Raw genomic sequence first — 65,301 nt, forward strand, 5'->3', positions numbered from 1 at the left:
AGATAAACTCCTGGGCTCAGTCAGCCGCTTTACGAGAGACTCTCACGATCTTCACAGCTCATTCTGAGACTCTCATGTAAGTTGCAAATGACCTTCTTATATTTGTTAGAAAAAGGGTTGCAGATACTTCAAGGTTGATTAACTGCTGAAAGAAATTATTGAATTTTGTTGTTGAAAAGTGAGTCTACAGGGATTCCTACTTTTTTAATTCCAGTCCCCATTTGATGCGCTTTTGGCCAGAGAAGAAACTAGGGACAGGGGCAAAATTTTAGCTCCTGCTCAGGGCCCTAGATAGGTTTCATTCATTTTCTGACTTAGACAATATTTTTTGATCCATGAAAGAAAGAAATTGGATACAGTAGCTCTAAAGATATTTTTTTTAATTAGTAAGTAGTGACTAAAATTGTGAATAGCTGTGAATAATTGTGCTTTATTGTTGAAGCAGTTGTATATTTAAATGTTCTATAGTCAGTAAGATTCACTTAGAGTTGTCAAAAGAATCTAAACTCAGATACTGATCCGTACTAAAACTAGTATCAGAACTAGATACTCATTTAAACAAATATCGATAATTAAACAAAATCATAAACAGAACAAAATTTGGCCTTTCCAGAAAAACATTTGAATAATCTTGAGCTTTAGCAGAACTAGTGCACAAAGTACTATTATTTTGTGTAGAAATCGTCTAATGTTTTAAATTTTGACCCAAAAAAAAAAATCTATTCTTACCATGGCGTCAAAATTGGTAACGAGATTTTAATATTTTCCATAGTATCAAAAACAAGGTTGAAATTTTAGAATAACACTACCAACCACTGTGGCTGTGTAAACGCAAGCAAGGGAGACCGGGGATTATATTGACTTAGTTCTTGGTACTACTGTGTGCAAAAACGCCCATTATGTAAATTAATGAATGAATGAATGAAAGTCAACAGGACCAATGATGTGGTGTTTAGTATAAATAAGAAATGCAATCATGGCACTGTCAGTAAAATAGGCAGTGTGTTGGAGGAACAAAAACAGAATTCACTGTAGAGTGTGGTACTAATCATAGACCTGACATAACGTAGATCATCCCTGGTGCAATATTGTTTGTCCATATAACAGCTGTAAATATTACATTATTATAATTAAGACTATAAGAGTTTTTTTTGTTTTTATTATTATACGTCTGTGCCTAGTCTGTGTTGCAACACTGGACAATTTTTCTCTTATCCTATAATATAAACTCATAACTGTCTTGTGTATTTTGCCCTGTTGATCCGAGTTCATTCTGGCTCTGATTCCCTAGAGGATCCTGGCATTTCCTCTGAGCCTACCTAATGTATTAGAATGCCTCGTTTCATGATCCGTGGTGACCAATGGATTTAACACAACCTTCACACAGCTGCTTTTCACTCCTACTGTGCGTGTTGTGCTTATGCTGCCCTCTAGTGGTCTCATCTTGTAGTGTCACTCAGACCAAGTTGTTCTACCATTGGTTGTTCGAAATAAAAATTAAGTACTTGCATTGTTTGTGGATTCAGATTAATGAAAATCTTGCACCGTTCTCTAGGTATTTAACAATTGAAAACTAAATATTATCATACACATTTGAATGTGCAAAAGTCCTCAAAATATCACCAATAAACAGGAAGCAGAAACCCACAAATAGAAGGAGAACTATCAGCTTACCTCTTTGTATAAAACTCAGAGAAGAAACATTTTTGCTTGTGGAAATTAGCAGTACCAGTCCTTATTTCAACTCAATCATCAGTTGTTGTTTGTTTAATCCATTTGATGCAAATATTATTTTTTGTAAAGAGTACAATTGATACAAGGGTCTTGGGAAAGTAGGATTTATTTATTTTCATCATTACAAATCTATAAAATACTAATGTTCTCCAATAAAGAATATGGGAAAGTTTGCACATGAACTGGAATCCATAAGAAATACATTCACTTCTTTAAAAAACTAATGCATTTTGACTCCTTGTAATTGGATTGCAATATATTTTTCACTTTTAGTGCATCAGTTGAAAAGGTAAACTTGAATAAATGTACAATACATTATATGTGGCACAAGCAGATTGCAATCTGAAATAAAACGGTGAAAGAAAAACATGTAGTGCTGAAGAGATGAGAAAAGAAAACAAAGATACCTTTTGAGGAGATATAGAAAACAAACTGAGCACATTTTAAAGTCAATCTGGTCGACAAAATGGTACTTCTTTGAATGGAGGTTTAACAAAGGATGGAAAAAAATATAATTAATCTGATGTGATGACACAAATCAAGAGAAAATGATCAGAAATTATCAAATACATTGCCAATCATAGTTCGGAAAGATAAAACTAGAGGCTAAAGGATGGCAACAGGAGCGTGTAAACATATACCGCTTACATACAAGACACTGGCTCGGTCTTGGGCAGGTTCATAAAGTGACATAAGGCCCGTGGGTAGAGGAAGGAGACGTTTCATGTCCATCAAAAGCTTTGAGCATTTCCACTGAACAAGAGGCGAAGGCAGAACTTCACTTACTGTTGATCAGGTCGATGCATCCTTGCAATAGAGTGGCATTATTCTGCACACACGGGGACAACGACACAGTTAGACAAGAAATGATCTCATAGTCATTGAGATCCAATTGCTTTTAGCCAATAATCAGCTGGGGGCTTTAGACTGTGTTTGTGTTAAAAGTCTGTCTTGTTTATGTTCATGAACCTTAATAATAAACGCCAATGCATGTATTTATGATAAGATTAAATTAACTGAACTGATCAATAGAGATTAGGGCTGCAACAGGTTAATCGATTAATGTCAAATAATTGATTATTGAGGTAATTGTCAACTAATTTAGAAAATGGAATCATCTTTATCTGGACTACAAACAGACTCCAAAACACGCCATGTTCTGAGGTGTTTTATGACTCGTGCAAAGCTGGAATTACATCAAAACACAGGACACAAGTACTTTAAGCGTTTTTCATTAAAGAAAATACTAGTTTATCTGTAAAAAACTCAATCTAGATGACTTCAAGCATCTTAACTTCATCTGGATAATCGATTAGAAAAATGATCGTTAGTTGCATCCCTGAATATGAGGAAAAGCAAAAAAGTGATACATATTTTTCCCATATTTCCCAGCAGAGTTAGAAATATAACCTTTTCTTTTGCCAGGCAGACAAAGCGTTCACCTTGACATGTTTTGGCTGCAAGTTGCCAGCCTTCTTCAGAACTTTGTGATTGAAGACAGCTGAGCGCAAGCAGCCGAAACATGTCAAGGTAACTTCATCTCCCTAACGCATTGTCTGCCCAAAAGAAAGTTATTTCTGTGTAACGATTGAAGACAAGGACATTATACAGTTATACAGCGGATGCATAAAACAAGCTGCCCCTTTCTCAGACTGACCTAGGAAATACAGGCTCTTACTATTGAATCTCAAGAGCAGAGGTGGGCAAAGTATTGTCAATATGTTGATTTGAAATCATGCAATTTTAGAATATAGAGTATATCGTCTATAAACACTAAACAACAAAAAGCGGTTTCATTTGTACAGTCACACCATATATTTGTGCTAAATCGCAACATAGACATCTACGGGAACATTTTTGTACAATTCTGAGTGCAAAAACATTGGATTGTCGTTATTGGAATGATCCTAAAATACTGCTCAGAGTTTTGAAGATAAGTAAAATAAAAAAGAAGACATTTAGGCCTGGGAATTGTAACCAACATTAGGTTTGTTTAAGAAAATGCAGGCTTTTTAGAAATACTTAATTCTCATGAGTTTAATCTAGGATAAGGCAATGTTATGCTTTAACTGTTTTAATCGTGAGCGGAGACATGGGCCGGTTCTTCATTTAGGCCCATTTTAGTGAGCTCGGACTTTGTGTTAATAAAAAGAGAACAAACCCATTGCCTCTGGGTGTTTGCAATAACCACTGATCAGAACATTGTTTCAACAGAGACAGCTCGACACTCACCTTGGCATGTTTTATTTCCAGCTCAGCCATCTCTATGAGGTTTTTCCGAAAGGCCACCACACGCCTGCCCTTGAAATTTGTCAGTTCTAGAGAGGGAAACAACAACATTTAAATAGTGTGCGCCTGAAGATGTTTTTGTACCGCATTAAAGACGCAGACCTCTTTTTCCGGACTCGGACAGCTTGTCAAACTTCTGCAGACTTTGCTGCTGGTTCTCCTCCGCCTGGGGAACGTCCTTGCTTTTCAGTCTGGCCTTGTCCAGAGCCTTGTTAGAGTTTTCATAATCAGCCAAAGCCCTCGCTCGTCTATACAACAGGTCCTGCACACAAGATCACAGTTACTCCAGCGCAAGAGGCAAATGTTAAAGAGGAAGCTTTTGTAATTTACGGTCCAAAGTTTAAGGGAAATGTTTTGATTCATTTAAAGATATTTAGTTTAGATTATAGTATGTACCAGGTTGTTTCTGGAGGTTCGTGAGACCCTTTACAGTTTGTAGTAATTTGTCGCAAATGTAATGTTTTTTTATCTTTCTTTGGGTTATTCTTAATTATTTACCTTGTTTAAATTATTTTACAGTTATACGGTTTAGTGTCATTTTGCCCTAATTTAGGCCTACTACAGTCCGGGTTTACATCTGGTGGTACTCGGAGAACCACACATCATCTCAGGTGGTACTTGGTGTGAAAAGTTTGAGAACCACTAAGAAAAAACGACAAGACTTCCCGGGGAATTGAAAAAGACATTGATTAAGAATTTGAGTATAACTGTAGGATCTAGTATTCACAGACCAACGACAGATGAAGTTTTATGTCATCACAGTTGAGCGTTTGTAAGTATCTTTATGCGTAGATGGAGGTTCTGGAAATTTGATGGATTTTAACATGAATATTGCACAAAGCGGCAATAAATTTTGCAATCTCCATGGAGACAAGCAGTGGACTCCACAAGACCAAATACTAAAAACATTATTAAATGAACAATATGAAATGTAAGATTGATGCACATATACCATACTGTAGGGCATTCCTGGCAAAAGCAATAAAACATCTTGGACCTTCCACTAGGAAAGTTACACCGATACGATTAATGTACCTTGTCATTTTCATTCTCACCTTGGCAGCTTGAATATCTCTCATGTAATATCTTAGCAGCTCAGTCAGTTTTAGCTCCTGGTCTGAAGCTACTCTTCCCTCCACTTTCTATAAAACACAAAGGCTTTAGTGCATAAACCAAAACATAAAATCCTCATAGTGCAGATATATACATATTTTGTACGGCTTAGACTTACTCTTAATTTTTCAAACAGGTCAGACAATTTCTCTAAGTGCCTGAATAAAAAAATTAAAACAAACATCGTCATTTTGTTTTTCTGCATACGCTTTGCAGTCAAATCATTTAAACCTCCAAACTTGCTTTTTATTTGCCGTGCTGTCGTCTGCTGAAATGCTGTTTAAAGTTGCAGAGATGCGAATATAGTCATCAGCAATATCTGTTGAAAGAAATAAAATAATACAATATAATTTTGGACCAGTGTGTGCCAAATAATGCGTGAAACGTTTGCCTTACTTTGGTGTGAACGGGTCATTTTTTCAGCTTTGGCAGTGGAGTCTTTAATCTTGCTGTAGTAGTCGAGCAGAAATGTCTTCTCCTGTTCAAAAAAGTCATCAACTTCCTAAAAGCGACACACAAAACACAAGGTTATAGATTCTGAAGTGTGCTTAGTTACACAAGCGGTTGTGACAAACCTTAATTCCTGAGATTAGGACCTCGTCTGCCGATTTGACCATGTTTTTAAAGAAACCTCCAAACATTTCCTTTGCATTCTTCCTCCTCACAGTAAGCTGCAAACCAAAAAGGAGAAATATAACATTACACTAAACATATGTTTAGTGGAAATTACAAGCCTAGCGGTTCACAAATAAATACTACAACCCGAAATCCTAAGAAAACTATAGGTAATCAAGTCTTAGTCATGTCAATCTTTGATCCCGTTACTAGTGACCACAAATGCTGATCATTGCAGGACTGAGGTCATGTGTCACAACTCTCCAGTAAACTCCATTTCCTCTGTTTCCAGCTCACAACCAGGGAAGTGTAGTCAGCATTAATGTGGGACTTACATCCTGGTCATACTCTAAGAAAATCTGGAAGTTTCTGTCTTTGCTTAAAACTGGATGCGAGGAGAGTCTCTGTAGGAAGACTTCGTGGACTTGCACGGTTTTCTTGAACACAGCCAAGTATTCACTGAAAAGGAAATAAAACTGTTTTGAGGAACAAGTTTTATGTAAAATGTTATGACTCTTTAAGTTAGTGTTGTACTCACGCTTCCAGTTCCTGTTTCATTTTGGTATACTCCTCCTTTGTCATGGTAGACTCGCCTTCTCCGAGTTTATGCATCTTTTCACGAGGGCCTTCAAAGTCAGGTTTAGGCGGGGCAGGGGGGATCTTTTGGGAAGATGGGTGTTAAAAGGAGCACTCGGAAAATGTTAATACAATATTTAGCTTTAACTTACAATGAGCCCAGCATATTCCTCTGTCTCCACCAGAGTGTCATGTAACCAGATAAAGTCTTCATGCTGCCTGGGAACGGAGAACTCAGGCTTCTGGAAAGAGCTCAGTGTTGTCTAATAGAGGAAAATGTTTCATATGTTGTTAGGTGCAAAGAGAATACATTACAGCTGTTTAAAATAAAATATAGACATTACCTTTGTATGGACAGTGAACTTGACTTTGTCCCTTTCACATAGCGCATCAGGAATGTCAATGAGAAGTGAAGCATCATGGTTCAAGTCCACTGAAACCGAGCGAATCTGAAAAAGAAAAACAAGACTGTAGATCTACTATAAATAAAATAAAAATAATTCTAACATTTAAGGCCGTCACTGTTAATGACTTCAGTAGTTGACTAGTCAGTGATTATTTTTAATTCATTGACTAATCAAACAGTGATTTCTATTGTATATTGCGATTTTTCAACACAATGTTAACCAATGATGTTGAAATATGTTGACAAACGACAGATAGAGGGTATTTAATTTATTTAGGGTGCATTATTGATGCATTTGTATATTATAATGTTTCTTTGTTATAAAACATGTTTTAGTGTTGTGTATGTATGTTTACAGTCTGTATAGTCCACAATCAACGATTGCAATGATCAAAATACATTTACAATTATTTCAATAGTCGACTCGTCAGAATGAGTCATTGATTAATCGTTGCAGCCTTGCTATTAATAACAATGTAACATAACAATTGACCGTTAGAAGATAATGAGTTACATATACCACAGTGAGACTTAGCTGAACTCCAGTATTTAAAATTGGACAAAAGACAAATGTATGACATATAATTTAAGTCAGCTGATCGAAAAGTGTTTAGCAAGTGAGATAGAAAAGCGACACCGTGGCTTATCATAGCTGATATGCACTGCCTTCCAATGCGCAAGTTTACTTAAAAAAACCTTTAGGATTAACAGTCTGACAGTTTATCGAGCGTTGAATTATGTTATTTCATTGCTTGCGTTTGGCTTTTTATTGGTAGCAACTTGTGGCGATAGTAAGTTAGCTAAACATTGTTGGCTAACCGGGAGCTACAAGTGTTGGATTTGTTGCAATTTGCATGGTAAAAAAACGGCAAAACTTACTTTTTCCTTATTACTTTCGTCTAAAGTGGATGTCATGCTGGTACAACACAGAAAAGGGTGTGTAACAAAAGCAGAGGAACAGCACAAATAGCCGAACTAGCGTTAAATCCAGGAAGCGCTGCTGTTGGAGAGATGCCTGACGAGAGCTGTCAACTTTTTTTTTTACTCTCATTTTGATGACGATCACGGAAGATAAAGTCCCGCCTCCGGGTCAATATGATTGGACAGTGACAAGCTCAGAAGTGCAGCGATTTGTCTGAAACCAAATCAATCATATTCCACCTTTAATTTAAAGACGATACCTTTTAGTATGTTCAATATTTTCAATAAATAACGCGTGTAATTTAGTGTCAACAACAATAATGACATTTTTTCTAAGAAGGGATACAAATATAAAAACAATGCTGTATAATAAAGGCTAGAGGGACAATAGTCTGTTGCACCGGCCATCTTGTGATTGTAAAAGCAGCAAACGTGTAATTAGTAAAACATTGAAGAGATAATTGTGAGTATTTCAACAGTCGGAACATGACTGCTTGAACCGGATGTTGGTTGAAGATCTCACCGGAGTACTTTTTCACCATTTTGTAATAAAGGATCTTTGTACATTTAATTTTTGTTCCCCACACGGTCAAATATAAATGACGGAACAATATTTTATGGGAACTGTAGTTTTTGCCATCACAGTTAACAGGATAATACCTGCACAAAAAACTACAAGTCCCATATAACAGAAACGTGTGCAACGGAACGAGCGCGTCGTTTGGAAACTGTGTTTTTCGAAGACTTTTCTTTTGGACATGTCCAGACAAAGTGCTGAAAACGAAACTACCTCAAACCACGTAATTATCCCTTGAATCGGGCGGTTTATTCCCACTTTCAAGCATCAACACAACAATAAAAGACTCCCTTTGTTGTTGTTTTGTTTTCGGGGCTGTTGTGTGTAACTTTACGGGAATGTTCGCCTTCAGAAATGCTACTCTTGTGGGCATTATTGCACAGATGCCTTGTTGTTGTGCCTCCCACCTCACAGTGACGCATTTATCTTTGTGTCAAGGGTTACAACAAGCCGCAAAGAGACTCAGTCCGTACAGCGCAGTGGACACGGAGCGCTACTCTTCCCTGGTGAAGTCTGTCATGTCCAGAGTTAGCTCACAGACACCGCTAACTATCCAGGAGGAGGATGACCACATGTATGGGCCCGTTATCAAGACCCCCCCGCCGATTACACCCACGAGAGGAGAGGAGAGGACCCCCAAGGTGCTCCATCCTCTTTTTTTAGAGAGGTCAAGAGAGGAGGATGAGCAGGAGATGGAGCCAGGAGCAGGACCACCAACTCGGATCCACCTGGACAGGGGCCAGGGCAGAGGTGCTGTGCCCAGTGTGACCCGCATCATACAGCAGACTATGTCCACGGAGCAGATCTTTTACCTGGAGAGATGGAAGAGGAGGATGGTGCAAGAGCTGGGAGAGGAAGGCTTCAAGGCGTACAGCCAGAGTAAGGATTGTTTACTTTGTTGTGTGTGCCTTTCAGAAATCAACTTGCGCACTATTATCGTTATTGACACCGGTTAAAGTTGAATCGAACTGATCGAAATTAATTGTGAGTCTAATAATAGTCACAGTGCTCAACAAAAAGAACAGGGTAATACAAATGATACTTTATGTGGTATTATAAATATACAGAAGTAATTATGTTTCATCTTAAATCAGTGCTGTTTTGGGCAATGTAGGTGACATTTGTACTGAAAAATGTGTATAAAAGAGATTCAGATTCTGCCTTCTTACAATTATTACCAACAGCAGAGCTCAGAGAGTGAAATTAAGCTGGGAGAAAATAAACTTACTGAAATTAAACAAACTAATGATGGTCCTCATAGCCTAAAAACAAGCCCAACATAAAATGGTTATATAAATTATACTGTTGGCTTGTAGTATTGTCATAGACTTATAGAAACAATTGTATTTAATCTGTGACGATTGCTTTTTTGATCCACAGTTTTTTTTTACTATAAATATTGTATTAAATAAAACTATTCTTGCCACACATTTTTTCAGTAATAAAAATAAAGGAATATCTTATCTTATCTTAACTTGTTTTGGCTTGTGATCCTGATTGAATTCCGGTGTTGCATTTTTATCTGCTCTTTTCTTTCAGACCTATTTCGTCAGGGTAAGACATTTCATTCAGCTTTGGAGAAGACCTTGTCATCTGGCGTGAAGTGGACCGACCGGGACCCCTCTGAGATGTCCCAATTCCCCCCTGAGATCAGTGGTTACATGCAGAGCGTCTCACACATCCTGGACGATGTGAGAGAAGTGCGCGCCATAGAGAGCACTGTCCAACACCACGCTCTGAATTACCTCGGCATTGTGGACTGCGTTGCTCGCTACAGGTAATTTAAAATCAACAGAACAATTTACACGGTTAATTTGAATACTTAAATTAAGATTAAACGTATATTTTTATTTTATTGTTTCTAGTCTGTGTGATGGAATATATGTACGTTGTTTGAGACAATATTATAGTTTCTGAGTCAAAATCAAGGGCGCAAATTTAGATTTTTTTCTCTAAATCCTTAATTTGCGTGGTTAAATGCAACGTGAAATTCAACACAGACATTTTTGCTAATAGTTTTTAAGTAACAAAAAAACGGAAACCACACTACATCAACATGTTCACTTGTCAACAAAATTCAAATGATCACAATTCAAATGAAAGCATCGACTGCAATAATTTCTGCATGACTTGAAACTACTTGTATACCTGTGTCTTTTCGTGTATAATGAACTACTTTCATTCTACAGGGGTGTCCTGTGCGTTATTGACTGGAAAACGTCCGAAAAACCTAAGCCCTTTCTTGGCAACACGTACGACAACCCAATCCAAGTGGCAGCCTACGCCGGAGCGCTGAACACCGACGCCAACTACAAATACCAGGTGCTTTATCTACTTGGATTTAGTATTTCTTAACACACCTTTTGAACTATATCGTGATATACAAAAACATTGAAACTACTCTATGCCACTGACACAATAACTCTTAAGCAGTAAACTCTTTGGAGAAAATGTATTGCAACAAATAAATAGGAGAATGAAACCCTTAAGTACTTGATGTTAATTATTCAACATTTACGTAACACATAACAAAATAATCCCCACTAGTGCAAAGAAAATATACACATGGTAAGTATTAGAAACCATAAAATGTTGTTCCCGATTTAATTTACTGAATGATAAGTTGATGTTGTAATTATTGAACAGGCCTTGTCCCGCATTTGTTCATTACAGAAACATGTCAGTAATAAATCTATTTGTTCATATTGCAGGTTGAGAACGGTCTTATAGTTGTTGCCTACAAAGACGGCTCACCGGCTCACGCACATCAGCTGAACTCAGAGCTGATGATAGATTATTGGAAAAACTGGCTGATACGGCTTGAAGATTTTTTTGAAAAGAGGTACGGAAAAGTGTTACAACAATGTAATATGTATGATTTCACATTTCTCAGGACTCTGCTCCCCGTTAATGATCGCTAACATCTTCACGTTTAATTTCAGGTCTGCTCAAGCCACAAATAACTTATAAGATGAGGTGTGGACAAGCTCGATTCTATTGTGAAGAGACTTTTGTATGAAAACTAGGGTTGTCAAAAGAATCAAAATACAGATACCAACTGATGCTAAAAGTAGTATTGAAACTAAAGATACTCAAGAGTTTTAGAAATGATTATGATCTTTATCAGAACACGTAAAAGACCACATGGTAATATAGTAAAGAAACTACAAATACTTGGTATTGAACATGACAGTTTATAGTCTTAAAATAGTGTGTCAGAGTTTCAGATTTAAGCCTATTCTTTAGCATCACTAGCAACGCTAATGCAAATGCACCATTATGTAGCATTTGGTGTGAAGTCAAACCAAGCTTCTCTATGCAAGGGTTCTTCAGTAAATTCCAACCCTTTGAAAAGCTGATGGGAGACTGGATTTTCCTCTTCAATGAAGCAATAGACTGGGAATTCCTCAGTTAAAAAATATTTTTGCCAAAGCACTGAGCACCATTTTGGCATAGCCTTTTCCTCTCTGTTCAGGGGCAGTGTACAACGTCCACATAGCGCAGGATGCATATGTAATCCAGGACACGGGCCTAACTTCTGCATCCAACTCTCTTGTGTGTTGGATGCAGAAAGTTTCACAACATGTTTTGAATATTCTGCAGAGTCGGTCTTTTTATCCAAACTTCCAAGTGTTATTGACCATTTCACTGTGAGATACGTTCAAAGAGATTCCAGCGCTTAAAGAAAATCATCAGAGTGCTTTTAGTAACATTATGAGAAATAAAGATATAATGTATGTTTTAGCAGTTGATATCATGGAGATTGGACACACCTTTCAGGATCATCATGTGACACACAGACACACATTTTCATGAAATGTGCTTTTCTGATGCCACTGCTGTAAACGTCTGTTGTCACAATCAGTGCCAACCTAATATGCTTGATTATTTAAAAATGTATGTGTGTTTTATTTTGAATCAAGTGTAAAATAATTAAATATGTAAAATAAACTTAATATCAGTCCACATTTATTGTTTGTGTGAAAGTGCCATGGTGTTGTTCACATATTGTTGGATTTACCTACATTAGATAAAAGTTCTTTGCCCAATCAAAACATATATAGTTTCTTATGGTTTCTTCCAATTTTGCTTCATCTTTTGCAAAAGCGTGTATGTCTTTGAACAAGTCGCCTTTCTGGACACAGAAGGAAGAAGTTTACATTAATGTGACATTTGCATTGGTAACTGCTGCAGCACATATCTGTTCACAAATTGATTTGCAAATGAAAACACTAAAGTCAGGCCATTGGACCACAACATACTTCAATGGGTCTGACTGGCTGTCCTTGAGCTGTTATTTCAGTTTCACTTCTGCAGTTTGTAGTTGCTCTGCTGTCAATTCCATTGTATGTTTTTGTGAGTTACAATCATGGATCTATTATATAATATGAACATATTCATTCATTCTAATGTCAAAATTGAGAAATTACAAATGCGTATTAGGGCCACTTATAGAAGGGGGAAATTTGAGTTTAAACAATTTAAATTTGCCAGGAAAAAAACATGCAAATCTGCCAGAAAAATACATGCAAATTGTTCATTGGCGCATGTTGCCAATAAATGATTCCACATTCCTCAATTTGGAATCCTGCTCATCAAGTGTTTAATGAAACCATAACTAACTTAACTCTACCAACAAGCATGAAACAAGGCATCATAACATTAATTCCAAAGCCGGACAAGGATATTAAGACACTAGAAAACTATCACTCACTTTTAAATAATGATTCTACATTTATAACACATATACACACACTAAAGGACTAAAAACAGGATGAAACACAGTTAATAGTAAAACACAGTCAGGATTTGTCAGTTAAGATCTTTTTGGTACAAGATCTTTTGGAGTATTAACGTCAAGCCACACTGCTCTGTAAGAAGAGTCTTCGGTGAAGCCCAGGCTCTTGAACAGTTTGTAAGAGACTGTGTTGTCCTGCTCTATGAAGCAGTAGATTGGATACCCTTCAGCATAGAGTCTCTTTGCCAACGCACTCACCAGAACTTTACCATAACCTTTCCCTCTATGTTCAGGGACAGTGTATAGTATCCCTATGGCACAGTAGTCATAGACCAGGATCCATGACACGGGCTGGTCCAGTTCATCCTTAATGCAACATGTGGGGAAGTTGGAAATTGAGCGTTTAATGTTTCTGTAGGCTCGCTCGTTTCCGCCAAACTTCCAAGTGTTGTTCACCAAATCGACGTGAGACAAGTCGAGCGACGTGATCCTTAACCCAAGCTCTCTGTGGGGGAAAAAAAATACATTTGCATATTTGTTTATTTTGGCTTTATTTGTTTCTTTTTTCTCCTCGCCTATGGGCTTTAGACAGGACCGTTTTAGCGTGGAATGGGTATAAGAGAAGGGAGGACACGCAGCAAATGCAAGACACTTTCATTCATATAGCGCTTTTCAGGACACTTAAAGATGCTTCACGGTATCAGTAATTCAAATCAAGGGTTTAATTTGAGGCTCTTCATTGGTGGAAACGTTACATAGTAGGATTTTATTGATGATTGTGAAACCGGGCAAATATTTATCTATAAATGATAAAGGAAAAGCTATTTTACCCATCAACAGTTGGTGAGTTCAAATCACTGATGTTGGGCAAATACAACAAATGAACTGCTGCATTTGTGTATGTTTTCTGGTTTATATTTTTCATAGCAGAAACTTCCCTGATGATGGGTTCATTTGAAGCATCAAGGCCTAGAGAAACAGCAAAGGGAAACATTTAATTAGTTTCAATGTTATGGACTTTTTTAACCATCAAAAATGTAGAATGTGTTTGTTTCTAATTGTCAATTCTTAATCTATGACAGTGGTCCTAATCCTTCATTACTATGAAACTCAAATCTATACTGGATCTAATACTGGTTAAGCTTGTTGTAAAATATGATTTATTATGATTTGCATTTGCAGAGATGTACTGTATAGATTATGATTTAATTCATATTTATAATACATGTTTATCAGTTACAAAGCACATTGGTTATAATTTGATTATATATAGACAGAGTGTTTTTATTTTTTTCCTACCATTTTTCCAACCATAACAACATGAACATATGGAACTATTGAGATAAATCTTACCTGCAAATAAGAAGTTATGCCTCCAGTCAACAGTATTTTCCAACATCATCCTGAAGATTTGCTCATCCATGCTGAAGATTGTCACTTTTAATGTGTAATCCATGACGTGCCTATTCTGTCACATGTAAAGTATAAAATGCTCTGGCTGCTTTAATTACAGTTTTATACCTCTGGACTGTGAACTTACTGCGAGGTCAGGTCTGCAAATAATGACTTTAAAATCCGGCCACGCATCGACAACTACCTCCAATATTGTGGGTTTCCCCCTGTTAATGCTGTGCAGAAAGCCATACACCTATGAAACAGAGTGTGAAAGATTGCTTTTCTGACAAAAAGTACAATATTTACTCATCAGTCACATTTCACAGTATTGTTTGTTCTAGCATTAAAACTCCAAATAATCCTACATGGAATAGTTGTTCAGCATACGTAGGTGATAGAGCTGCATATTTAAAAGAATATTCTGTACAATATGAAGCATTTATTTTATATAATTGCTATTCATTGCCAGTTCATGTTTGATGCTCAAACATTTGTTTGTATATTATTATTATTATTATTATTATTATTATTAATTTTACAACTGATAAGTATTGAATAATGACAATGGTCCATGTTAGTTTGTCTCTATTGCTTTGGGTTGTTGTACAAGCCATGAAAACATTTCAGTTGCTGCGTTATCTTATTTGGGAAGTAGATATTCTACATTTATAATATGATAACAATAAATACCAATGCTGTTATAAACGTTTGGGGACTTAAATGGTTCTTTACATAGGCTGATTAATCACTGCAATAAAAGTTATGCCATGGCAGCTTGTGCCTTATTTACCTTCAGTTTCCGTACATATGTAAGTTTGATTAGAACCATGTTTTGTGGACGCACATGTAACAGAGTTAAAATGCACTTTATTATGTTAAATGTGAATTTTACTATTTTGTCATTTTATTTTGAAAATACCTGTGCACACTGCGTGTGTTTTTTCCTGCCGGCTTTACTTCCCTCGCAGTACAATTCTACCGCGTGCCGAGGGTAGCCGATATTGCAGTGTGGAGGCATAAATGCTTTAATGTTTTGTTTCACAGACAATAACATTTTGATGACAAGTCCCTGCCTCCTTTGTTCCGTATACGGCGTGCGGTTACACACCCGTTACACACATATTTTTTTCTTGAAAATTTGACACAACTGCATAAAATAGGAGAATCGTGCTGCAGAGGTTATTTTTGTCTCTAAAGTGTTGTAATTTAAACAGGCCATAATTTCCAGACAAAGCCTTAGTCTTTCTGGCATTAAATAGTTTCCAGTTACCTTATAACTTCTTGGAAAGTGTTTCTTGAGGACTTCCTCGGCCACTTGAAGTTCCAGCCCCTCGAGAGTCTTCATGTTTTCACCCAGAACTGCTGCGGTCAAAAGTGCTGAGTTCAATGATTAATCTGACAGGCCGAGTTCCACTGGACATTGCTCTGCGATAAAGTTAGCGTCAGATTCACAGATTCGGACTTCCGAGGTCAATAGCTCCTAATCGCAAAAGTATTTGCAGATCATACTGTAACGTCTCGCTCAAGTTAATAATGAATAATGAATGCCGGTTTAGTGCTCACACATTGTCACTTTATTTATCAAACAGAGTACTGTCGGCCGTAACCACGCCAACCAATATATGGTTATAACGGGAAAAACAAACCCTCGTCTCCAGAGCTCGCTCTTAGCCCCGCCCCAGAGACCGCGCACGCATGCGCGCTGAACTCCACACAATAACAAGGCATTAATAACAGTGTAGAAATGAAAAGGAACATTTAACCTGATCATGTTTAACATTAGGGTCGCTACAATACACATGCCAAAATACTCACATTTACACAACCAAGCGACTACGGCCTGTAAGAGAGTGTCTACAGAGCCGCGAAACTGCCTTGTTATTTTGTTCCGCGGCTCCTGAAACTGCTGGGCTATTTGACCGCGCTGGCTCTGCAGCCACTTTTTTAAGATTAGATTATTTTACACTGCTCCGAATGGGCAGCCAGAGCAAGTGTGGGACGTCATCTAGCAGCCGATAAAACTCCCAAGCTGCTAGAGGGATAATAAGAACCCTGTAACCCACGTATTTCCAGTCAAATCAATAATTCTGGGAAGAATCTGGGTCAGTTTGTTCACCTCAAATTAAATTTACCATACTCTAAAATACATATATTAACAAAGACAATCTAGGCAGAATTTTAAATCAGGTTTTCATCTGGACGGAGCTTGTTTCAGACATCAGAATACAAAACTACAGATCAGCTTCACAAAGAGTGGGTTCGGAAACAGCTTCAGTTTGAATTGGCATTTTAGGGAAACTAGACCCCCAGCACGAGGGGTTGATTGTGGTTTACTGACATTGACAAAATGATAAGCTTTTATAAAATGTGGCCAGGCCGTTCTTTTGCCTCAACAGTAAAAAACACACAGAAAAGTGATTCATTTTCATCCAACTTTATTTCAATGTGGTATGAACTCAATCAATAAGCAATCATTTACTGTATTAAAAATGTTTAGAGTTAGTACAAATTACACTTTCCTCTGAATAAAAGGTATAATCCTGATTGAGTTACGTCTAAAGGAATATTATTGCTCGTCAGTTTGCTCATCCATGCTTTAGCACTTTAAATGTGGCTGGCAATGCAGTATTTCTAAGAGCATTTCTCGTCAAGCTCCTGGATTTCGTTCATCCAAGGACGGCTCCACACTGTGAACGTGCACTGGTAGGGCTGCGAGAGAAGAAGAGGACAATCGTCAAGCCAACAAAGCTAACAAACAGAATAACGTATCATAAATAATCATAAATAAAACTACCTCTGCTGTGGGGTGACACACTTCATTGGTCTTGTTCTTTCTGCAGTTGGTCCTGGCCATTTTGACAGTTATAATGTACTTCACACCAGCCACCACCTTTAACAAAGGAACAGAGAATTATACTTGAGCAGGGTGGAACTTATTGGCAAGTAGTTATACATATATATTTTACATATATACATTTTACTTTTAAGACATATTTTAACTTTAAATGCACACCATAAAACGGATCATTATCAGATTTTTTTTTCCTTTTGACAGTTACAGCTGATATGAGAAATCTGATTTATTTACGATTGTTTTTAAAGAGTAATTTTATTATTAAGATAAGATAAGATAAGATAAGATAAGATAAGATAAGATATTGCTTTATTGTCCCACATGGGGAAATTTTATTGGTGCAACGCAGGTAGATCCAGAGGTAGATACAGAAGAACAGATCACTTATAGGAAGTCTGAAAAACACTTTCAGTAGAAGATCTCCTATAAATAAATAAAAACTCCCATAGACAAATAAATACCATTGCATGTGATCCCGACAGTAATTGCACATGAATATGTGTCACGACAGCACATAGATTGCGCATGAATTTCACAGTAATTGCACATGAATTGCACATGAATTCCAACAGCAATTGCACATATGACAGAATTGCACATCAGTATTAGGTTAGGTCAGTATTGCGACGGGATAACGTGACGATCTCCGGTAAGACGACTGTTCTCCGCAGTTTCATGAGTTCCTCCTTTGTGGAAACGCGGTACGGCGCCGGCCGGGGGGCGGGGCCGGAGCCGGGGGGCGGGGCCGGAGCCGGGGGGCGGGGCCGGAGCCGGGGGACTCAGAGCCAAAACACATCGCAACGACACGACGAAAACACTCAATCCAGCCGAATAAAGTCAAAACAAGTTGATTTAAAGCGATTCCAGTGCGTGTCCCGATCGTTCGTGAAGTTCCTCTTTCATATAAACGTGTATATAAACGTGTACCGACGACACGCCGTACTTTAGCGCGGCCGGAGGGCGCGGGGGGGGGGGCTGGTGGGCTCGCTCGGAGCTAGCTCACGTCACAACAACGCAACGAACGCAACGAAAAACGCTCAAATCCAGCCGAAAAAAGTCAAAAACAGTTGAATTAAAAAAAACTATTCCAGCGCGTGTCCCTATCGTACAGTAAAATAGAAAAAATATACTAACTATATTTACAAAATATAGGAGAATATATATATTATTAAAAGGTCTTCCAAATAGTTACTCTTAAAATCCATTGACGTTACTGATAATCAGATTTATCTATGGTATGTTGCTTGGACTGATTATTCAAGTTTAGTTATGTATATACTTTCTGGCCATGTAAATGTAGCTGTTGGAACAACAAGTACATTTGACCAACAATAGTGTAAATTGAAATAAGGCCCATTTAGACAACTTTTGCTTTTCTGACAGGGTTTTTATCAGCAATTATGAGAGTCTGAATTGTTACTTCCATTTTTAGAATAAAACTGCCTAAAACACATATTCTGTCACGTCACTTGTTGTTGTTGTTGTTGTTGTTGATTTATGGCGGTTGGCATCCAAGTGTTGCATTACCGCCAGACTTTATTCCTCAGACTTTGTCGTAGTCCTCAGACTGTCGTAGTCCGTAAAAGTACTCCTTCCATTGCTTTGGTGTTACAAAGCCCATGAGGTCATGATATGTCTTTGTGACTAGAATAGTTGTTGTTGTTTCAGAGACCAACCGGCTTTATTCCAGGGAGACTCTTCTTCATCTTCCTCTCCTTCTTTGACGTTCGGTGCTTCCACCGTACAGCTTTATTCTTTAGGCTTCATTCTATAGGCTTTAATATGCCCACTGATGTCGCTGCTTGGTAGCCGTGCGTCTACGAGACTGGGCGAGGACAGGAGACCACCCCCACCCCCATCTCGTCACTCTGACTCAGACTCTGTCGTAGTCCGTAAAAGTACTCCTCCCATTGCTTTGGCGTTACAAAGCCCATGAGGTCATGATGTGTTTTTGTGACTAGAATAGTTGTTGTGTCAGAGACCAACCGGCTTTATTCCAGGGAGACTCTTCTTCACCTTCCTCACCCTCTTTGACGTTCGGTGCTTTGGAAGTACAAAGCCCATGAGATCATGGGACATCTTTGTTGTTTTACAAAGCCCATGAGGTCATGGGACGTCTTTGTCGTTTTATCCTTTAGAAGTCCTTCTTCCATCACTTTGGCGTTTCTAGGCCCATGAAGTCCAAGCGCGTTAGAACATCCTCTTGCTCCTCATCCTCGGCTCAGTCTCCAACACCCCCCACCTCTATAAACGTTTACCCAGCCCTGTGCTACATAAGTAAGCAACCACAGCCTGACACAAACCCTGTGACTGGATCGCCAGAACGTTCCGCAGATTGAACTCCCGCCCATTATTCCGAAACCACAAGGCCAACCCGGCCCTTTCCCTATCATAAGCCTCACAGCAAATCAGCACATGCTCGACAGTCTCTGGCACCCGACAGTGACCACACAGACCGGTCGGATGTTTGCCTATCCTACTCAGTGACCAATTGAGTCCAGTATGGCCAATCCTCATGCGGGCGAAGGCCCTTTCCTCCCACGCGTTCCTGCCCATAGACCCGCAAGGACCCACACTACCCTGTATGTGATAGAGATGCCGTCCAGTAACACAGTGGCTCCAAAATTCCTGCCAAAGGCCGACCACATGACTCTTGATAACGGGCTTGATTTCAGACTTGCCCAACTCAACCGCCACATCAATTGATGGCCGCCGAAGGGAATGTTTAGCCAGTGCATCAGCCATTTCGTTACCATCCACCCCCACATGCGCAGGGACCCAAATGAAGGAAACCCTCACATCCTTCCTGGACAGGGAGAGCATCAGACAGAAGATGCCATTCAACACATCCTGTCTGCAATCCGATTTCCCAGATTTAATGCTTTGCAATGCAGAAAGGCTGTCAGAGGCCACCACAATGCCGCAACACTGCAAAGCAGATTCCGCCCATTCCAACGCCAACCGTATCGCTATAAGTTCCGACGTGAAAACAGAAAGGCGATCTGTCAACCTCTTCTTGACCGCTAGCCCCAGGTCAGGCACAAAATAAGCGGCGCCAGTACGCCCACTCTCAGGATCCCTAGACCCGTCGGTATAAATAAACACATCACCTGAGTGCTTATCGATGAGCGCTTGAACGGCAAACTGCGGTGCCCTCCCAGCGACTCCTCTAAGCTTGCCATGCAAGCTAACATCAACAGGAGCCGGGACAAACTTCCACGGAGCTATAGCAGACAGAGCCACCGACGGGCTCACACGCAGATCACCAACCCCCGCAAGCCGCGCCTTCGCATTTCCTACCTGGCTGAAAACCATACCGCCAGCCTCACTCTGCCCCCCATCAACCCTGAGAAAGTCCCTGACCGGGTGAGAGCTCGTATGACCTTGCACATTCACCCAGTAAGCCAACAGAAGTTCTAGCCTCCGGAGCCGTAACGGCAATTCCCCCAACTCAACCTGCAGCGCCGAGACAGGGGAGGTCCTAAAAGCCCTACAGCAGATGCGCAAGGCCTGGGCTTGCTCCACATCAAGCTTCTTTAAGTTAGTCTCAGCCGCAGACATGTAGTCTTGATCACTCCCACAGCTACAGTTAGGCTCTTTGACAATGCCACTGAATTCCACTCCTTAAAGGATGCACTATCCTGTGCAAGCTTTATGATCACCTTACAGTCTCTGCTCTCACCCCGGATATCAATAGCTTCAGCCTCATCCTGCTGCTCATTCCGAGGGTCACGTCACTTGACAATAAGTTCTTGTTATGGTGGTTACGTGTCCCGCCCACGTGACTCACTGCCTGGGACTGAACAAGATCCGACTGTGTTTGGCCCATTTACGCGGTGTTAAGAATGGCCACCCGGATTAAACCAGCCACAGCTACGCAGTTACAAACACTGTTTCTAATTTATTGATGCCATTTTCTGAACGTATTTTAACAACGGCTTCCCTCGATTCTTCCAATTAACCCGCGGGCTAGAGTTGTTTTACCCATCGATCGTAGTCATAAGACACAAGTTAAATCTCAGGAGGTTACTGAGTAGGAATGATGCGAGTTTAGGGACATGACAAATGTCAAAAGCGGCTGACCTGAGACTGAGCCCTGACCACTTCGACCACATCGTTTCTGAACATGTCGTTTTTGGCGAGGTTGTGTTTGTTCACGGCCATGTCCAAAGCATTTCTCATCCCGGCGTCTTCAACGTCAACATCCCTGAGTCCTCCGGGCATCGCGGAGTACGCGCCGGCTACAAGCAAAGCCAAGATAGTCACCGTTATGAGCTTCATCGTGACTCGTCTGCAGCGTCTGGCCTCAACAATAAAAACAATGGCCTGGGCTCGCGGGGTTACGCACAGTGCGTACAAAGCGTAATTACGTAACGTGATTACGTAATCGCTCGACATAAACAGAAATAATCGCGAGGTCCATTTCAACGCAGTATTTATCTAACAGAGATACTAGGGCTCAAACTGACGATTTATTTAGCAGTTGACTAGTTGTATTTAAAATACATTATAACCAAATACAAGTTATGGTGACGGAAGGATAGAAAATATGTTTGCGAATACAGTGTATTGATGAAAATTAGATTTATTTACATTTTCATTTACTAATGACATGTTTTTTGTTATAAAAGACATTTTGTTATTTTGATTTTACAGTGTCTGGTCCAGTTAATAACTATGATTAAATCAACATTAAATGATTTAATAATCAACTGGTCACGATTATTCCAATTACTTGTTGCAGCCCTAACAGATACACAATCGACATGATGGAAGGCACAAGGCAGGCACAGAATCTGTTATTTTGGATCACTGCCTTATTGAGAATAAACACGGAATAAACTAACATTTGGATCACCAGAAAGCCTTTCAGAAACAGAAAATATCACTGGCTCCTGTTCCATCTTATGATATTACATAATAACATACCATAAAATAAAGTGTTGGAGGATTATTCCTTTTTTTCCTGTGAGAAGAAAAGCTGAAGAATTTATCACATCACTTTCTCTGTGTAATCAGTGCGACTGTACATCCATACATTTGACCATGTTTATTGCAATCTGATTTTGGACATTAGCAGAAATTGTTAGTTAAGTCAGACAAAATGAGATGAGATAACAGGCAATGCATTGACACACAGACACATGACTTCAAATGCATTTATTGGGGCATTTTTTGTCAAATCTCTTGAAAAAAATGTGTTATATACCAAAATCTTATCATGATATCGATTTCCCTGCATAGTTAAAACTTTAGGAACTAACAAAACTTTAGGAACTAACAAGAGTTTTAATTGACGCACTTTTCTGTAACAATAGTAGAATTCATCCATGGACGGCTCCACACTGTAAATTGGCACGTGTAGGTCTGCAAAAGTATTATTTAGCCCAATTAATACAACACAATGATAGGTTACTGTACATTTAAATATTTCATTTTACAGTATGTAAAAAAGGAAGTGTGATTATTTCACAATTCTAACTTCTTATTCTATTTAAAAGCAAATTAAATAAAGTCAAGCTAGGATTCAGGTTCCTTAAATTTTGCCATTTTGAGGACGGCAGACCACTCAAAAACTATAATAATAATCTGAAACCCGTGGATAATTGCATGAGTTCTTCAAATTTACAGTCATAACATGGCTGCTCGTTCAGGATGTTGGTTACCATAGGTTTTCATGGCGATATCTCTAGAGTTCTATTAAATAAACTGCCACTCTTCTTTTCCAGTCTTCGGTCCACAGTCCATGGTGCAAAACTTCAAGTGTGCTACAAGTTAAGGCAAGTTCCTCAGGCAAAGAATATCAGTAACAATTGTCGTTTCTCGTTTCATGTAAACTGGCAAGTCCCTATGAACATTGTTTTATCCGTTTTACAACCGCTGTTGTGATTTTAATTAAACATTGGACAGTGGATCTCTAACAATCGATTTGTGCGCAGCTGAAGCAACAACGCAATGCAGCAACTACTCGATTTGAAGTAAGTGTCTGTCGCATTCAATTAGAAACGGTAAAATTAATATAATCTATTGCTTGTCCTTATCCAAATTCTCCAGGGAAACATTCTTTGCACTGGATGAGATTCAACAGAAACTCATGATTGGCTCTGCGCTGGTGGCTGGGGGCTTAAGCCTTTTTGCTTATTTTCTGCACAAAACGAAGGGAAGAAAACATATTCCCCTTGGAGAAGAAGGATGGTGGGGGGCAGGAGTAAAACCTCTGTCAGAAGATATAAATGTATATAATTTCAAAGTGGAGACGTCAGATGAAGAGATCCAGGTAAATCAACATTCTGAGCCAACGTATGCCAAAGTTAATAATGCCAAAGATAACAAAATGTGTTACTTCTTATTAAAGGATTTGTATGAGCGTATTGACAGGGCACGATTCTCAGATCCATTAGAGGACAGCGCCTTTCACTACGGCTTCAACACCACCCATCTGAAGAAGGTCGTTTCCTATTGGAAAAATGAGTTTGACTGGAAGAAACAAGTGGACAAGCTGAACACGTATCAGCACTACAAAACCAAAATTGAAGGTAATTTAAACAACCAAAGGCTTGGTTTGCAATAAGAATCTGCCAAAATGATTTTTGTGAGGCTGGAATCCAGGGAAGCTTAAGGCTGAAACTAGATTCTAATTTGAGCAAGTATTGATACAAAAAAAAAATACTAGTATGAGTCCACAGCAGGAGCAGTGAGCGGCGACTGCATTATCCCGTTTAGGAAAAGTAGCTTCAGTCAAACTGCTTTTTCTGTCCGCGCTGCCTCTGATTGTAACCTCACACCCACAACCATCAGAAATGCAAACACTATCACACCTTCAAAATACTGTTAAAATATTGACTCATTCAAACCAGATCTGTTCACATTAATTACACCTACTGTAACTGGATGATTGATGTATCATATAATGTAAGATAAGATAAGATAAGCCTTTATTAGTCCACACACAGTGAGGAAATTTCATATTTCTAACATCTATGTCAAATATTTGCTTTATTGTTTTTACTTCCCTGTTTTAGGCTGACCGTAACAGCTGTCATAGGACTACAGATGAAAAAAATAGCCTTTTGGCTAATTCTGGCATATTTACATAAATGTTTATTAAAGGAATAATAGAGAATTTTTGCGACCAATCAAGAGTCTCATTTTCTCGTGGTGTGGACAGCCGAGTAGTTCTCCCACATGTCAATCATTCCTTGCGTCCTACTGCACACCTGCAGCCTCGTTCTGGCTCGTTTCCAGGATAACAGCATATATATATATATATATATATATATATGTATTATATATTATATATTATTATTATTATTATATATGAGAAACACCTTGCCAGTCGATTATTTTTTTTAAATCGTAATTTGAATTGATTTGCAGGTCTGGATGTGCACTTTATCCATGTGCAGCCACAATGCCAGGCTCACCAGAAGGTTTTGCCTCTCATGATTGTCCACGGCTGGCCAGGATGCTTCTATGAGTTCTACAAAATCATTCCACTCCTCACAAAAACCCAGGACGATATTGTATTTGAGGTGATATGCCCATCTATTCCTGGCTATGGTTATTCTGAAGCACCACACAAACAAGGTTTGTTCACTCTTACAATGTGCTTGGTGCTATTTTATATTCCTAACCATTGCCCTAGCATAGATATTTGTTTTATATGATGGGTTTAAACATTTCTTAATTGATAAACATAGAGCTATCCATGCTTTGCCAGAACAGATTAACAGTTAAAGCATCCTTAGTTGAACCAAGTCTTGAGTATGAGACTTGGAACTCACCCACCTTTTGCTACACAGGGTTTAATAGTCTTGCAGCTGCCCGTGTTTTCCTGACCTTGATGGAGCGCCTTGGCTTTTCCCAGTTTTATCTGCAAGGGGGAGACTGGGGCTCCCTTATCACCACCAACATGGCGCAGATGAAGCCCGAGTATGTGAAGAAGTTAAAAGTTATCTTTCTGTTGGACTTTCCAAAAGAGATTATTGTTGCTTCTCTAGCTAAATACAAACAAGAAACAAGAATGTCATTGTGTACTGTTTATCTAAACAGCTTACTCTTGAAACAAGAATGTCATTGTGTACTGTTTATCTAAACAGCTTACTCTTGAAAATCTTGGAATGTGCTACGTTACCAATGCACATGTTCTGTTTCCAATGTGTATTTTTTTGTTTTAGGTGTGTAAAAGGACTCCATTTGAACATGATTACTTCAAAAAACAGTAACATGGAGCTCATTTCTCTGGTCATTGGTCGATATCTGCCCTTCCTTGTTGGATTCACCAGGGAAGATGTCAAACGGCTGTTCCCTTTCTTTGAGAAAGTGGTGTGGGAGATATTGAGGGAATCGGGCTACATGCATATTCAAGGCACCAAACCGGACACTGCAGGTGGAAGAATAGAATCTATCTTTGACACATGTTAAGTTTTGTGTTGTTTATTCTTGTACTTACACACAGGCTGCGGAGTGAATGACTCCCCTGTCGGCCTGGCTGCATATTTACTGGAAAAGTTCTCAACTTGGACCAACTTCAACAACCGAGGCCTTGAGGACGGTGGTTTAGAGAGGTACAAATCTAGTAACAGATATTAGATTATCCTAAAGGGTTAATAACAAAGCCAAATGAAAATGTTTTGGTCTTACAGGAAATACACCCTGGACGAGCTTTTGACAGTGATCATGATCTACTGGAGCACTGGCTCCATAGTGTCCTCTATGCGCTTTTACAAAGAGAACTTGAGCACAAACCCGAACAAGAGAATTGATAGCTTGTGAGTTTTATTCAATAAGGGTTATAATCTATTATAACATTTCAAAGTGAATTTGAAAACATTGTCTCTTTTTTTCTTTTTAGAACAAATGTGTTCGTCCCGACTGGACTGGCTGCATTTCCCAATGAGCTGATGCACTGCCCCAAGTCGTGGGCAAAACAGAAGTACAAAAACATTTATTCGTACACATATATGCCTCGAGGCGGTCACTTTGCTGCTTTTGAAGAGCCCCAACTACTGGCTGATGACATTTTCAGTTTTGTCAAAAAAGTGGAGGTGCAGTACTAACACCAGTTGTGGAATTTCTCTTCTAACAATTATCAAGAAATAAATTACAATTGAACAGAGTTGTCTTTCTCAAAAGTGGGTCTTTAATTCTTTGATGTGCCCATCGGAATAACTTTCCCTGATGCAGAATCACTCCTAGCTGTGCACTGGTACTGGAGAACTGAAAAAATAGTTTCCTATGCATGGGACAGTTGGCGATTTTCCCATTGGGATAACATGGGAGATTTCTGTCATTGCTACGGCTACGCCACATGTGTCAAACACAAGGCCCGCGGGCCACATCCGGCCTGCCAGATGTTTTAACCCGGCTCGCCGAACATTTTGAATTCATATTTATTAATTTTCAATCGATTCATAAAACCGTAGTTACATCCGTAACTTTCGTTTTTATTGCAAAAACTACACGTCCCACAATGCCGCCGGTGGCCGCCTCTCCCCCGCGCAGCTGTGTACTGCCGACGGAGAAGTAACGACGCGCGTTGTGCACTTTAAGCACTTTTGAGCAGAGGTCTGAGCGAGGAAAGAGACGTGTGGTTTTGGGAAACACGTGGGAGAAAGAAAGGAGACGGTTTTGTGGACGTCAGAGCTGTGCTAAAAGTGGAGCTAATGTGGAGCTAACAAGAAAACTAACTTCTGTGATGATGCTCTGTGAGGAAAACATCCTCTACAAACCTGGACACATCAGGAGCCACAGGTAAAAACACAGGTCAGAGTAATAAAGTATGAACATGATTGTGTCCACATTAATGTGACTGTGAACACAAACACAATGACCTCATTTGAGTCACTACATGAATCATTTGTCACTAAGATCAGCTTAAACTATGAAAATAGCGAGCTTGTATTGAGTTTGAGCAGAAACATGTCTGTGATATGGACATTTCACATCAGAAATCACATCAAAAGTCCATGTTCCTGTTCCTGCTGCTGCATGAATATGGACTCAGTATCTCACCTGCTGCACATTTGTGCAACAGTCTCCACAACTATTACTAGGCTGTAAAAAAGCTATTTATTTCTTATATTTTTATTGTTTGATTTTGTACATAATATTTGACCCACGACCCATTCGACAAAAGAGTTCGGTTTGATGGAACACTGGCTCATGCACTGCCCCAACTTTTTTAGAGGAATAGGTACCCAAGAGGGGTAACTTAACCTCATTACTTAAACGCTCCCATGTTTGTTTGTATTTAGTGGTGTGTCAGTTCAGGTGTACAGATAACTACACAGACGTGGCAATGTTAGTTAGTACATTTAAAAGGAGAAGTTTATTTTGTTATAAAGTCAAATACAACATTTTTCAGTTCCAAATACCTATGACTAAATGCTTATCTCTGTAGAACTGTGATCTGAAGTTGTAATGCACATAAACTGAAGCACAGTATTGGTGAATTTACACCTGTTTTTCTTAATACATTTCAGTTTTTTCATCGATCCAGTAATTGCTTCAAAAACAGTGTACGCTATATAAAGCTATTTACTTCTTATATTTTTTATTGTTTTCCGTTATGTTCGGCCCGCGACCCAGCCTGAGCGTCAAAATTTGGCCCGCAGCCACCCCTGGGTTATGCCATACAAAATATGACTTTGGCCCATTAAGACTTTTTTTGATCAGGACGACAAAATAGAATTTTGTGCAAAATCTCATGTAATTTGGAAAAACAATCTTGTTTGAAGGCCACTCCAAAGACAAAATGGTTCAAATTATGGTAAAGTTTGCGAATTTGTCGCACATATACCGTGAAATCATAAAAATGTGGACAATTATTGATGCCCAGATCCTGAAGATGATTCTCACCAATGTTAGTGAAAATTTCAGAGATTTTGAGATTTACAAGATAACATTGGCGGTTTCTTCAAAGTTAAATGTTATTTTTTGGGAGAGTCATTTTGTTGTACAAATACATTCAGTTTTTAGCACTGTAACTTGTAATATGTAATGTATTACAATTTCAGAATAACTTGCCCAACACTGGCCATGACCAATGACCCTGTATGTCATGACCAGGCCATTGCATACTTTTCTATTTTTACACTTAGGCTTTATACCTTATTGCTTATGATTAATGAATGATTTACCTTTAATATATACCCTCTCCAAACATACCCCTGTACCTTTGATTAAAAACCTGAACATCCAATGTAGTTGTGACTGAATGTATTGTATGTATTGCTACTCATCAATCATAATGAAAGAAGAGTTTGTGTAGTGATTGTCACAAAACAAAGTAAAATAGTGGAATACTCCAACATGTCTGCTGTCTCAAAGTCATGGCTGAGGACCAAACTGAAAACAACCCATCACATGTACAAGTCTGTCTCCATCCTGCCCCCTTGTGGCCAAACCGAATATAGGTCACTTAGTGCCCCAAATGTAGATGGTGTGACTTAAATTAATCCGAACCCAACAGAAACAGTAATGTTCCTTTATTTAGGTGTGTTTGTTTGATTTTCAAACTTTATCTTCACGATGTATTATGCTCTATGATTAGGTTACAAAATAAGATAATGTGAAAAAGAAGTTTAAATGATTGGAAATCTTTCCAATATTTAAGTTTTTTATTTGTTTGTTTTTACAGCTTGACTTGTCACTCAATGAAATTGAAGATGCTTACCTTGCCTGCTATATACTAGCATATGGCGACAGAATAGCCACCAGGCAATTCTGTCTTTAAATTTTAAAATTTAAAAAAGAAGTTGTGATCCAAAGAAGACAGTTCTTGAGAAATTGCGGAAGAAAATTACTTTAATTTTTTCCTCTGAGAAGAAAAGCTGAAGAATTTATCATAACACTTTCTCTGTGCAATCACTGTGTAATTGTTAGTAAAGTCAGACAAAATGAGATGACATAACAGGCAAAGCGTTGGGTAAATGATGACACACTGACAAATGACTTCAAATGCATTTATTGGGGCATTTTTGTCAACATCTCTTAAAAAAAATAATGTTATATACCAAAATTGATTTCCCTGCATAGTTAAAACTTTAGGAACTAACAAGAGTTTTAATTGTCGCATTTTTCAGTAACAATAGTGGAATTCATCCATGGACGGCTCCACACTGTAAATTGGCACGTGTAGGACGTCTGCAAAAGTATTATTTAGCACAATTACTACAACACAATGATAGGTCACTGTACATTGAAATACTTCATTTCACAGTGTGTAAAAAAAGAAGTATGATTATTTCACAATTTACTGAGTAATAGGGGCAGGCTAATTTTCTGCCACAGTTTGAAGTTGCGACACAATATTTACCTGGGCATTCCCTGGCTCTTGAGGGACGGTGCACACCTGATCCACAGAGCTCACTGTGCAGTTTGTCCATGCCATGACTACAGTAAAATAGTATTTGATTCCTTGCACCACCTGATGGAAAAAATAAATACATGAAACGGTGAGATAAAACCAATGTACACCTTCACTATATGAACTGTACAGACAGTAAGTACAACTGAGAAATCCATAAGCTTCAGAGCGATGGAAAATGAGCATCAAAGCACAAAAGACTATTAACGATTCAAAACAAAGTGCTATCTTTTATTGAATGATCAAAGTCTGCAAAATGTCTTCTTTAGGTAAAGGGCAAGGTTATGTATCAATATTGGACCATTTCGTAATACTGTAAATATTTAACCTTCTCGTTCCTGAAACGGTTTTAAGTTTCAACTTCGGAGCATTAATTACACCTATAAGTTCAGAATGACACTCTAAACTTTGAAATGGAAGGTTCTCCTGTTTTTCTAATTATGATTTAGTTTGGTGGGATAACACCTGTGGTAAATATTTATCATAGTTTTCCATTAAGTTGCAGTTTGTGAAGAAATTTTAAAACTAAAATGACAGGAAGTAGAGCCGAGTTCTGAAACGGAACCCCTCTACCGATGTTACCGATTCACTTTTCTGACTTAAACAATCATTCAACAAAATAAAAAGGGGTGATATGGTATTATTATTGGTCAAATAATAACTATGGACTTTTACTCTAGTTTTCAGTATAGTTGCTAGGTAACACTTGGGGATTTATCGCTATAAATGTCATATTTGTGCGCATGTCCAACCAGGAAGTGCAATTATAAACTTTGTGTCAAAATTGTATCGATGTTGAATAAAAACGGTGTTCACTATGTTTCAGTGAAATGTGTCGTCTAACCGTCATACAGACTTTAGAGAAGACAATACCTGGCTCTGAGCACTCAACACGTTTGATACTGCCGTCAAATACGTGTTGTTGGAGTTGTTGTTGTGTTGACGAACGACGTAGGACAAAGCATTTGTCGCTCCTTCGTTTTCATTCATATTAACATCTTGTCGTCCTCCGAGCAAACTTCCAGAAGCACAAACAACACAGGCGACGACAAACACACTGTAACAAAGCTCCACGAACGTTTTCCTCATGATACTAGTCTTTTGGTCGGTTTGGTTTGGCACTGTTCAGTCTAAATGTCGATGTGCTATTTTATCCTGGGAGTCGCATACTTTCAACAAATCAACGATCTTTGTATGTCAAGGGCACTAGACAACTAGAGGGACAACGTCTTCTGTTGTCGTGGTAATAGCAGTGGTCATCTTGTGATTGTAAGAGCAACACTTCTCTTATAGAAGATAATGTAAAACGGGTAGTAAAACGCATACATGCGGCCCGCGGGCCACATACATGCCAAGAAATATTAAAAATTAAAAAAAAAAAAAATCTTTTTTTGCCCTTAGGCCAGACCTGGGCATTTGTGGCCCCAGGGGCAAGATGTGGCCCTCGGCATGTTTTAATCCGGCCTCTAGAAAGATTTTAGTCTGTAACATCTGTCTGCACTTGACATGAAATTAATTAAATAATAGATTCAATAGCCTATATTTGACAGAAAAGTTTTATTTTATTTGATATTTAATATATGTATATATATATATATATATATATATATATATATATATATATATATATATATATATATATATTTTAATACATTATTATTATTTTCACACCAATGATCGCGGGCCGGCCCTCCGCTACTTGCCTGGATTCGAATATGGCCCTCGGAGGAAAATAATTGCCCACCCCAGCTCTGGAGCATCTCCTCAGGGGCAGTGGTCGCTGTGTCTAGTGCCCGGGGCCCCAGCTCCAGATCTTAGTGCTTGGCTTGGTCAGGAATATCTTCGCTGGAGGATTTTACCTATTGTGCATGTTTTGAGTAAATAGGGAGACACCCAGACACGGGAACTCTACCTGTATCTTTCAAGACATTTAGTCCCTGAACTATGAAAATACTGGCCACTGGTCTATATTTTATGCAAAATTAAACAATGTTTGTGTGTCAACATACCACATTACACGACCATGGACCATTCTGTTTACTTCATGCCCATTACTATGTAACTGTTTTACTTACATGAACATAAGTATGGTAGAGAATGGGAATTAAAGTATAAATGTAAACAAAAGTCAAATTCTTCTTCTTCAACTTCTTATTCTTTTTAAAGCAAATTCAATTGAGTCAAGATAGGTTGCAGGTTAAATGGTGCCATTTTGAGGACGGCAGACCATTCAAAAGCTATAATATTTTGTTTAACATAGTTAACTGATACAGCAACGGTCCTAACATTTCATCATTCTGAAACCCATAGATTGAATTCAATGAGTTCTTCAAATTTACAGTTGAAACATGGCTGTTCGTTCCGGATGTTGGTTACCATATTTACATGGTGTTGTCACTCTAGAGTTCTATTAAATATATTGGCGCTCTCCAGTCCATGGTGATACAGTCTTCAGTCCATGGTGCTACAGTCTTCAGTCCACAGTCTATGGTGCTACAGTCTTCAGTCCACAGTCCATGGTGGTACTGTCTTCAGTCCATGGTGCTACAGTCTTCAGTCCACTGTCCATGGTGCTACAGTCTTCAGTCCATGGTGCTACAGTCTTCAGTCCATGGTGCTACAGTCTTCAGTCCACAGTCCATGGTGGTACTGTCTTCAGTCCATGGTGCTACAGTCTTCAGTCCACTGTCCATGGTGCTACAGTCTTCAGTCCATGGTGCTACTGTCTTCAGTCTTCAGTCCATGGTGCTACAGTCTTCAGTCCATGGTGCTACAGTCTTCAGTCCATGGTGCTGCAGTCTTCAGTCCAGAGTCCATGGTGCTACAGTCTTCAGTCCATGGTGCTGCAGTCTTCAGTCCATGGTGCTACAGTCTTCAGTCCATGGTGCTATAGTCTTCAGTCCATGGTGCTATAGTCTTCAGTCCATGGTGCTATAGTCTTCAGTCCATGGTGCTACAGTCTTCAGTCCATGGTGCTACAGTCTTCAGTCCATGGTGCTACAGTCTTCAGTCCATGGTGCTACAGTCTTCAGTCCATGGTGCTACAGTCTTCAGTCCATGGTGCTGCAGTCTTCAGTCCATGGTGCTGCAGTCTTCAGTCCAGAGTCCATGGTGCTATAGTCTTCAGTCCATGGTGCTACAGTCTTCAGTCCATGGTGCTATAGTCTTCAGTCCATGGTGCTATAGTCTTCAGTCCATGGTGCTACAGTCTTCAGTCCATGGTGCTACAGTCTTCAGTCCATGGTGCTACAGTCTTCAGTCCATGGTGCTACAGTCTTCAGTCCATGGTGCTATAGTCTTCAGTCCATGGTGCTACAGTCTTCAGCCCATGGTGCTACAGTCTTCAGTCCATGGTGCTATAGTCTTCAGTCCATGGTGCTACAGTCTTCAGTCCATGGTGCTACAGTCTTCAGTCCATGGTGTTACAGTCTTCAGTCCAGAGTCCATGGTGCTACAGTCTTTAGTCCATGGTGCTACAGTCTTCAGTCCATGGTGCTGCAGTCTTCAGTCCATGGTGCTATAGTCTTCAGTCCATGGTGCTACAGTCTTCAGTCCATGGTGCTACAGTCTTCAGTCCATGGTGCTACAGTCTTCAGTCCATGGTGCTACAGTCTTCAGTCCATGGTGCTATAGTCTTCAGTCCATGGTGCTACAGTCTTCAGTCCATGGTGCTACAGTCTTCAGTCCATGGTGCTACAGTCTTCAGTCCATGGTGCTAGTCTTCAGTCCATGGTGCTAGTCTTCAGTCCATGGTGCTATAGTCTTCAGTCCATGGTGCTACAGTCCACAGTCCATGGTGCTACAGTTTTCAGTCCATGGTGCTACAGTCTTCAGTCCATGGTGCTGCAGTCTTCAGTCCATGGTGCTATAGTCTTCAGTCAATGGTGCTATAGTCTTCAGTCCATGGTGCTACAGTCTTCAGTCCATGGTGCTGCAGTCTTCAGTCCATGGTGCTATAGTCTTCAGTCCATGGTGCTATAGTCTTCAGTCCATGGTGCTACAGTCTTCAGTCCATGGTTCTGCAGTCTTCAGTCCATGGTGCTATAGTCTTCAGTCCATCGTGTTACAGTCTTCAGTCCATGGTGCTATAGTCTTCAGTCCATGGTGCTACAGTCTTCAGTCCATGGTGTTACAGTCTTCAGTCCATGGTGCTATAGTCTTCAGTCCATGGTGCTACAGTCTTCAGTCCATGGTGCTACAGTCTTCAGTCCATGGTGCTAGTCTTCAGTCCATGGTGCTAGTCTTCAGTCCATGGTGCTATAGTCTTCAGTCCATGGTGCTACAGTCCACAGTCCATGGTGCTACAGTTTTCAGTCCATGGTGCTACAGTCTTCAGTCCATGGTGCTGCAGTCTTCAGTCCATGGTGCTATAGTCTTCAGTCAATGGTGCTATAGTCTTCAGTCCATGGTGCTACAGTCTTCAGTCCATGGTGCTGCAGTCTTCAGTCCATGGTGCTATAGTCTTCAGTCCATGGTGCTATAGTCTTCAGTCCATGGTGCTACAGTCTTCAGTCCATGGTGCTACAGTCTTCAGTCCATGGTGTTACAGTCTTCAGTCCATGGTGCTATAGTCTTCAGTCCATGGTGCTATAGTCTTCAGTCCATCGTGTTACAGTCTTCAGTCCATGGTGCTATAGTCTTCAGTCCATGGTGCTACAGTCTTCAGTCCATGGTGTTACAGTCTTCAGTCCATGGTGCTATAGTCTTCAGTCCATGGTGCTACAGTCTTCAGTCCATGGTGCTACAGTCTTCAGTCCATGGTGTTACAGTCTTCAGTCCATGGTGCTACAGTCTTCAGTCCATGGTGCTGCAGTCTTCAGTCCAGAGTCCATGGTGCTACAGTCTTCAGTCCATGGTGCTACAGTCTTCAGTCCATGGTGCTGCAGTCTTCAGTCCATGGTGCTATAGTCTTCAGTCCATGGTGCTGCAGTCTTCAGTCCAAAGTCCATGATGCTACAGTCTTCAGTCCATGGTGCTACAGTCTTCAGTCCATGGTGCTACAGTCTTCAGTCCATGGTGCTATAGTCTTCAGTCCATGGTGCTACAGTCTTCAGTCCATGGTGCTACAGTCTTCAGTCCATGGTGCTATAGTCTTCAGTCCATGGTGCTACAGTCTTCAGTCCATGGTGCTACAGTCTTCAGTCCATGGTGCTACAGTCTTCAGTCCATGGTGCTATAGTCTTCAGTCCATGGTGCTAGTCTTCAGTCCATGGTGCTGCAGTCTTCAGGCCATGGTGCTGCAGTCTTTAGTCCACAGTCCATGGTGCTACAGTCTTCAGTCCATGGTGCTAGTCTTCAGTCCATGGTGCTAGTCTTCAGTCCATGGTGCTATAGTCTTCAGTCCATGGTGCTACAGTCCACAGTCCATGGTGCTACAGTTTTCAGTCCATGGTGCTACAGTCTTCAGTCCATGGTGCTATAGTCTTCAGTCCATGGTGCTACAGTCTTCAGTCCATGGTGCTGCAGTCTTCAGTCCATGGTGCTATAGTCTTCAGTCCATGGTGTTACAGCCTTCAGTCCATGGTGCTATAGTCTATGGTGCTATAGTCTTCAGTCCATGGTGCTATAGTCTTCAGTCCATGGTGTTACAGTCTTCAGTCCATGGTGCTATAGTCTATGGTGCTATAGTCTTCAGTCCATGGTGCTATAGTCTATGGTGCTGCAGTCTTCAGTCCATGGTGCTATAGTCTTCAGTCCATGGTGCTATAGTCTTCAGTCCATGGTGCTATAGTCTTCAGTCCATGGTGCTACAGTCTTCAGTCCATGGTGCTGCAGTCTTCAGTCCATGGTGCTATAGTCTTCAGTCCATGGTGTTACAGTCTTCAGTCCATGGTGCTATAGTCTATGGTGCTATAGTCTTCAGTCCATGGTGCTATAGTCTATGGTGCTATAGTCTTCAGTCCATGGTGCTATAGTCTTCAGTCCATGGTGCTACAGTCTTCAGTCCATGGTGCTATAGTCTTCAGTCCATGGTGCTACAGTCTTCAGTCCATGGTGCTACAGTCTTCAGTCCATGGTGCTACAGTCTTCAGTCCATGGTGCTGCAGTCTTCAGTCCATGGTGCTATAGTCTTCAGTCCATGGTGCTACAGTCTTCAGTCCATGGTGCTATAGTCTTCAGTCCATGGTGCTACAGTCTTCAGTCCATGGTGCTACAGTCTTCAGTCCATGGTGCTACAGTCTTCAGTCCATGGTGCTACAGTCTTCAGTCCATGGTGCTATAGTCTTCAGTCCATGGTGCTATAGTCTTCAGTCCATGGTGCTATAGTCTTCAGTCCATGGTGCTGCAGTCTTCAGTCCATGGTGCTATAGTCTATGGTGCTATAGTCTTCAGTCCATGGTGCTATAGTCTATGGTGCTACAGTCTTCAGTCCATGGTGCTATAGTCTTCAGTCCATGGTGCTACAGTCTTCAGTCCATGGTGCTACAGTCTTCAGTCCATGGTGCTATAGTCTTCAGTCCATGGTGCTACAGTCTTCAGTCCATGGTGCTATAGTCTTCAGTCCATGGTGCTACAGTCTTCAGTCCATGGTGCTATAGTCTTCAGTCCATGGTGCTACAGTCTTCAGTCCATGGTGCTACAGTCTTCAGTCCATGGTGCTACAGTCTTCAGTCCATGGTGCTATAGTCTTCAGTCCATGGTGCTACAGTCTTCAGTCCATGGTGCTACAGTCTTCAGTCCATGGTGCTACAGTCTTCAGTCCATGGTGCTACAGTCTTCAGTCCATGGTGCTACAGTCTTCAGTCCATGGTGCAACACTTCACATACGCTACAATTTCAGGAAGTTTGGCAAAGAATATTGGTAACAATTGTTGTTTCTCGTTTCATATACAATGATGGCCAAATGAAGCCCCATGAACCATTTACATTTTAGCCAAGATAAATACATGAGTTGATGCCTCAAAAGGTGTTTCGTCATCTTGTGGTAAAATAATTACAAAGTTCAGTGTCGCAAACTAAATAACAACCAATTTTATTGAGAAAATAACACCAATACACAAAACCTGCATCATCTACCCGATGATGCATACTTATTCCATAACAACAGATGGCGTCACATGGTACAACAATCTCATATTCTCCTGCTCCCGAGACAAATGCAACACAGCCACACAGACATCTATAGCCATTTTTATATTAAAACCCCAGAAAAAGATGACTTTTAAGCTTTCCAAGACCCAGGCACTGGCACGGATTATGAGGCAAATTGTTTGGCCACCTCATCCAGACAGTGCTTCATACACACCTGATGGCGCTTTATATTAAAGCGTACAAACCTTAGTAATAAACCTTAAATACTAAACTGAACTGAACTCTTCACCACTATCTGACAGTGATTGACACCCACGACGCACCGCGGGGCATCTTGCGCTTTTATTTGAAAGTGAAACTATACTGAACCAGTCACGTGACCAGTAGTAACAAAGGTGAAGCCTTGCTTTTACAGATCACCTGTTTTTAGCAAACTAACGCAAGCCTAGCAGCTGGGCTTCATTTGACACGCCCCCTTTTACTGCTATAAGCCTCAAAGCCTCTGCTTCAGATGACCCATCACTAGACAGTGGATCTCTAAGAATCGATTTGTGCGCAGCTGAAGCAACAACACAATGAAGCAACTACTCGATTTGAAGTAAGTGTCTGTCGCATTCAATTATTAAAACTAGAAACGGTAAAATTAATATAATCTATTGCTTGTCCTTATCCAAATTCTCCAGGGAAACATTCTTTGCACTGGATGAGATTCAACAGAAACTCATGATTGGCTCTGCGCTGGTGGCTGGGGGCTTAAGCCTTTTTGCTTATTTTCTGCACAAAACGAAGGGAAGAAAACATATTCCCCTTGGAGAAGAAGGATGGTGGGGGGCAGGAGTAAAACCTCTGTCAGAAGATATAAATGTATATAATTTCAAAGTGGAGACGTCAGATGAAGAGATCCAGGTAAATCAACATTCTGAGCCAACGTATGCCAAAGTTAATAATGCCAAAGATAACAAAATGTGTTACTTCTTATTAAAGGATTTGTATGAGCGTATTGACAGGGCACGATTCTCAGATCCATTAGAGGACAGCGCCTTTCACTACGGCTTCAACACCACCCATCTGAAGAAGGTCGTTTCCTATTGGAAAAATGAGTTTGACTGGGGTAATTTAAACAACCAGCTTGGTTTGCAATAAGAATCTGCCAAAATTTTTGTGAGGTTGGATTCCAGGGAAGCTGAAGGCTGATAGACTCTTTACAGGCAGATATAGCTAATTCCAAATTATAGGATTAGAAAATAATATGGAGATAAAGATTAAACCTATAAGAGACTTACAGTCACATTTTGTGCCATAAATTGTGAAGTGAAAAGAAAAGCTTCATCTACCGTAAATTCTTTAGTCAGGTAATTGGGCCAGACAAAACATTGGCCTCAGTTGTATTGAAAATCAGATCCTAAATTGATACTAAAAGAAGGATCAAAGCTAGATTCTAATTTGACCAAGTATTGATACAAAAAAAAAGTCCACAGCAGGAGCAGTGAGCGGCGACTGCATTATCCCGTTTAGGAAAAGTAGCTTCAGTCAAACTGCTTTTTCTGTCCGCGCTGCCTCTGATTGTAACCTCACACCCACAACCATCAGAAATGCAAACACTATCACACCTTCAAAATACTGTTAAAACAGTTACTCATTCCAAACCAGATCTGTCAACACTAATTACACCTACTGTAACTGGATGACTCATGTATCATATAATGTAAATAGTGTATATATTTCCAACATCTATATCAAATATTTGCTTTTTTTTTCAATTCCTGTTTTAAGATGACTATAAAAGCTGTCATAGGACTACAGATAAATAGTCATATTTACAGAAATGTTTATTAACGTGACGTGTTGTATGATTGGCACACAGGAAAAGAGATCGTCAATGGGACTGGTGTCAAATTACTAAAGTTGTAAAGTAAATATTGATTCCAAGGAAGTTGTATTCACATAAGTCATATTTTTGTTATATTTATGTTTCCCCCCAGTATCGATGCTTGTAGAAATGAGTATCTATGCTAGTTCTAGTATCTATTAGAGAGACTGGGTATCAGTTATTTTAACAACCATAAATGGTACTGCTTAATGTTCTATGTAGATAGGTCAGAGAACCTTGATTAATTGAGACATAGAAAATGCATTTATAAAGGATGAGGATGTTGGAGCTTCCAGGGAAGAGAGATTTATAGAAAGTGTATATTGTAATTTGAATTGATTTGCAGGTCTGGATGTGCACTTTATCCATGTGCAGCCACAATGCCAGGCTCACAAAGGTTTTGCCTCTCATGATTGTCCACGACTGGCCAGGATTCTTCTGAGTTCTACAAAATCATTCCACTCCTCACAAAAACCCAGGACGATATTGTATTTGAGGTGATATGCCCATCTATTCCTGGCTATAGTTATTCTGAAGCACCACACAAACGAGGGTTGTTCACTCTTACGTGCTTGGTGCTATTTTATATTCCTAACCATTGGCCTAGCATAGATATTTGTTTTACAATAATTTTGTTATTGTTTAATAATTTAGCTGAATTTGGCGAGTTTTTGAGCATGTTCAGGGTCAAATTAGAGCTTATAGTAGAAGAAAAAATTATAAAAAAAATATAAATAAATAATAATAATATTTAGCAAAAACGATATAGCCGTTAACACAACAACCACATGTTATACATAGTTTGAAAGGTTCTGAGGTACCCGCGCAAACGTGGGGTGGAATTTTCATTGCGAGTGCTTAGGAGCGCGTCATTCACCATCCCGTTGGGCTCCCCCACTCACTCCCCATAGACTTCTATTAATTTTAGCAGTTAAAAGTATGGGCCATGCCTGTGCATACTGTGTGCGCTTGTTCATATATAAAGCGCACCTAACTATAAAGCGCGTTAAGCAAAACAAAACAGACGGATAAGTCAGTCAGTTGAGCTTTATTAAACCCATTCAATTCATTCAGATCCCGCCTCGTTCAGTAGCAACATGTAAAATACAATACATTCACTTTTTCAGTTCAGTCCTTGTCCACAAATCCCTCAAATTCTTCATCTTCAGTGTCCGAGTTTAACAGTTGTGCTTGATGCCGCCGTACAAACCGCATCCCCGGATCCAACTCATCATTATCTGAGTCAGTGTTGCTGTAACCTTCTGATGATTCCGGCCTTCGTGAAAGCTCAGACCACAGTTGGGACTGATACTTTAGCCCAGAGTTTAAAGTCTGTGCGATAATATAATAGATCCATGGTCTCTTGACAGGAGCCATAAGGAGTCCTTAATTCGGGGTCCTTTATTTAGGTGTCCTTATCACTTTGCGTGGCTCCTAACTTTTGTAGTAATAATGTAGTTTACGTTTTGACAGAGCGCCGCGAGCTCCGTGTACCAAACAAAATCGCTTTGAGGTCAGTAAGCACAACCAGAATTAAAGCCGCAAGCGGCATCCAACGGCCCTCGCGGGCCGCCGGCCTTCCGACTCTGCGCTTTTGACTTGATAAAGATGGCCCCCTTATTGTGTTGAATTAAAAAAGAACTTGACAGACGGCGACACATTGGACATGGCCAATCCAGTGCAAATGAACACAAGTGTCAGTCAAATTTGCTGCGCCGCCGCACGGAGACCGTAGCACTTAGAATATAAATATGGATAACTTTTGATGCCCCGCTTGTGTAGATGATATTTCCCAAAGTAAAGCTTGATCGAGCTATTGCCCACGGAGGAGTTTGTTAAAGTGTGAAGCGTAAATGTGAACATTTCAAAGATTTGGCGTTTCCCCATTTGTGACAGTATATTTGCAGCTCCACGGCACAGAGACCGTACCACTTAAAATATGGATAAGTTTTGATGCCCCACTTGTGTAGATAATTTCCCCCAAATATGAACTTGATCGGGCAATCGCCCTAGGAGGAGTTCGTTAAAGTGTGAAGCGTAAAAATGTGGTGATTTGAGCGATTCTGCGATTTTCCCATAAGGATAACATGGGATGTTTCTGTCATCGCTACGGTTACGCCGTACAAAATATGACTTTGGCTCTCATACTTTCATGATCAGGATGGCAAATTAGAATTTTGTTCAAAATATCATGTCATTTGGAAAAACTCTATTGCTTATAGGCCACTCTGAAGGCCAAATAGTCAGAATTCTGGGAAACGTTGGCGGCTCCGTCGCACAAAGACCGTAAAAGCTATTCTTAAAATGTGGATAACTTTAGATGCCCCACTTGTCTAGAGGACGTACACCGATTTTGAGGTTGGTGGGCAAAACGCACTAGGAGGAGTTCGTTAAAGTGTGAAACAGAAAAATGTTGATATTCGAGAGATTTAGCGGTTTTCCCATAGGGATAACATGGGAAGTTTATGTCATCGCTACGACTACGCCGTAAAAATTAAGGCATTTGTCTGATTGGCTTTTTTGATCGGGACGCCAAAATAGAATTTTGGGTAAAGTTTAGAACATTTTGGTAAAACTAATTTTTGACCTTCAATGTTAATTTAAAGGTCACTCTGTAGGGGGCGCTATCGTGGCCATTTAAATTTTGTCACCATAAACTGGTCCAAACTAGAAAGTTGAACAACTGATTCAAATTTGGTCCTAATCGGACTTGTTTTGATCAAATGGGAACAATTTTTAGATCTGCAATATCCCAAAATAAGTTGTCCAACTTTGCGGCTGCGCCGCACACAGACCGTAAAAGGTATCTCAAAAAATTTGATAACTTTAGATGCCCCACTTGACCAGAGGACGTACGCCGATTTTGAAGTTGGTGGGCAAAACGCCCTAGGAGGAGTTCGTCAAAGTTTGACGTGAACAAAATGGCTAACACAGCAGGTTTTCATTTTCAAAGGAAGATGGCGGCCATAGGGTAAGTCTGGGGGCGTGGCCACAATAATATTTTTTTTTTTGTCCTCACAAGAGGAATGCGTGTCCCGAATTTCGTAGCTTTACGACAAAGTTGACCTCGGGGCGTCTCACATAGGCGCAATGTATTTAGACTTTTGTCGGTGGCGCTGTCGCGCCATTTTTTTAGGAAAAAAAAAATGGCCCAGAAAAAACAAAATTTTTCGCAGATTCTGAATTTTGGGCAAAGTTTGGTGAGTTTTTGAGCATGTTCAGGGGGTCAAATTAGAGTTCAAAGCGATGAAGAACAAGAAAAATAATAATAAATATAGCCGCAAGCGGCAATGATCGGCCCTCGCCACGCCGCCGCCACACCGCCGCCACGCCGCAAGAGGAGGGGGCGCTAACGCGCTCCAATTGTCCTTTTATCACGCCTACTGCTGAATCTGTGACGCTGTCACATGTTCTCCCCTTTGTTTTACCATCAAAAAGCAATTTTATTTTGAATTCTTGGCAAAATGTGCGGCTTTGCCGCACAGACACCGTGACTCTTTGAATGAAAATGTGGATAACTTTTGATGGTCCTGAAGATGAGTCTCACCAAATTTCAGGTTAATAGGGCTGACGCCCTGGGAGGAGTTTGTGAAAGTCTAAAGTGTAAACATGTTCTGGCCCCATTGGAATAACATGGGAGGTTTCGGTCATCGTTACGGCAACGCCATAACAATTATGACATGGGTCTCATTGACTTTTTTGATGGGGATGCTAAAATTGAGTTGTGTGTCAAATTTCATATAATTTCGCAAAACTAAACATTTAACCTCCATATAAAATCTGTAGGGGGCGCTGTGGCGCCAAATGAATTTATTTCACTTCAAGTAGGTTTAGGGCAAAGAGTTTAACAACTGATTCTAATTTGACGCAATTCGGACTTTCTCTGCGCAAACGGCAGAAATTTTAAATATGGGAGATTTCTGAAATTTTAGTTACAGTTTGCGGCTTCGCCGCACAGAGACCGTGAGAGGTATCAATGTAATTTGGATAACTTTTGATGTCCCACTCCTCAGTAGCATTTTCACCAAATTTCAGCTTTTTAGGGCCAACGCCCTGGGAGGAGTTCGTAAAAGTACGACGTTTGGAAAAACTCCGAAGTCATGTTTAGCCATTTTTGAAGCAATATGGCCGACATTTGGTTCGGGGGACGGCGTTGCCGTAATAATATTTTTTACTTCTCTTGTCACCATCTACCTCTGCGCCAAATTTCATGATTCTACGATCAGATTTTTTTTGGGTCATTTCCCATCTCTCAATGCATTTTTGGTACATTTGGTGGCGCTGACGCGCCAATTTTTTTTATTTTAGAAAAGGGAAATAGCCAGAATGTAGAGAGGCACGATTTTTAGAGGTGTGCAAATTTTTGTGACTTTTCGTCAATGTTCACTGGGTGAAAAATAGGGGGGTTGGTCCCGAGAAGAAGAAGAAGAAGAAAGAAAGAAAGAAAGAAAGAATAATATTCCGATGCGAAAACAATGTTTCCCATTTTTCAAATATCATAAACTATACATTTTTGGAAAGCGCTCGCGCTTTCCTACCTCATGGTGTGGGTCCCTGGTCACTGACGGGTACTTTCGATAATTTTGAGTGGGCTCCGCCCACTTTGTGTTTTTGGCCCTCTATACAGTAATAATGTTCAATTTTTGCATTACATGCTTATATGCACGGAACATGCAAGAGATGGGGAACGTATTCGTGAGCTACTTAGCGCAAATGAGTGCTTTATATGGGGATGACGACCGCTTCGCGGTCGTCATCCCAATTTAAAGTGCTCGTTTAGTGCGAACTTTTGCACGGGCTTCGCCCGTTTACAACGGTAATGTTCCATTTTCCTACAACTAATTAGTATGCACGGGGCGTGCATGAGTGGAGGAGTGCGTTAGTGAGTGTTTGGAAGTGGGCGAGCGCTTCGCGCTCGATTTCGTGCGCACTACGTGCGCACTTTCGCAGCCGTGCTTCGCACGGCCTTACGAGATTAATAGGCCTCTCGCCAGCTTGTGGCGCTCGGGCCTAAATATAGCCGCAAGCGGCAATGATCGGCCCTCGCCACGCCGCCGCCACGCCGCAAGAGGAGGGGGCGCTAACGCGCCCCAATTGTCCTTTTATTACGCCTACTGCTGAATCTGTGAAGCTGTCACATCTTCTCACTTTGTTTTACCATCAAAAAGCAATTTTATTTTGAATTCTTGGCAAAATGTGCGGCTTTGCCGCACAGACACCGTGACTCTTTGAATAAAAATGTGGATAACTTTTGATGGTCCACCCCTGAAGATGAGCCTCACCAAATTTCAGGTTAATAGGGCTAATGCCCTGGGAGGAGTTTGTGAAAGTCTAAAGTGTAAACATGTTCTGGCGATTTCCCCATTGGAATAACAAGGGAGGTTTTGGTCATTGCTACGGCAACGCCATAACAATTATGACATGGGTCTCATTGACTTTTTTGATGGGGAGGCCAAAATTGAGTTGTGTGTCAAATTTCATAAAATTTCGCAAAACTAAACATTTAACCTCCATATAAAATCTGTAGGGGGCGCTGTGGCTCCAAATGAATTTATTTCACTTCAAGTAGGTTTAGGGCAAAGAGTTTAACAACTGATTCTAATTTGACGCAATTCGGACTTTATCTGCGCAAACGGCAGAAATTTTAAATATGGGAGATTTCTGAAATTCTAGCTACAGTTTGCGGCTTCGCCGCACAGAGACCGTGAGAGGTATCAATGTAATTTGGATAACTTTTGATGTCCCACTCCTCAGTAGGATTTTCACCAAATTTCAGCTTTTTAGGGCCAACGCCCTGGGAGGAGTTCGTAAAAGTACGACGTTTGGAAAAACTCCGAAGTCATGTTTAGCCATTTTTGAAGCAATATGGCCGACATTTGGTTGGGCGGACGGCGTTGCCGTAATAATATTTTTTACTTCTCTTGTCACCATCTACCTCTGCGCCAAATTTCATGATTCTACGATCAGATTTTTTTGGGGTCATTTCCCATCTCTCAATGCATTTTTGGTACATTTGGGGGCGCTGACGCGCCAATTTTTTTTATTTTAGAAAAGGGAAATAGCCAGAATGTAGAGAGGCACGATTTTTAGAGATGTGAACATTTTTTGTGACTTTTCGTCAATGTTCACTGGGTGAAAAATAGGGGGGTTGGTCCCGAGAAGAAGAAAGAATATTCCGATGCGAAAACAATGTTTCCCATTTTTCAAATATCATAAACTATACATTTTCGGAAAGCGCTCGCGCTTTCCTACCTCATGGTGTGGGTCCCTGGTCACTGACGGGTACTTTCGTTAATTTTGAGTGGGCTCCGCCCACTTTGTGTTTTTGGCCCTCTATACAGTAATAATGTTCAATTTTTGCATTACATGCTTATATGCACGGAACATGCAAGAGATGGGGAACGTATTTGTGAGCTACTTAGCGCAAATGAGTGCTTTATATGGGGATGACGACCGCTTCGCGGTCGTCATCTCAATGTAAAGTGCTCGTTTAGTGCGCACTTTTGCACGGGCTTCGCCCGTTTACAACGGTAATGTTCCATTTTCCTACTACTAATTAGTATGCACGGGGCGTGCATGAGTGAAGGAGTGCGTTAGTGAGTGTTTGGAAGTGGGCGAGCGCTTCGCGCTCGATTTCGTGCGCACTACGTGCGCACTTTCGCACCGCCTTACGAGATTAATAGGCCTCTCGCCAGCTTGTGGCGCTCGGGCCTAATAATATCTTTAGCAAAAACAATATAGCCGTTTCCACTATAACAACAAATTATACATCGTTTGAAAGCTCTAAGCCTTCCCGATGCCGCCATGGGATGGAATCATCATTACGAGCGCTTACGCGCTCGTCACTCCCTATTCCGTCGGGATGCCCCGCCCACTCCCCATAGACTTTCATTGATTTGAGCAGATACAAGCATGGCCCATGCCTGCGGCATGGATTCTCGCGTACGGGACGATGCCAGGAGGGTTTTTGGAGGAATTAGAGCTTCGCGCTGCTGTTGTCAACAATTAGTGAATGGTACGCCCATTCACTAATTGTTGACTATTTCTGTCATAGCAGGAGTAAGTATGCATGATCCATGCCTTCGGCATGGGCTAGTTCACTGTACTTGCCAGGGGCGACGGGGTACCAAACATGCGGGCTGCGCCCGCATGTTTGGTCAGACAGTTGCAACGCTGCCTTCGGCAGCGTTGCGGAAGCAATAGGCCCTCCGCCCTGCTGGGGCTCGGGCCTATATAATCCATGTTCTTTTTCTTTGGTGTTTTATGGAAGTTGGTATCCAAGTGTAAAACCCCCCACTGTAGTTGTACGTCTTAAACTTTAGACTTTATTCTTTAGACTTTATTCTTCAGAAGCTTATTAAGCGCACTTGATTATAAAGCAACGTTTTTTGAGGAAATTAAAGGCTTTTAAGTACGCTTTTGGTGTGCCTCGAGTCGATACAGCCAAAATATATCACGTGATCAATTGTTTAACTGCAGGACATGCATGCGTTTGACCAAGTACATTTTTCATCTTCCCTGAAGAGTATTCTTGTACTTCAACACCCAGGGAAGACAACAAAAGGAAGGTTTGTTAATACAGGCTGTATGCATTTCTACCTGGGATGTAAGTTTGTGTTTAGCCAAGTCAACTTGGTGCAACTGAATGTCATGTCTGTTTGATCAAGAGCTCAGAAGAACAAACATTTACTGTGTAGGTGGGTAAGTCAAAAGTCATTTGACACGGGACATGAGTTTGTGTCAGTAAGAAAAACTTGATTCCAGCTTTATCAAGTCAGTTCACACCCCTTACTGTTGCAGGAGGGGGGCATCCAGGAAGCAACCGGGTGACATCCTGGAAGCACAGTGGGACACTTTATTGCATTATTTTTCAGCTAACGTTAACGCCATGTCCATTTTAAGGAAAGCCTTGACATGCTAGACTTGCTATTTTTTAAGCTGACCTACACTGAAGCTGTTTTTTTTTTTTTTTTAAACGTGGTAGTGATGCATCTTTTGAATTGCAGTTCTTGTGGTGCACCTGCAGTCCGCTACGCAGCGGCCAGCGGGACTAATTAGACTAATTTCTTTGTCAATTTGAGATTTGTTTATTTGTATATTATTTTTATAATTTGTTAGATTGTAATAAAACTCACAGCATTTTGAAGTTTAACTTCTGTCCTTGATTACTTTCTGTGAGCTGATTTACCTTTGTCTCCATGTGTCTTCACATCTGGTTCATCTTCTCCAGAGCTCGTACTTATCACGGGAGCGTTATGTTGTAATATGAGATATTTATGGTAGTGATGCACATGTTGTCTTTTCATGAGTCAGGTCTGGCCAGAAAGTTTAATTTCAATGTGGCAGCCGTGCTCCGTGTGTCTTTGTATTCTTTTGCGTCTAGATTCAATTCCTCATTAGACTCATTTGTCCGTAAATATGAGTCTGATTGTAATAAAACACACACAGTGTTTTGAAGCTTAGAATCTAAAAAACACAATGTGTCCCCTAACGTCTTCTACATCGTGTCAAACGCTTGAGCTTCCTGCTAGATTGCTCCCCGGTAGTTGTTGGCAAGTAAAATCTATAAAATGTAGTTGATGATTGCTTATCATTGACTGAGGTTCGTGAGCTGGACCACACATCAACCTCCTTACTCCTTCAGCAACCACGCTTTAACCACACCTCTAATTACTCAGAAGCCTTATTTATACAGGCCTATCCCAGCATCTCTTGTCGTCTCTTCTCTCTCGACCACACCCTCCCACCCAATGTCTCTATCATCTTCACCTTATCACATCACCATCTAAGGAGGGGGGTTCTGAATCGGCTGGGCTGAATACCCGAGATGGAGCCCCCATCCTGAGTCTCTATCCAGCCAACTCTAATCGATCCATCATCGATCCATCGTCGATCCATCGTCGATCCATCGTCGATCCATCATCGATCCATCATCGATCTATCATCATCACTAACATCAATAAACATTCTCTCATATTCCATAGTTGTGGCGTGGTCCTTGCTAGTGTGGCAGTATAGCCTGCAGGGGTGTTTTACCACTGATCAGACCTGCTAATGGCTGGCGGTGACGTCAACCAGTCATAAAAGCGCTTCCTTTCTTACCTTTTTGCCCTCTGACCTCTCGCTCTGACTTCCGGTCTCCCAGTGTTTCCGCCGCTCACGCCACTCTCAGGTAGTATTCAAAATTCAGACATTTGAAAGCGTTAACGTTATTTGTAGGGCTGATTCTAACCGTTTTAATTTGGTGCCTGTTGCCAGGGCCTGCACGTTCTGCTAAGACGCGCTCGCTGTGTGCCGGCCGTTATGCCGACTATTGGGCGTCTTATTGTCTGCCTTCTGTCCAGTCCTCCGTCGCATTTGTCCTGCTACAACTACAGGTGTGTGGCGTACATGGGCAATCTAAGAGTCATCCAGATGTACATTAGTAGTGACCATGTTGTCTTTTATAGATCTGAGCCATGGAGCTAGTGTGCACTGTCGCCGCCTTGCCTTGCCTTGCTTTAATTGACCTACCCTGTTCCAGTCCAAGAATCTGAGTTCTGGATTTTTGTGAATGACAACTGTTTGTGAAATAAAAGTCCAACAATGAACTGTGCAAATAAGATAAGATATTCCTTTATTGTCCCACATGGGGAAATTTCATTGATGCAACGCAGGTAGATACAGAGGTAGATAAAGAGGTAGATACAGAAGAAAAGAACAGATCTGTCAACCTCTTCTTGACCGCCAGCCCCAGGTCAGGCACTAAATAAGCGGCGCCAGTACGCCCACTCTCAGGATCCCTAGACCCGTCGGTATAAATAAACACATCACCTGAGTGCTTATCGATGAGCGCTTGAACGGCAAACTGCGGTGCCCTCCCAGCGACTCCTCTAAGCTTGCCATGCAAGCTAACATCAACAGGAGCCGGGACAAACTTCCACGGAGCTATAGCAGACAAAGCCACCGACGGGCTCACACGCAGATCACCAACCCCCGCAAGCCGCGCCTTCGCATTTCCTACCTGGCTAAAAACCATACCGCCAGCCTCACTCTGCCCCCCATCAACCCTGAGAAAGTCCCTCACCGGGTGAGAGCTCGTATGACCTTGCACATTCACCCAGTAAGCCAACAGAAGTTCTAGCCTCCGGAGCCGTAACGGCAATTCCCCCAACTCAACCTGCAGCGCCGAGACAGGGGAGGTCCTAAAAGCCCTACAGCAGATGCGCAAGGCCTGGGCTTGCTCCACATCAAGCTTCTTTAAGTTAGTCTCAGCCGCAGACATGTAGGCTATACAGCCATAATCAATAGCCGCCCTCATGACGGCCCTATAAATACCCAGGAGCGACCTTCTGCTGGCCCCCCAGTCCTGGCCGGATAGACAACGAAGCAAGTTATTCACCCTTTTGCATTTACCACTGACCTCATCAATGTGCCGACGCCAACTAAGCCTCTCGTCAAAGGTGACCCCCAAGAACCTCACCTCCCTGACCTGTTCGAGCACCTGCCCATGCAGTCGAAGGGAGACGTCCCTATGCCCATTGAAGAAACAGATCACTTGAGACTTCCGTACGGACAGTTTAAACCCCCACTTCAGGGTCCACTGCTCCACCTGCTGTATTGCCCTTTGCAGTTTCGCCTCGTAAAACCGGAGATTCCTCCCTCTCACCCATAGAGCGCCATCGTCAGCATAAAGGCTCCTCCCAACAGACCCATCCACGTCGTCAAAGATGTCCTTAATCATAACATTGAACAAGATAGGGCTACACACACTCCCCTGCGGGATCCCATTCTCCATCCCATAGACCCCAGAGTAAGCAGCGCCCACTCTGGTTTGGATACGCCGGCCAGACAGAAAGCTCCGGACTCAGTTAAACAGTTTACCCTTCACACCACACTTCCGCAGCTTAATGAGGAGCCCATCCTTCCAAACCATATCGTACGCCTTCTCCACATCAAAGAGCACCGCAATAACCTTTTCTTTCTGAGCCCTGGCCAGCTGGATATCAGATTCCAAACACAACACGGAATCCATGGTGTTCCTGCCCCTACGGAAACCACTCTGGTGCGCGGGAAGCAAACCCTGACTCTCCAAGAAGTAATCCAACCGCTCGGTAACCATGCGCTCCATCGTTTTCCCGAGCTGCGACGTCAAGGCAATCGGCCTATAACTTGAAGGGTCAGACGCTGGCCTACCCGGCTTCAGAACCGGCACCACCGTAGACTGTTTCCACGCAGATGGAACACAACCTGAATCCCAAACACGGTTGAAAAGACCCAGGACTAGCCCAAGCGTGTCATCAGTCAAATGAGAGAGCATGTCATAGCACACCTCATCTTTACCCGGGGCTGTCTGTTTCGCCTTAGAAAGTGCTCTCCTTAGCTCAAACAAACTAAACGGAAGGTCAAGGTCATCTTGAGTCGAAGGCTGGTGCCCAATCAGCTCAGAATTCTGGGCCAAAGTACTCTCCCTGTAGTGCCTTTCCGCAGGTGAGAGATTGTCAGAGCTGTGCACCGACACAAAGGTGCTGGCCAACAGTTCAGCTTTGTCAACGTCGCTGACTGCTTCAACACCATTCAGTATTAGGACCGGGGTCCCATGACGGCGCTCAACCCCATGCATCCGCTTAATCATCCCCCAAACATCCCCGAGACGCGTTTCTCTCCCAATTTTGGAACAATACCGCCTCCAATAGGCACTCTTGGCCGTTCTCACAGTTTTCCGCACAACAGCGCGGGCCCTCTTGTAGTCAATGAGGGCACCCTCAGTGTGGGCAACCCTTAGCCGGCGAAACGCCGCATTTCTCGCCCTAACAGCATGACCACATGCTTCAGTCCACCACGGCACCCGCTTCCTATGTCCACTACCACCACTCTTAGGAATCGTGCCTACCGCTGACTGCGTGATGAGCGAGACAATTGCACTATTGAGATCATCCACCTGAGTCAATCCTCCTTCCTGCAGAACCCTAGAACCATCATCAGCTTTCCTCAGGAAAGCCCCCCAGTTCGCCCTTGCCAACTGCCACCTCTGGATCCTCGTCCCCCTGACCACACAGCTCCCAAAGCCAATCACGGTGCGGACTAGATAGTGATCGCTACCAAAAGAAAGATTACCAAGAACCTCCCAACTACAAACACCAGCTAACTCCTTGGACACAAGTGTAAGATCTATAGCACTTTCCGCACCGGTCCCCATATCATAGCGGGTCCCACCCCCATCATTCAGACAAACCAACTCCCTTTGATTGATAAAACCCTCTACCACCTGCCCATACCTATCGGTACCACTACCGCCCCACAAAGCGCTATGCGCATTAAAATCCCCACACCACACGGCCTTTCCCCGAACATCCTTACCGATACTATGTAAGGACTCTAGCGTTAACTCACCACACGGATTATAAAGGTTAACCACAGTAACAGCTTCACCACCCAGCCAGACCCTCACCGCCAGGGCCTCCGGCGCTTTACTCACACTGACAACAACGTAATTTAGGTCATCTTGGACAAACACAGCCACACCTCCGCCTCTACCCTGCTCCCTATCATTCCTAACACACACATACCCTTGTATCCCAAAACCCCACCTAGGTCGTAACCAAGTCTCCTGCACGCACATAACGTGAGGCTTGTTCAACAAAGTAGAGACAAAATGCTTAAATTCCTGGCTATTAGCACGAAGACTACGCGCATTCCATTGCAAGACAACCACCGCCATTATGAGCCCCCGGAACCTGACGGCGCATCGGGAGCCCCCCCACTCCCACTGCCAGAATGGGGCAGGGCGCCCTCCCGCAGCGCATCCTCTATCTCCGTCCACCCGGGGCCCCCAGCTCCAAAGTACTTCCCTGCAGCCTTAGCGATGATCTTAGTCTTTTCGGATCTCTTCTTGGTTTGCCCAGTACAGTTAATCACTTCCACTATAAAGAGGAAGAAATCTTTCCTCTTCACAACCAGTACATCCTCCGCACCCACAGGGCCTCTGCCCGTGGAAGCCACACTCACAGGCATCCCAGTGGGGACCTCCCCCTGGCCGCGGGCAACGCTGCCCCCTCCCCTGTCGCCTAGGACACCAGCAGCACTGGCAGCCCCCACTGCATCCACCGTCACCTGACTACCAGACACCTTCTTGACCGCATCCGCGTAGGATATGCCTTGAGAGGCTCTAACTTTTTGCACCTCAGCAGCCCTCTTGCTGAACACGCATCCCCCGTAGGCAGAGCTATGCTCTCCCCCACAGTTACAGCACTTGAGTTTTGCTCCGTCGTCACACTTCCCATACTCGTGGTCTCCTGCACATTTACCACACTTCTGCTTCCCTCTACAGACCGCTGCAATATGCCCAAAGCGCTGGCACTTGAAGCAACGCAGGGGCGGCAGAACATATGGGCGTACGCCATAGCGCATGTACCCAACGCACACCACACGAGGCAGGATCCCACCTTCAAATCTAATCATTATCGACAGGCTGTCACACCTTACCCCATCCCGGGTCATCTTCAACCGCCTAGCATCAACCACCTTAGTTCCAGTCAAATTCTCCTTTATGTCATCCACAGATGTCGTCGTAGGGACGCCTACTATAACTCCCCTGACCGTGCCTCTTACAGCATCAGACACAAGAATGTCCTTCCCCCCCAGACACTTAGCTTCAATCGCCTTCCTTTGCTGAGCCACGTCCTTGCACACGACCAGCAGCGAGCCATCCCTAAGGACACTCGCATGCTTGACCACTCCCACAGCTACAGTCAGGCTCCTTGTCAACGCCATCGGATCCCACCCCTTAAAGGACGCATTATCCTGCGCGAGCTTTATGAACACCTTACACTCTGAACTCACATCCCCGACATCTGCAACCCCCCGCCCTGCTCCTCACTGAGAGAGCCCTCCATAGACGAGCAAGAAGACGCCCTACGCTGCACAGGATCAGTGGCTCCAGGGGAGTCCTCCCCGCTGTTCATATCGTCACCGACCAGGTCACGCTTCCTCTTCTTCTTCCCCGTCATACGGACCGAGGCGTTCCTCTATGTTGCCGTAATATCCAAACTGTTGTCGTTGTTGTTTTTTATGGCAGTTGGCATCCAAGTGCACGAGGTATTGTTGTTGTTGTTGTTGTTGCTCTTCTCTCTCGTAGTTGTTGTTGTTGTTGTTGTTGTTGTTGTTGTTTTATGGCGGTTGGCATCCAATTGTTGCATTACCGCCAGACTTTATTCCTCAGACTTTTCGTAGTCCTCAGACTCTGTCGTAGTCCGTAAAAGTTGTTGTTGTTGTTGTTGTTGTTGTTTTATGGCAGTTTGCGTCCAAGTGTTGTTGTTGTTGTTGTTGTTGTTGTTCCATGGCGGTCGGCATCCGAGCGCTGCACCACCGCCAGACCCCACTCCTCAGACGTTTCGTAGTCCTCAGACTCTGTCGCAGTCCGCAAAAGCACTCCTCCCACCGCCCCGGCGCCACAAAGCCCATGAGGTCACGACGTGTCCCCGTGACCAGAACAGCCGTTGTGTCAGAGACCAACCGGCCCCACTCCAGGGAGACTCCTCTTCACCCTCCTCGCCCTCTCCGACGTTCGGTGCTTTGGAAGTACAAAGCCCATGAGATCATGGGACGTCTTTGTTGTTTTACAAAGCCCATGAGGTCATGGGACGTCTTTGTCGTTTTATCCTTTAGAAGTCCTTCTTCCATCACTTTGGCGTTTCTAGGCCCATGAAGTCCAAGCGCGTTAGAACATCCTCTTGCTCCTCATCCTCGGCTCAGTCTCCAACACCCCCCACCTCTATAAACGTTTACCCAGCCCTGTGCTACATAAGTAAGCAACCACAGCCTGACACAAACCCTGTGACTGGATCGCCAGAACGTTCCGCAGATTGAACTCCCGCCCATTATTCCGAAACCACAAGGCCAACCCGGCCCTTTCCCTATCATAAGCCTCACAGCAAATCAGCACATGCTCGACAGTCTCTGGCACCCGACAGTGACCACACAGACCGGTCGGATGTTTGCCTATCCTACTCAGTGACCAATTGAGTCCAGTATGGCCAATCCTCATGCGGGCGAAGGCCCTTTCCTCCCACGCGTTCCTGCCCATAGACCCGCAAGGACCCACACTACCCTGTATGTGATAGAGATGCCGTCCAGTAACACAGTGGCTCCAAAATTCCTGCCAAAGGCCGACCACATGACTCTTGATAACAGGCTTGATTTCAGATTTGCTTAACTCAACCGCCACATCAATTGATGGCCGCCGAAGGGAACGTTTAGCCAGTGCATCAGCCATTTCGTTACCATCCACCCCCACATGCGCAGGGACCCAAATGAAGGAAACCCTCACATCCTTCCTGGACAGGGAGAGCATCAGACAGAAGATGCCATTCAACACATCCTGTCTGCAATCCGATTTCCCAGATTTAATGCTTTGCAATGCAGAAAGGCTGTCAGAGGCCACCACAATGCCGCAACACTGCAAAGCAGATTCCGCCCATTCCAACGCCAACCGTATCGCTATAAGTTCGCCTTGAAAGGCGATCTGTCAACCTCTTCTTGACCGCTAGCCCCAGGTCAGGCACAAAATAAGCGGCGCCAGTACGCCCACTCTCAGGATCTCTAGACCCGTCGGTATAAATAAACACATCACCTGAGTGCTTATCGATGAGCGCTTGAACGGCAAATTGCGGTGCCCTCCCAGCGACTCCTCTAAGCTTGCCATGCAAGCTAACATCAACAGGAGCCGGGACAAACTTCCACGGAACTATAGCAGACAAAGCCACCGACGGGCTCACACGCAGATCACCAACCCCCGCAAGCCGCGCCTTCGCATTTCCTACCTGGCTGAAAATCATACCGCCAGTCTCACTCTGCCCCCCATCAACCCTGAGAAAGTCCCTCACCGGGTGAGAGCTCGTATGACCTTGCACATTCACCCAGTAAGCCAACAGAAGTTCTAGCCTCCGGAGCCGTAACGGCAATTCCCCCAACTCAACCTGCAGCGCCGAGACAGGGGAGGTCCTAAAAGCCCTACAGCAGATGCGCAAGGCCTGGGCTTGCTCCACATCAAGCTTCTTTAAGTTAGTCTCAGCCGCAGACATGTAGGCTATACAGCCATAATCAATAGCCGCCCTCATGACGGCCCGATAAATACCCAGGAGCGACCTTCTGCTGGCCCCCCAGTCCTGGCCGGATAGACAACGAAGCAAGTTATTCACCCTTTTGCATTTACCACTGACCTCATCAATGTGCCGACGCCAACTAAGCCTCTCGTCAAAGGTGACCCCCAAGAACCTCACCTCCCTGACCTGTTCGAGCACCTGCCCATGCAGTCGAAGGGAGACGTCCCTATGTCCATTGAAGAAACAGATCACTTGAGACTTCCGTACGGACAGTTTAAACCCCCACTTCAGGGTCCACTGCTCCACCTGCTGTATTGCCCTTTGCAGTTTCGCCTCGTAAAACCGGAGATTCCTCCCTCTCACCCATAGAGCGCCATCGTCAGCATAAAGGCTCCTCCCAACAGACCCATCCACGTCGTCAAAGATGTCCTTAATCATAACATTGAACAAGATAGGGCTACACACACTCCCCTGCGGGATCCCATTCTCCACCCCATAGACCCCAGAGTAAGCAGCGCCCACTCTGGTTTGGATACGCCGGCCAGACAGAAAGCTCCGGACCCAGTTAAACAGTTTACCCTTCACACCACACTTCCGCAGCTTAATGAGGAGCCCATCCTTCCAAACCATATCGTACGCCTTCTCCACATCAAAGAGCACCGCAATAACCTTTTCTTTCTAAGCCCTGGCCAGCTGGATATCAGATTCCAAACACAACACGGAATCCATGGTGTTCCTGCCCCTACGGAAACCACTCTGGTGCGCGGGAAGCAAACCCTGACTCTCCAAGAAGTAATCCAACCGCTCGGTAACCATGCGCTCCATCGTTTTCCCGAGCTGCGACGTCAAGGCAATCGGCCTATAACTTGAAGGGTCAGACGCTGGCCTACCCGGCTTCAGAACCGGCACCACCGTAGACTGTTTCCACGCAGATGGAACACAACCTGAATCCCAAACACGGTTGAAAAGACCCAGGACTAGCCCAAGCGTGTCATCAGTCAAATGAGAGAGCATGTCATAGCACACCTCATCTTTACCCGGGGCTGTCTGTTTCGCCTTAGAAAGTGCTCTCCTTAGCTCAAACAAACTAAACGGAAGGTCAAGGTCATCTTGAGTCGAAGGCTGGTGCCCAATCAGCTCAGAATTCTGGGCCAAAGTACTCTCCCTGTAGTGCCTTTCCGCAGGTGAGAGATTGTCAGAGCTGTGCACCGACACAAAGGTGCTGGCCAACAGTTCAGCTTTGTCAACGTCGCTGACTGCTTCAACACCATTCAGTATTAGGACCGGGGTCCCATGACGGCGCTCAACCCCATGCATCCGCTTAATCATCCCCCAAACATCCCCGAGACGCGTTTCTCTCCCAATTTTGGAACAATACCGCCTCCAATAGGCACTCTTGGCCGTTCTCACAGTTTTCCGCACAACAGCGCGGGCCCTCTTGTAGTCAATGAGGGCACCCTCAGTGTGGGCAACCCTTAGCCGGCGAAACGCCGCATTTCTCGCCCTAACAGCATGACCACATGCTCCAGTCCACCACGGCACCCGCTTCCTATGTCCACTACCACCACTCTTAGGAATCGTGCCTACCGCTGACTGCGTGATGAGCGAGACAATTGCACTATTGAGATCATCCACCTGAGTCAATCCTCCTTCCTGCAGAACCCTAGAACCATCATCAGCTTTCCTCAGGAAAGCCCCCCAGTTCGCCCTTGCCAACTGCCACCTCTGGATCCTCGTCCCCCTGACCACACAGCTCCCAAAGCCAATCACGGTGCGGACTAGATAGTGATCGCTACCAAAAGAAAGATTACCAAGAACCTCCCAACTACAAACACCAGCTAACTCCTTGGACAAAAGTGTAAGATCTATTGCACTTTCCGCACCGGTCCCCATATCATAGCGGGTCCCACCCCCATCATTCAGACAAACCAACTCCCTTTGATTGATAAAACCCTCTACCACCTGCCCATACCTATCGGACCGACTGGCTTTATTCCAGGGAGACTCTTCTTCATCTTCCTCTCCTTCTTTGACGTTCGGTGCTTCCACCGTACAGCTTTCTTTAGGCTTCATTCTATAGGCTTTAATATTTCCACTGATGTCGCTGCTTGGTAGCCGTGCGTCTACGAGACTGGGCGAGGACAGGAGACCACCCCCACCCCCACCTCGTCACTCTGATCACTCTGACTCCCCAAAAGCAGACCCCCATCACTCCGACTCCCATTTAGCGCCTTTAGTCTGTTTTCTATATCTGCCCAATCAAGCTCCTTTGTTCCAAGGAATCTCCCTGCAGCTTTAGCAATGATCCTGATCCTTTCAGTTCTGCTTTGAGTCTGAGCAGCACAGTTTACAACATCCACCATAAAGAGTACAAAATCCTCTCTATCCACAACCAGGGTATTCTCATTAATTCTGGAACCGGCACACTTGGGACCTCCACTCTTGAAACCTTCACACTTCTTGGGAGCCACGCTGCCGCCAGGCTTCATTCTTCAGACTTTATTCTGTATTTCAAAGCCCATGAGTTCAAAGCACGTTAGAACAGACTTGCGCATTCCTTGGAATGAACATTCAATTCCATGGCTTGAGCCAAGTCTTTACTACACACATGTAGTACTTTAACGCAAGAATGCAGACACTCGCAATGTCTTCAATCATTGTACATTATCTAGTTTAATATACTTTTAATCTATTAGTAATAGGAAACACGAATTTAAGACAACATTATGACCTCTGTTTTGTTATTATGAGGAGATCCCAAAGACAGCCACTTCAAATCCAATTAAAATTCCAGTTAATAAAAGTTAGTGTGCAATTATAAAAAAAAAGAAACGTCACAAATATGATAATAATAATAACTTTTATTTATATAGCGCTTTTCAGTGACCCAAAGACGCTGAACATATATAAAAAAGGGGGGGGGTATTTACAGACAGGGGGGCTTGGGGACATGATGTGGGCTTGTGCTTGAATAGTTGGTTACTCACCCAAAGAGAGGTTCACGTTTGGCTTGGTGTCGTTTTCGTTGTTTTCTGTACAATTATCGTGCAGCTTTGTAGCATTAGCAGGACAACTGAGACGTGTTTCAGATCCATCAAATCCATCATCATGTTTCGGTTTAGCACAAGATTTCGTGGACTTGTCAAATATTTCCCCGTTGATTTCCGCGGAGAGCTTGTCTGAAGTCGTTTCATCGTCGGATACGCTTTGTAAAAGAACGGTGACTTTTGGAGATAAAGACGGACTTATGTTGGTGTCGTATTCCAGCAGTGACGAGCAGCCCTGCATGTAGTGCGGCCGCACGGCCTGCTGCTACTGCAGCTCCTGCAGATATCTGTAGATGTCTTTGATGTAATGGGAGCACAGCTGAGGCAGGTCACAGCCCTGTTCGTTCACATCCTCCACAGTGAGCAGCGCCTCAGAGAAGGCCTGGCACAGCTCCCTCTCCTCCTTCATGGACACATCCAGCTGCTCCGCGGGCCCAGCGGCCACTGGGACCTCCAGAACCTGAGGCCGCTTTGTCTTCAGGGCAGCAGCAGGATTGGATGTAGTGGCTCCTCTCTGCACATACAAGAGTATGATGCTGTGGTCACTTCAAAAAGCCATGTATGACAACGAGGACTGAGAAAAGGTCCAGCTAAAGCTCAGAGCGTCCTGTCGTTCACCTCAGGACCAGGACTGACCTTTGTGTTGAAGTTGGCGACTTCCCCCAGTCCTCCTCTCCTCGGCGCCGCACAGGGTTTTCTGTGAGATGTTTAGCCACATTTACATTGATGGTGTGAAATTTTTAATTGTGCATTTCCAGTAGGGCTGCAACAAGGGCATTGATTAATCACAACTCATCGATTATAGAAATACAGCAGTTAAAGGCGCAATGGACGATTTTTCGGCGATTTGAGAACGCAGGCGGAAGTGCGCATGCGCACTCCCCCGTGCGGACTGATACAACACACACGTGCGTTTGTTTATCAGCGCGACGGATCGCATCGCATCTCTCGTCTCCCGTAGATTTCCGTCTTCTTCTGAGTCAGCTCGAACAGTCTTTCTCCATCTTCATTTTGTCCCGTACACTGAGGGAACTATATTATGATAGATCCATGCGCTTAGACACGCGGAACCGTGCTGCTCTCGGGGGACGAGCCGCATGCGGCTGCAGGTGAGCGGTAGGTGCGTTTTATGATTGATACGTGGCAGGACTAATCGGCCGTCCACGCCACGAGGAAATAGGACTCAGATTTGGGCAAAAAAAATCGTCCATTCAACTTTTAACTCATGGAATAATCGTTACCTGCTCTAGTCAGACTAAAACATGCCATGAACAGAGACAAGGTTATATTATTCAGACGGAGCAGGAATCACACAGACAGGGGAAGTGTGTTCACTTTGTGTTTTTGATTAACATTTTTGTCTGTAAATATTCTCCACCAGGACGTCCTTAAATTACTTTATTTGGGTACAATTTCATACAAATCTCCCACAGGCCGTTTTGCGTTCTTATCAACTCATCGATGGGAGAAAGGCTAGACTAAAGCGATGACCAAAATAAGTTAGTCTCAGCCCTGATTTCCACTTCAAAAATACAATGATAATTGTTAAAGTATTTATCATAAACCAAGAATAGCATACAAATTAAGTTGAAGGGGGCCTAACTATTGAGCTCTTGGGCTGTAAAACACAGAAAAAGGCCAAAACCACTTATTTTCAGCCCAGTTCATCATACATTTTAATTGGCCATTCAATGCATTTTTATTATGAGTCCTGAAATCTAGTTTGAGTGATATTGTTTTCAGGTTTTAAAAATCCGGCTTTTGCAGCAGCAGATTTCCTCTTGATGTTGATTCAGACTTTCCTCTGCAGAGTTTGTTTTAACTTTAATAAAGTGACAGCAGGACCAGAGGTTAAAAACACAGCTTCACAAGGAGTTCAGACACGAGTTTGTGCTCAGAAGGTTCAGGAGCAGCTTCAGTTTGGATTTGTCACGTTTGAGGAAAACCCAGTCCCGAGTTAAACGGGACGAGCTTCTTTATCGTTGTTATCCTGCAGCTAACAAGCATCACACACGGGGCATTACAAGAAAAACACATTTATATGGAAGAAATAAATCCTTTTCTACTCACCAGGCCGCGCATCTCGAGAGAGTCATGTTCTCAACAGTGTTTGGAGACAAAATCCCAGGATGAAGCTTTAAAACAAGCGGTGTTTGTGTTCAAAGTGAAGATTTGCACAGGTAAACAACCGTGACTCCAGGTGCTCTAACGTGTCTTCCCGCACATGTTTTTTTCTTTTTCCTTTTTTTCCCGGGGTCACGTGGTTTATGCAAATGAGCCAGCTGTCCGCGGAAGGAGCAGCGGATGGAGCATGGATGTATTATATTCATGGATCTATTATATTATTTGGATAGGGTACGCCCCCTCTGCCTCTGGCTCCAAATTGAGTAGTGGCCACTTCGCAGAATGCAGCCTTTTGGTCGGATCATTTCAGGAGTTCGGCCTCTAAAATTACAAAACATGCTAAATTGTTTTTAGTCTAAAAATGAAATAGAAGGAATTTCACTCTTCAAATGTTTCTAAAATACTTAAAAAATACATTTTTAACCTTCCGGTGAACGGTGTACGCGCACCGAGCGCGCACGTGACCCTCATGAACGAGCCTCCGGAGAACATGTGACGGAAACTAAACACAACACCCGGTCTGGAGAGACGGGAGATGGCGGAGGAGAGTGGATCGGGGATGGAAGACGTTCTGGACGGCGTGGAGGAGCAGCCTTTTCTGCCTGCACGTGCCCGGAAACGTAAAAAGTCCCTTAGCTCGTCCGAGGGTTCTGGGAATGAGCAGCAGGATGAGGCTGAAGCTATTGATGTCCGGGGTGAGAGCAGAGACTGTAAGGTGATCATAAAGCTTGCACAGGATAGTGCATCCTTTAAGGAGTGGAATTCAGTGGCATTGTCAAGGAGCCTAACTGTAGCTGTGGGAGTGATCAAGAGTGCGAGTGTCCTTAGAGATGGCTCGCTGCTGGTCGTGTGCAAGGACGCGACTCAGCAACGGAAGGCGATTGGAACTAAACGTCTGGGTGGAAAGGACATTCTTGTGTCTAATGCTGAAAGAAACACGGTCAGAGGAGTTATCGTAGGCGTCCCTACGGCGACGTCTGTGGATGAAGTTAAGGAGAATTTGACGGGAGTTACGGTGGTGGACGCTAGGCGTTTGAAGGTGACCCGGTTTGGGGTAAGATGTGACAGCTTGTCGGTAATGGTAACACTTGAAGGGAGGTGCCTGCCTAGTAAGGTGTTCATTGGGTACATGTGCTATAGCGTCAGGCCATATGTTCCGCCGCCCCTGCGTTGCTTTAAGTGCCAGCGCTTTGGGCATATTGCAGCGGTCTGTAGAGGGAGGCAAAGATGTGGTAAATGTGCAGGAGATCACGAGTATGGGAAGTGTGACGTGGGTGCAAAACTGAAGTGCTGTAAGTGTGGGGAAGAACATAGCTCTGCCTACGGGGGATGCAGGTTTAGCAAAAGAGCTGCTGAGGTGCAGAAAATAAAGGTCTCTCAAGGTATATCCTATGCAGATGCAGTCAAGAAAGTTTCAAGTAACGAGTTTAGAGTAAATACAGAGAGAGGAGCCAGCGCTGCTCCCAGCCAGGGCGAAATGAGAAAGGCCAGCGTGGCTCCCAAGAAGTGTGAAGGTTTCAAGAGTGGAGGTCCCAAGTGTGCAGGTTCCAGAATTAATGAGAATACCCTGGTTGTGGATAGAGAGGATTTTGTACTCTTTATGGTGGATGTTGTAAACTGTGCTGCTCAGACTCAAAGCAGAACTGAAAGGATCAGGATCATTGCTAAAGCTGCAGGGAGATTCCTTGGAACAAAGGAGCTTGATTGGGCAGATATAGAAAACAGACTAAAGGCGCTAAATGGGAGTCGGAGTGATGGGGGTCTGCTTGTGGGGAGTCAGAGTGATCAGAGTGACGAGATGGGGGTGGGGGTGGTCTCCTGTCCTCGCCCAGTCTCGTAGACGCACGGCTACCAAGCGGCGACATCAGTGGACATATTAAAGCCTATAGAATGAAGCCTGAAGAATAAAGCTGTACGGTGGAAGCACCGGACGAAAAGTCTGAGGAATAAAGTCTGGCGGTAATGCAACAATTGGATGCCAACCGCCGTAAAACAACAACAACAACAACAACAACAACGTCAAAGAAGGAGAGGAAGATGAAGAAGAGTCTCCCTGGAATAAAGCCGGTTGTTGTTGTTGTTGTTGTTGTTTTATGGCGGTTGGCATCCAATTGTCGCATTACCGCCAGACTTTATTCCTCAGACTTTTCGTAGTCCTCAGACTGTCGTAGTCCGTAAAAGTACTCCTTCCATTGCTTTGGTGTTACAAAGCCCATGAGGTCATGATATGTCTTTGTGACTAGAATAGTTGTTGTTGTTTCAGAGACCGACCGGCTTTATTCCAGGGAGACTCCTCTCCATCTTCCTCTCCCTCCTCGACGCTCGGTGCCTCCACCGCACAGCTCCACTCCCTAGGCTTCACTCTACAGGCTTTAATATTTCCACTGATGTCGCTGCTTGGTAGCCGTGCGTCTACGAGACTGGACGAGGACAGGAGACCACCCCCACCCCCATCTCGTCACTCTGATCACTCTGACTCCCCAAAAGCAGACCCCCATCACTCCGACTCCCATTTAGCGCCTTTAGCCTGCTTTCTATATCTGCCCAATCAAGCTCCTTTGTTCCAAGGAATCTCCCTGCAGCTTTAGCAATGATCCTGATCCTTTCAGTTCTGCTTTGAGTCTGAGCAGCACAGTTTACAACATCCACCACAAAGAGTACAAAATCCTCTCTATCCACAACCAGGGTATTCTCATTAATTCTGGAACCTGCACACTTGGGACCTCCACTCTTAAATCTTCACACTTCTTGGGAGCCACTGTCGTGACGCCATTTGATGTGGCTGGATCAATGCTCGTTTGGGGCGTAGGGTGTAGACAAAGGATTCACGCTGACAAAGCTCTGCAAACTTTTCAAGGTAGTTTATTTACAGAGAAAGCAGTGTCAAATACAGGACAGCAGAAAACAGCGCCCTGGGTCCGCTGGTGATCAGGAAGACGAACCCTGTCTCTGGGCGTACCTCCCCTTATATACTGAAACCGCACAAAGACCGATAAACAATATCTGACAGGTATGATATCACACATGTAAAGGCCGGTTAGCCAATAAGAGATCAGATGTAAAGAATATCCATATTTGGGTAGGATGAGGACCGAAAAGCCCTCCTCTCTAAAACTGGAGAACTTACAGAAATGAGATCATGAGAAAACACAGCTGTATACAAGGCATCTCAAGGCCTCGCAACCAATGGAGACATCTCCCATTCGGTAGTTAATCAGATGTGGGCCCCTTACATTCCGTGGAATAGACATTTTGGTAGAAACACACATATTCCTAAAAGCCAGTCTCAGAATGAGGCCTAACTTTGCATGGGCCTTGTTTTAATACACTTCACCACGCTGGCCTTTCTCATTTCGCCCTGGCTGGGAGCAGCGCTGGCTCCTCTCTCTGTATTTACTCTAAACTCGTTACTTGAAACTTTCTTGACTGCATCTGCATAGGATATACCTTGAGAGACCTTTATTTTCTGCACCTCAGCAGCTCTTTTGCTAAACCTGCATCCCCCGTAGGCAGAGCTATGTTCTTCCCCACACTTACAGCACTTCAGTTTTGCACCCACGTCACACTTCCCATACTCGTGATCTCCTGCACATTTACCACATCTTTGCCTCCCTCTACAGACCGCTGCAATATGCCCAAAGCGCTGGCACTTAAAGCAACGCAGGGGCGGTGGAACATATGGCCTAACGTCATGGCACATGAACCCAATGAACACCTTACTAGGCAGGCACCTCCCTTCAAGTGTTACCATTACCGACAAGCTGTCACATCTTACCCCAGACCGGGTCACCTTCAACTGCCTAGCGTCAACCACCGTAGCTCCAGTCAAATTCTCCTTAACTTCATCCACAGACGTCGCCGTAGGGACACCTACGATAACTCCTCTGACCGTGTTTCTTTCAGCATCAGACACAAGAATGTCCTTTCCACCCAGACGTTTAGTTCCAATCGCCTTCCGTTGCTGAGCCGCGTCCTTGCACACGACCAGCAGCGAGCCATCTCTAAGGACACTCGCACTCTTGATCACTCCCACAGCTACAGTTAGGCTCTTTGACAATGCCACTGAATTCCACTCCTTAAAGGATGCACTATCCTGTGCAAGCTTTATGATCACCTTACAGTCTCTGCTCTCACTCCGGATATCAATTGCTTCAGCCTCATCCTGCTGCTCATTCCCAGAACCCTCGGACGAGCTAAGGGACTTTTTACGTTTCCGGGCACGTGCAGCCAGAAAAGGCTGCTCCTCCACGCCGTCCAGAACGTCTTCGACCACCGATCCACTCTCCTCCGCCATCTCCCGTCTCTCCAGACCGGAGACTAGGTTGGTCTCTAAAAATCCATTCTTTCCATCTTCAGTGTTATTTCCGTCCAGCCCTCGACAGTCTGCTCAGTCCCTGCCGTCCATTTTCTTTTTTTTTTTTTTTTGTCTCTGAAACAACAACAACTATTCTAGTCACAAAGACATATCATGACCTCATGGGCTTTGTAACACCAAAGCAATGGAAGGAGTACTTTTACGGACTACGACAGAGTCTGAGGACTACGACAAAGTCTGAGGAATAAAGTCTGGCGGTTATGCAACACTTGGATGCCAACCGCCATAAAACAACAACAACAACAACAACAACAACAAGCAGAAGAAAGTGACACGACAAGACCACGATACACGTAAGTTGTGTTTGTATGTCATTCCTCACGTTTCACACATCGTTCCATATGAAGTGTAAAACAACAATTACACAGTTAACACAAGTTAACACGAGTTAACACGAGCTAACACGAGCTAACGTAAGCTAAAGTTTAGCTACACAAAGATGCAACAACACGTCGTGATGGCTCGTGCTTCTGCAAATAAATAACTAATTATTTCTCTTACTAAATGTTCTAAGAGACAAGAGGTTATGCACAGATCAAGGAAAACTAGAGAAAGAAGGGAAATAAAGTGATGTTTGTATTATGTGCTATAAAAAACTACCAATAATTCAAATATAACCTGCTGAAATGGGTCATATCTTACAAATATAAATGTAAACGTATGTAAAAGTGACAGTCCTGTACTTACAGGGGCTGAGACAACATTTAAGGTTTTATTACCCATTTAATAATGAAGTGTGCTGTGTTTAAACAGCAAAGCACACGCTTGTTTTCTATAGGAATGTCATGGATTTACTTCCATGGAATATGTAGAGACTTAGCAAACATATGAGTTATGTTCTAACTTCTAAGGTTTAAACTTATGCATAAGTAAATGACTTTTGGTTCTAGCTTTAAAATTAATGTGAAAAGAGGAACTTTTGTGTTACAGAGCGAAATGTAAATCTGTCAATAACATATTCCAGCTTTTCTCTGTTAAATGTGCATAATATATCAATGTTCTAATAAGTATCTTTCTCATCTTCAGTGCTGACCAGTGAGTTTAGTCTGTCTGTGCTGTTCAGAGCTCTACAGGTCACTACAGGTCACTACAGGTCACTACAGGTCACTGCAGACACAGTCATCTCAAGTAAGATAAGATAACTCCTGACGACTCCAAAGCAAAAGGTATTTTAATATTAACT

The 65,301-nt window shown here is 42.8% G+C and overlaps 5 protein-coding genes and 2 pseudogenes across 5 annotated transcripts; 3 read left to right on the forward strand and 4 right to left on the reverse strand.

Annotated features, from left to right (window-relative positions):
* Positions 1 to 1,822: 1,822 nt before the first annotated feature.
* On the reverse strand, positions 1,823 to 7,774 carry snx5 (sorting nexin 5). Its single transcript, XM_072437029.1, has 13 exons — positions 7,613 to 7,774; positions 6,672 to 6,776; positions 6,480 to 6,590; positions 6,290 to 6,411; positions 6,087 to 6,210; positions 5,712 to 5,807; positions 5,533 to 5,638; positions 5,380 to 5,455; positions 5,255 to 5,294; positions 5,079 to 5,165; positions 4,126 to 4,285; positions 3,967 to 4,052; positions 1,823 to 2,563 (listed from the first exon to the last, which is right to left on the reverse strand). Exons 1-13 carry the CDS (start codon positions 7,646 to 7,648, stop codon positions 2,513 to 2,515), a joined length of 1,200 nt encoding a protein of 399 aa, XP_072293130.1. The 5' UTR covers positions 7,649 to 7,774; the 3' UTR covers positions 1,823 to 2,512.
* A 616-nt stretch (positions 7,775 to 8,390) lies between these two features.
* Positions 8,391 to 11,455, forward strand: mgme1 (mitochondrial genome maintenance exonuclease 1). The gene is made up of 5 exons (XM_072437035.1): positions 8,391 to 9,110; positions 9,771 to 10,008; positions 10,421 to 10,553; positions 10,943 to 11,073; positions 11,174 to 11,455. Exons 1-5 carry the CDS (start codon positions 8,570 to 8,572, stop codon positions 11,199 to 11,201), a joined length of 1,071 nt encoding a protein of 356 aa, XP_072293136.1. The 5' UTR covers positions 8,391 to 8,569; the 3' UTR covers positions 11,202 to 11,455.
* A 39-nt stretch (positions 11,456 to 11,494) lies between these two features.
* Positions 11,495 to 12,602, reverse strand: LOC140351491 (glycine N-acyltransferase-like protein 3; annotated as a pseudogene).
* A 430-nt stretch (positions 12,603 to 13,032) lies between these two features.
* Positions 13,033 to 15,746, reverse strand: LOC140351262 (glycine N-acyltransferase-like protein 3). Its single transcript, XM_072437036.1, has 5 exons — positions 15,635 to 15,746; positions 14,510 to 14,617; positions 14,323 to 14,437; positions 13,800 to 13,938; positions 13,033 to 13,474 (listed from the first exon to the last, which is right to left on the reverse strand). The coding sequence occupies exons 1-5, from the start codon at positions 15,707 to 15,709 to the stop codon at positions 13,048 to 13,050; spliced, it is 864 nt and encodes a 287-aa protein (XP_072293137.1). The 5' UTR covers positions 15,710 to 15,746; the 3' UTR covers positions 13,033 to 13,047.
* Positions 15,747 to 16,782: 1,036 nt separating this feature from the next.
* Positions 16,783 to 21,570, reverse strand: cst3 (cystatin C (amyloid angiopathy and cerebral hemorrhage)). Its single transcript, XM_072437386.1, has 3 exons — positions 21,302 to 21,570; positions 17,159 to 17,254; positions 16,783 to 17,073 (listed from the first exon to the last, which is right to left on the reverse strand). Exons 1-3 carry the CDS (start codon positions 21,497 to 21,499, stop codon positions 16,996 to 16,998), a joined length of 372 nt encoding a protein of 123 aa, XP_072293487.1. The 5' UTR covers positions 21,500 to 21,570; the 3' UTR covers positions 16,783 to 16,995.
* Positions 21,571 to 23,091: 1,521 nt separating this feature from the next.
* On the forward strand, positions 23,092 to 26,336 carry LOC140351254 (epoxide hydrolase 1-like). Its single transcript, XM_072437027.1, has 9 exons — positions 23,092 to 23,196; positions 23,273 to 23,495; positions 23,574 to 23,754; positions 24,596 to 24,805; positions 25,021 to 25,150; positions 25,396 to 25,607; positions 25,677 to 25,785; positions 25,864 to 25,989; positions 26,073 to 26,336. The coding sequence occupies exons 1-9, from the start codon at positions 23,174 to 23,176 to the stop codon at positions 26,275 to 26,277; spliced, it is 1,419 nt and encodes a 472-aa protein (XP_072293128.1). The 5' UTR covers positions 23,092 to 23,173; the 3' UTR covers positions 26,278 to 26,336.
* Positions 26,337 to 37,145: 10,809 nt separating this feature from the next.
* Positions 37,146 to 48,026, forward strand: LOC140351492 (epoxide hydrolase 1-like; annotated as a pseudogene).
* The last annotated feature ends 17,275 nt before the right edge of the window (positions 48,027 to 65,301 follow it).

Source organism: Eucyclogobius newberryi, unplaced genomic scaffold (assembly GCF_026437365.1).
Source record: "Eucyclogobius newberryi isolate DKJ021-1_F unplaced genomic scaffold, fEucNew1.0.hap1 SCAF_8, whole genome shotgun sequence".
NCBI lineage: Eukaryota > Metazoa > Chordata > Actinopteri > Gobiiformes > Gobiidae > Eucyclogobius > Eucyclogobius newberryi.

Coding starts and splice junctions, on each gene's coding strand:
- snx5 (XM_072437029.1), bottom strand. CDS start 7,648: ATGACATCCACTTTAGACGAAAGTAATAAGGAAAAA. Junction 5,166..5,254: donor ACCTGTTTGAAAAATTAAGA/GTAAGTCTAAGC, acceptor TGTGTTTTATAG/AAAGTGGAGGGAAGAGTAGC. Junction 4,286..5,078: donor GAGATATTCAAGCTGCCAAG/GTGAGAATGAAA, acceptor TCTTGTGTGCAG/GACCTGTTGTATAGACGAGC.
- mgme1 (XM_072437035.1), top strand. CDS start 8,570: ATGTTCGCCTTCAGAAATGCTACTCTTGTGGGCATTATTGCACAGATG. Junction 10,554..10,942: donor ACGCCAACTACAAATACCAG/GTGCTTTATCTA, acceptor TTCATATTGCAG/GTTGAGAACGGTCTTATAGT. Junction 11,074..11,173: donor GAAGATTTTTTTGAAAAGAG/GTACGGAAAAGT, acceptor GTTTAATTTCAG/GTCTGCTCAAGCCACAAATA.
- LOC140351262 (XM_072437036.1), bottom strand. CDS start 15,709: ATGAAGACTCTCGAGGGGCTGGAACTTCAAGTGGCCGAGGAAGTCCTC. Junction 14,618..15,634: donor ACTTTCCAAGAAGTTATAAG/GTAACTGGAAAC, acceptor TCTGTTTCATAG/GTGTATGGCTTTCTGCACAG. Junction 14,438..14,509: donor TTTGCAGACCTGACCTCGCA/GTAAGTTCACAG, acceptor TACATGTGACAG/AATAGGCACGTCATGGATTA.
- cst3 (XM_072437386.1), bottom strand. CDS start 21,499: ATGAAGCTCATAACGGTGACTATCTTGGCTTTGCTTGTAGCCGGCGCG. Junction 17,255..21,301: donor TGGTCAGGGCTCAGTCTCAG/GTCAGCCGCTTT, acceptor CCTTTGTTAAAG/GTGGTGGCTGGTGTGAAGTA. Junction 17,074..17,158: donor TGTGTCACCCCACAGCAGAG/GTAGTTTTATTT, acceptor CTTCTCTCGCAG/CCCTACCAGTGCACGTTCAC.
- LOC140351254 (XM_072437027.1), top strand. CDS start 23,174: ATGCAGCAACTACTCGATTTGAA. Junction 23,197..23,272: donor CAGCAACTACTCGATTTGAA/GTAAGTGTCTGT, acceptor CAAATTCTCCAG/GGAAACATTCTTTGCACTGG. Junction 25,608..25,676: donor CACCAAACCGGACACTGCAG/GTGGAAGAATAG, acceptor ACTTACACACAG/GCTGCGGAGTGAATGACTCC.